General features: G+C 44.9%; 1 protein-coding gene across 6 annotated transcripts; it reads left to right on the forward strand.

Annotated features, from left to right (window-relative positions):
* Positions 1–20,561: 20,561 nt before the first annotated feature.
* plekhb2 (pleckstrin homology domain containing B2) lies at positions 20,562–58,640 on the forward strand. Of its 6 annotated transcripts, none has more exons than XM_085990644.1 (8): positions 20,562–20,668; positions 26,437–26,494; positions 27,386–27,538; positions 28,236–28,338; positions 29,364–29,403; positions 35,334–35,423; positions 46,779–46,899; positions 53,567–58,640. In XM_085990644.1, exons 2-8 carry the CDS (start codon positions 26,458–26,460, stop codon positions 53,695–53,697), a joined length of 675 nt encoding a protein of 224 aa, XP_085846770.1. In that variant the 5' UTR covers positions 20,562–20,668; positions 26,437–26,457; the 3' UTR covers positions 53,698–58,640. The 6 variants fall into 6 exon arrangements, with proteins under 6 accessions (XP_085846770.1, XP_085846773.1, XP_085846771.1 ...); XM_085990647.1 differs by lacking the exon at positions 20,562–20,668 and adding an exon at positions 20,678–20,700; XM_085990645.1 differs by lacking the exon at positions 20,562–20,668 and adding an exon at positions 21,741–21,953.
* The last annotated feature ends 13,449 nt before the right edge of the window (positions 58,641–72,089 follow it).

Raw genomic sequence — 72,089 nt, forward strand, 5'->3', positions numbered from 1 at the left:
AAGTGACAGTCAAAGACAAAGTGCATGATCTCATGTTTTCTGTTGTGGCTGAAGGACTTGATTCACTATTAGGTGACAAAACTTGTGAGGACTTAGAGCTGGTCAAGAGAGTCTACCATATAAACTGTGCCATAAGCAGACCAGATGACTCGGTGGATTCTGTAGTGAGTAATTTCCAGGATGTGTTCAAAGGATTTGGAGTTCTACCATTCACTTACAAGATCCAGCTAAAGGAGGATGCTCAGCCAGTGGTACATGCTCCACAGAGAGTTCCAGCAGCCCTGCGTGACCGGCTCAAGAAGGAACTGGACAGAATGACCACACTAGGAGTCATCAGGAAAGTTGAAGAGCCAACAGACTGGGTTAACTCCATGGTATGTGTAAAGAAAAAGAACAATGATCTAAGAGTATGCATGGATCCAAAGGACTTAAATGCAAACATAAAACGTGAACACTACCAGATTCCCAATCGATAAGAAATCACCAGTGAAACGTCAGGTGCCAGATACTTCACAAAGCTCGATGCCTCACAAGGATTTTGGCAACAAAAACTGGATGAAGAAAGCACCAAATACAGTACCTTCAACACACCATTTGGCAGGTATTGTTTCCTCAGAATGCCTTTCGGGATAATATCTGCATCTGAAATCTTTCATAGAGCGATGGAAAACATAATTGAAGGTCTGGAAGGAGTTCGGGTCTATGTTGATGACATCATCATCTGGGGCTCCACACTGAAAGAACACAATTGACTAAAGTGCTACAGAGCATACGCCAGAATGGACTGAAGCTCAACAAAGCCAAGTGTCAGTTTGGCGTCCAGGAAGTCACTTTCCTAGGAGATAATCTACCTGGTAAGGGAATAGAGCCAGATATGGAAAAAGTAAATGCCATACTCAAAATGCCCAGACCCACTGACAAAAAAGGAGTGCTACGCATCATGGGGATGATAAACTTCATTGGAAAGTTCATTCCTAACTTGTCAGCCAAGACAGCCTGTCTGCGAGACCTGCTACATAAAACAAATGAGTTCACATGGACCGAAAGACATGAACAAGAGTGGATGAACCTCAAAGCAGTGCTGCCAACCACACCTGTACTCACCTTCTTTGACCCAACAAAGAGAATCAAAGTGTCAACGGATGCATCAAAAGATGGCCTAGGCGCGGTCTTGCTACAAGCAGAGGGTGAAGATTGGAAGCCTGTTGCCTATGCCTCCAGGTCTATGACTGATTCTGAGTGTCGATACGCCCAGATTGAAAAGGAATGTCTAGGCTTGGTAGTTGGACTAGAAAAGTTCCATGGCTACATATATGGACTTCCCACCTTCACAGTTGAGACAGACCACTGCCCACTGGTTGCCATCATTAAAAAAAACCTGAATGAGATGTCTCCAAGGATTCAATGATTCATGATGAAGCTGCAAAGATATGACTTTGAACTGATCTGCACACCAGGCAAACACATAGTGTTAGCAGATGCAATATCCCGAGCACCCACAATGAGTCATGTGAGCTCTACTGAGGAAGACGTGGATGTTCATGTGAGTATGGTCACTGCTGCGCTGCCCGTGTCAGACATAAAAACAAAGCAAATAGCAGAAGAAACAGTAAAAGATACAGTGTTACAAACAGTAATAGAGAACATTCATCATGGTTGGCCAAAAGGTTCCTGTCCAAAGTACTATCACATCAGGTCAGAGTTAAGTGTCACAAGTGGACTATTACTAAAACAGAACAGAATAGTCATTCCACAGGCTCTACGTCAAGACATGCACAAAAGGATTCATGAGGGACACCTTGGAATTGAAAAATGCAAAAGGAGCGCAAGAGACACTGTTTCTTGGCCTGGCATAAATAAGGACATTGAGAACATGATAGGCACATGTGAGACATGTCAGAAACACCAAAACAAACAAGCAAAGGAACCAATGATAGTAGCTGACTTACCAACAGCACCATGGCAAAAGGTTGGTATGGACCTCTTTCATTTGAATGGTAAAGACTATCTAATAGTGATTGACTACTATTCTAACTATCCTGAGATGGCGCTGCTCTCAAGCACATCAGCAAGCAGTGCCATAATGCATGTTAAATCCATCTTCACCAGACATGGACTTCCCAGGATTGGCGTTAGCAACAATGGTCCGTGCTTCAACTGTAAGGAGTGGCAACAGTTTGCAGCACATTATGACTTTCAACACATCACATCCAGTCCTCTGTATGCTTAGTTGAATGGTAAGGCAGAGAAAGGTGTTCAAGTTCTCAAACAACTACTGAGGAAAGCAACAGAAAGCAAGTCTGATCCTTATCTCGCCCTGCTGAGCTACCGAGCCTCCCCTTTAGACTGTGGTTCTTCACCTGCTGAACTCCTAATGGGTCGCAAGTTGTGCACCATGCTACCCTGCTGTGCAAAAGAAAAGCAGAGTAAGGAACTAAGACAGAGACTTCAACTGTTAAAGCTGAAACAGAAATCACACTATGACAAGTCATCCAAAACTCTGAAACCATTGACAAGGGATGATGTTGTCAGGATTGAGGATCCAAATGCATGGAACAGGAAAGCTACAGTTCTTGAGGAAGTAGGACCAAGGTCATACACTGTTAGAACTGAGGAAGGACAGATTCTCAGGAGGAACACAAGAAACTATCCAAGAGCAAATCGATGACAATGCCGCAACTGAATCTTGTCACTCACCACCAGAACAATCTAACACAAACACACATACAGGCTCTCATGAAAACACATCAGACTTACCTGCGCTGAGAAGATCCACACATGAAGTAAGAAAGCCTGATCGACTTAATCTTTGAGCAGAAAGAAAACTATAATAAAAGAATGAAAAGCTTAGAGTTCACAAAGTAAAGCTTTGAAAATGTGTTGACTGTTGTGAAGATGTTTATGTCGTTATGATTGATTGATATTGATTTTGTTTAACCTCTAAGGAAGGGGGATGTAATGATCAGTAACATGTCATTCTAGAATGGTACACTAGGTGGAGCTGTATGTTTAGTAGTGGGCTACCTGTACACTAGTCCACATGGCTGAATAAATGACTAGCTCAAGCTAGCTGTTCATAATGAAAACGTCTATTTATTTATGAACATAACAGACAGTAGGATCCCGAGGTATGGTGCTTTGTGCATTGAGTGCTGCTGGAGTTTTGGTAAGTGGGAGAAAAATCATTTAAGTGTATTTTGTGAATTTTAGTGTGTTAAAAAGTCAATTATTTGAAGTAAGTTTAATTTTTTAAGGGTATATTAAACTATTGGGCAGTTTAAACCAGAAGTAGAATCCGGGTATAAAAGGGGCGGGGCTAGTGCTGTGCACAGAGGGCTTTGTGCATTGAGTGCTGCTGGAGTTTTGGTAAGTGGGAGAGTTCGGGCAAGTGGGAGGTGAGGGTATGTTTTTTGCTCTGCTTTTTCCCCCACTCCCAGGCTTAGACAGCACTGCGGAAGCGGAGCAGCGAGAGGAGTCAACAAACAGGCCCCACAGACAGTATTCAAGGAGGAGGTTGGTGATCAGCTGGTTGGTTGGTTTTCTTCCTTCTCTTCTCTTTTATACCTTTAAGTTGGTAAGCCCTATTGAATAGTGGTGTGATATTATCATCTATCTCCGGGCAGGGTCTTCATAACTAATAATAAGAAATTTAATTCATTATTTAGAATGGAGCAGGTGATGTGTTACTGTTGCGAGATGTGGGAGCCGGTGGACCCCATTGAGGCTCACAGTGATTACATCTGCGACAAGTGTTTGCTGCTAGAGGAACTCAAGTTCCATGTTATGGAGCTTGAGACTGAGCTTCAGACACTGCGACACATCAGGGAGGGGGAGAAGTTCCTGGACTCTATGTATCAGGAGGTGGTCACACCTATGAAATTAATTAATGCAGATGTAATCTGTGGTCAGGGACAGGACGGTGTGACTATGAGTGAGGAAGGTACAGGGATCCAGGATGTAGTGTTGAAGGAGCCGCAGCCCTTGCTCTTGTCAAGCAGGATCGAGGTTCTTACTCCCTGTGAGGGCAGGAACGGGGACTGCAGGGAGAATGAGCAACCTGGCCACAGCACCGTGGTACAGGGGGCCATTCAAGTGGAGGGAGTAAAAAGAAATGTTGTAGTGGTAGGGGATAGTATCATTAGGGGGATAGATAGGGTTCTCTGCAGTCAAGAGCGGGAGTCCCGAAGGCTGTGTTGCCTGCCTGGTGCCAGGGTTAAGGACATCTCTTCTGGGCTGGAAAGAAACTTGGAGTGGGAGGGGGAGGATCCAGTTGTCGTGGTCCATGTTGGTACAAATGACGTAGATAGGACAAGGAAGACGGTTCTGTTAAAGGAGTATGAGCAGCTAGGAGTCAAATTAAAAAACAGAACCTCAAGGGTAATAATCTCTGGGTTATTACCTGAGCCATGAGCGAATTTGGCTAGGATAAATAAAATTAAAGAGTTAAATGCGTGGCTCAAAGACTGGTGTGGGAGAAATGGGTTTTGCTTCTTGGAACATTGGCACCAGTACTGGGACAGGAGGGAGCTGTTCCGTTGGGACGGACTCCACTTGGCCAGTGCTGGGACTAGAGTCCTGGCGAATCATATAACTAGGGCTGTAGAGAGGGCTTTAAACTAATTAGTGGGGGGGAGGTTTCTAGAGAGCAAATAATAGAAATGACAACGGAGAAGGTCATAGACTTAGGTAGCAGTGGGGGAATTAAAAAACGGAACGTGTCAGGAAGGGACAGAAGGTATGTAGTAAAAGGTAAAGTACTAAAAGGGGAAGAAACAGGAACTAAGTGTCACAAAACATATTTGAAAGTTCTTTATCTGAATGCACGTAGCATTCGTAACAAAATGAATGAGTTAACGGCACAAATAACTACATATGGGTATGATCTTGTGGCCATTACAGAAACATGGTTGCAGGGTGACTGGGAATTAAACATACCAGGTTATTTAACAATCAGGAAGGACAGGCAGGAAGGGAGAGCAGGTGGGGTGGCTATGTTAATAAAGGAAGGAATCACTATAATACAGAGAAATTATATTGGGTCAAAGGAGCAGGATAGTGAAACAGTTTGGGTGGAGATAAGGAATAATAAGGGGAAAAAAACACTAGTGGGCGTAGTCTATAGGCCTCCGAACAGTTGCAACTCAGTTGGACGGAGTATTAATCAGGAAATAGTTGAGGCTTGTAATAAGGGAACAGCTATAATTATGGGGGATTTTAATTATCATATTAACTGGATAAATCAAATTGGGCAGAGCAGCCTTGAGGATGAGTTCATTGAGTGTATTAGGGATGGGTTTCTTGAGCAGTATGTAAATGAACCGACCAGGGGGCAAGCAACTTTAGATTTGGTCCTGTGTAATGAGACAGGATTAATTAAAAATGTCCTAGTAAAGGATCCCCTTGGAATGAGTGACCATAACATGGTTGAATTCCATATTCAATTAGAGGGGGAGAAGGTTGGATCTCAAACAAGCGTGCTGAGCTTGAATAAAGGCGACTATGAAGGTATGAGAGCGGAATTGATTAGAGTGGACTGGGAAAATAGATTAAAGGGTAAGACGGTACATGATCAGTGGTGTACATTTAAGGAGTTATTTTACAACTTCCAAAAAAAATATATTCCACTGAGGAAAAAAGGGTGTAAAAGAAAAGATAGCCATCCGTGGCTAAGTAAAGTAATTAAGGAAAGTATCTGACTAAAAACAAGAGCATATAAGGTAGCCAAATCTAGTGGGAGGATAGAAGACTGGGAAGTCTTTAAAGGACAGCAAAAAATAACTAAAAGATTGATTACGAAAGGGAAGATAGATTATGAAAGTAAATTAGCAAAAAATATAAAAACAGATAGCAAAAGTTTCTATAGTTATATAAAAGAAAAAGGGGGGCTAAAGTAAATGTTGGGCCCTTAGAGGATGAGACCAGAAAATTGATGGTGGGAAACATGGAGATGGCAAAAACCCTGAGCAAATATTTTGTATCTGTCTTTACGGTAGAGGACACTAAGAATATCCCAACACTGGACAAACAGGGGGCTCTAGGGGGAGAGGAGCTAAATACGATTAAAATCACTAAGGAAGTGGTACTCGGTAAAATAATGGGACTCAAGGTGGATAAATCCCCTGGACCTGATGGCTTACATCCTAGGGTCTTGAGGGAAGTGGCGTTAGGGATTGTGGATGCATTGGTAATAATTTTCCAAAACTCCCTGGACTCAGCAAAGGTCCCGGCAGATTGGAAAACTGCTAATGTAACACCCTTATTTAAAAAGGGTAGTAGGCAGAAGGCTGGAAACTATAGACCTGTTAGCCTAACATCTGTGGTTGGTAAAATGTTAGAGTCCATTATTAAGGAGACAGTAACGGGACATTTGGATAAACATAATTTAATTGGACAAACTCAGCATGGTTTCATGAAGGGGAAGTCCTGTTTGACAAATTTGCTTGAGTTCTTTGAGGAAGTAACATACAGGGTGGACAAAGGGGATCCAGTGGACGTCGTGTATTTAGACTTCCAAAAGGCATTTGACAAGGTGCCACACAAAAGATTATTACTCAAGATAAAAAGTCACGGGATTGGGGGTAATATTCTGGCGTGGGTGGAGGATTGGCTCTCTAACAGAAAGCAGAGAGTTGGGATAAATGGTTCGTTCTCAGACTGGCAATCAGTAACTAGTGGTGTTCCGCAGGGGTCAGTGCTGGGTCCCCAACTCTTTACAATCTATATTAACGATTTGGAGGAGGGGACCGAGTGTAACATATCAAAGTTTGCAGATAATACAAAGATGGGATGGAAAGTAGTGAGTGAGGAGGACATAAAAAACCTGCAAAGGGACATAGACAGGCTAAGTAAGTGGGCAGAGATTTGGCAGATGGAATACAATACTGGAAAGTGTGAGGTTATGTACTTTGGCAGGAAAAATCATAGAGCAAGTTATTATCTTAATGGCAAGAAACTGGAAAGTACTGTAGTACAAAGGGATCTGGGGGTCCTGGTGCACGAAACTCAAAAAGTTAGTATGCAGGTGCAGCAAGTGATCAAGAAGGCCAATGGAATGTTGGCTTTTATTGCTAGGGGGATAGAATATAAAAACAGGGAGGTATTGCTGCAGTTGTACAAGGTATTGGTGAGACCGCACCTGGAATACTGCGTACAGTTTTGGTGTCCATACTTAAGAAAAGACATACTTGCTCTCAAGTCAGTACAAAGAAGGTTCACTCGGTTAATCCCGGGGATGAGGGGGTGGTCATATGAGGAGAGGTTGAGTAGATTGGGACTCTACTCATTGGAGTTCAGAAGAATGAGAGGCGATCTTATTGAAACATATAAGATTGTGAAGGGGCTTGATCGGGTGGATGCGGTGAGGATGTTCCCAATGATGGGTGAAACTAGAACTAGGGGGCATAATCTTAGAATAAGGGGCTGCTCTTTCAAAACTGAGATGAGGAGAAACTTCTTCACTCAGAGGGTGGTAGGTTTGTGGAATTTGCTGCCCCAGAAAGCTGTGGAAGCTACATCATTGAATAAATTTAAAACAGAAATAGATAGTTTCTTAGAAGTAAAGGGAATTAAGGGTTACGGGGAGCAGGCAGGAAATTGGACATGAGTCTAGGCTCGGAATGGTCATGGCCCTGTGGGTAGTGGAGTGGGCCCAGGGGCCGTGTAGCCTGGTTCTGCTCCTACTTCTTGTGTTCTAATTCTGTGTTAGATTTCAGGAGATGGTTTTATTCCTGTTCCTGGCTGGGTGGAGATTGCCTTTACAGAAGGTAAGTACTGTAGAAAATATAGGGACAGAGTGATCTCCTGGACGAGTTTCGATCGCCTAGATTGGTCGGAGAGGAATTTCCCAGATTTTTCCTCCCAAATTGGCCATTGGGTTTTTTATCTAGTTTTTCGCCTCTCCCGGGAGATCACATGGGTTCAGGTGGATGGAGAGGGGTAGAAGATTTGAGGTTAGGATCAGATCAGCCATGATCTTATTGAATGGTGGAGCAGGCTCGAGGGGCCGATTGGCCTACTCCTGCTCCTATTTCTTATGTTCTTATGTTCTTATGAAAGTGGTCCACGTTGTCCAAGGCCTTGTCGTGGATTTTGATAATTGGGGAGGGGGGGCAGTACTGTGTGGCGGGGGCAGGTTGGTAGAGGACCTTTGTCTTACAGGAGGAGCTTAGAGGTGCTGATCCTCCTTGGCGACTTTAACGCCAGAGTTGGAAAGGACACAGATCTCTGGGGAGGTGTGATCGGCAGAGAGCGGGTAGGGAAAGCCAACTCCAACAGTACCCTCCGCCTGATGAAATGCTTAGAACATGGCCTTGTCATAACCAACACCATGGGCCAGAAATTCGTGAACGGGGCTTGCCGCGCGTGCAAGCCCCGTATATGCACTTACCCTGCGCTCCTGCCGATCAGCTCCAGGGACGCCTGGAATTGGTGTTTCAAACAGAAGAATCCCGGGCAGCGTATGACGTCACGCCACCCAGGAGTGCAGCCAGCGCGAAGCCTGGAGCGTGCAGTGCAAGTGAGACACACCCCTTAAGGTCTCATTGTAGCAGGACACGCCCCCATTCTCTCCAAGCAGCTGCAGAGGACTTTGTAGTTACACAGCTGCAGGGAGAGTAAGTTATCTGCTATTTTATGAATGTTTTGTGAACTTTTATAAAATTTTAAAAACGTTTACATTATTTTGAAGAATCTGAAGTAGTTTTAAACAGATTAAAGCAATTTAAAGACTTTTAAAAGCCCTAAAAGAATTTTTTTAATTCCATTTATTTATTTAGCAATGTCGTCGTCATACGTGTCTTCACACTGTTCCCTTTGGGGAACTGTATGAAGTGGTGGAAGGATTTATGGCCATGATTAACGCTCATTCCGTGACCGTAACCATCTTTGAACCAGCCATTAGGGCGGTTAGTCCTATGGCGGGAGGGTTTTACGGGCTCCCACAAGCTATACAAGGAGGGGGGGCCACCCACACCCACGGACGCAAATATCCCACTGGATGTCAACCCAGAATTTAGAGCCCGAGCTCCGACTCCACTTGCCGGGACTGTCTGGAGCGGGGTTCGAAACCCTACCCTGATCTGGCCCAGCGGCGGGGATCCTACCGCTATGCCAAAGGCCCAATCCGATTAGCAACGTGAAATGGCTGGAATGAGCACACTTCACGGCATTAAAAGAACTCACAATTGAACTGATGATGACCTCAGCAATCTCCTCAAGGAGGTGGAGGCGCAGCGCCTGCTCATCATTGGTAATGAGAAGTCAAAGGCGCTGCAAAAAGGGCAGATGATAGCTTGGTCTTTCAAGTGGCAGCATAGGGCTCCAGTCACGGGGAGGGAAAAGGTGCAGGAAACGTATGGGTGTCACCTTTTGTGCGGAGTGGGCCTTTTGCGTAGCAGTAAGCATCCCCGCCGCTGGGCCAGAAGGAGTAGGGTTTCGAACCCCACTCCAGACAGTCCCGGCAAGTGGAGTCGGAGCTCCAACTATAAATTCTGGGTGGACATCCAGCGGGATACTTGCGTCCGTGGGTGTGGGTGGCCCCCCCCCCCCGTCAGATGGGTTGTGGGAGCCCGTAAAACCCTCACGCCATAGGACTAACCACCCTAATGGCTGATTCAAAGATGGTTACGGTCACGGAATGAGCGTTAATCACGGCCATAAATCCTTCCACCACTTCATACAGTTCCCGAAAGGGAACAGTGTGAGGATACGTACGACGATGACCTCTTGCGCAATGCACCTCCTTGGACCCTCAGTCGCAGATGCGAGGGGGCAAATCGTGCAATTGTTAAATTTTTCATTTTATTGACATGTGAAATGTTGGACCAGTAATTCCCTTCCAAATGCGCGAGTACGGTCGGGGTACTTACGCGTCTGGCCGGAGGAAATGCCGGTTTTCAGCATGCACAGTGCATGTGGGGAAAACCGGCATTTCCTGTCCTCTGAACGAAGGGGTTCAGAGGCAGAACGCGTGCAACTGCACAGGCAGCGCGTGCGCAGTAAAATTCGCCGCTTTCATTCATGCTTTCAGTGAGGTCAAGTCATTACAACTTACACATGAAAAAAGCATGGGTACAGTTGCTCCAGAGGCTGCGGAGGAAGATATTTTTTATCGTGGAGCTTCTGAAAGTATGTATGCCTGTATATATTCCTTTCCGTGTTATGTATATATTCCTTTACTTATGTGTATGAATGTATTATTTAATTATGACTTTCAGAGAAAGTAACTTATTGGAAAATCATAATTAAAAATATACATTCATACACATTAGTAAAGGAATATAAAACATACATACATATACGTAAAGGAATATATGTGGACATACATACATAACTCATTCTCACATTCCATTCACACAGCCACAATTGCTCCTTCTACCTACCGTTCTGAAAACCCGTTTAAAAAAAAAAATTTAAACTTTAAAACGTACTTAAAATTTCTTAAAATAACTTCCCTCCCTTTCCCAAACAAAAATATTGCATTTCAGAAGCTCCACGATAAAATATATCTTCCTCCGCAGCCTTGGAACAACTTTACACCTGCTTTTTTCAAGTGTAACTTGTAAGGACTTACCCTCACTGAATCCATGAATGAAATCTACAAAGTTCACTGCGCAAGCGCTGCCTGTGCAGTCGCACGCGCTGTGCCTAGACCTCGGGTCTGGAAATGCCGGCGTTCCCCGCATGCGCTGTGCATGCTGAACGCCGGCATTTCCAACGGCCAGATGCGTGAGTACCCCGACCGTACTCACGCCTTTGGCCACGAATTTCTGGCCCCATGTTCCGTCAGAGAGACAAGTACAGGGCTTCATGGCAACACCCTTGCTCCAAGCACTGGCATCTGCTGGACTGTGTCATCATCCGAGCGAGGGACCGCAAGGACGTCTGCATCACCCGTGCCATGACAGGAGCTGACAACTGCTGGTCAGACCACCGCCTAATCCGCTCTGTCATCTCCATCAATGTTGGCAGATTACTGCCAACGTGAATTGCGGGAATTTTTTCGCATCACTGCTATTTGTGTGGATAATTTATACAGATGAAGACCCCATTTAAACAGGGCAGAGGAGTATTGCCAGGAGATAATGCTTCACAGAAAATGAGGTGGAGTTGTTTGTGCAAAAGGTCCTAATGTGGTTTAAAAAATCATGCCACCAGAAACATAGACTGACAAAGGGGATTGATAGCTTTCACCAACAAATGACAGTGTCCAGAGTAATTACTGTGGAATGGAGGCACGAGATCCATCAAAAACTGAAGGGCACTAGAGTAACATTCTCTCCCTCCCAAACTATGCAGAAGCTGCACTTACATTCAGCCTGAGACTGGGCTCCGTTCCCAGCTATTAAATTTTAACTGTTTGGAGAATGCAGAAAGGGACAACTGTGCTTTAAAAACACTGAAACAACTTTTTAAACCTGCTTTCAATCTCCACAGTGGAGTAATAAACGACTCCGGAATTATACTGTCAGTTTTGTATGGTGCAATGCAAAAGTTACACTATAATTGCAACCAGCCTACTAAAGAGCTTTGCACTTTTATGTCTCCAAATGTGATGGAAGGGCTAAGTTTAGCCTGACACTAAGTACAAAAGCAGCGTGCCGCAAATGAATAATCACATAGCCCTCTATACGCAGATACCGAGACTTCCACAGCAGAAAGAAAATGTGTACAAGTTAGGCAGGAGAAGGAAACAGCAAAATTGTGTCAGATTCAAAATGTCCCAATTTTGTTGTTTCTGTACTTATTTTTATTTGTTTCTATAAGGAAACAGTACAATAATCAAGAACTTGCATGAGTGGCACAAGAAAAGCTATGCAGAATACAGGAAAAAATGTGTTCATGATCTCAGAGTATTATACACGATTAACAGGACACATGACTGCTCATGAAAGACCTTTATTCTTTAACTATCTTTTTCATTAGGCATAACATTGTCTTCATGCCAACCATTGCTGTTTTAAGCTGACAGTCAGCGTTTCAACCCCAGTGGGCATTTGTCAACATTTCACAAAAACAATCAACTTTTTTCACTAGGATTGAAGGTGGCCTAAAGAGATTATTTGGATGGCAAAACTGGAGGCTATTAGAACCAATTAGTTTAATCTGAGAAAGAAAGTAGAACGACAGACTTGCATTTGTATAGTGCCTTCCGCTACACCAGGATGTCCTTTACAGCCAATGAAGTACTTTTCAAGTGTAGTCACTGTTGTAATATAGGAACCCGAGGACAATGGATAAGGCGTTCCTTTCTCCCACTGTTGGTTGTGGACTAACTTCAGGCAGGAAAGTTTAAGGCGATCTGACATTTTCAAAGAGTCACAGTTGCAGGTGTGCTTACATAATGGGCTAGAATTTACTGTTGCCGGCGAATGAACGGGTGCCGCCGTTCATTAGACTTGCCCTTGCCCGTTTAATTTCCACGAGACTTTGCACTGCAAGTTGCTGTAAGTGGGAAATTGAAACAGCATGATACCCTCTACAGGGCATATGGGACCTGTATGAACAGGACAAGCAACTCTGTAGCTCCTTAACCAATCAGAGTGAAGGATTGAGGATTGCCCAGCGCAGACTCTGAACCAGGAAGTGTGAGTTAGAATAGTGAATTCCATGTCAAATCAGGTACAGAAAGTGAAATAAAGAGAGGGAAAGAAAGAAATAACAACAGAAAATGCTGGAAAAACTCAGCAAGTCAGGCAACATCCATGGAGAGAAATTTGAGTTGACGTTTCGGGTTTGACCCTTCTTCAAAACTGGAGAGAAAAGGAACTAGATCGAAGGCAGGGCTGCGATCGGACAAAAGAATAAAAGAACCAAAAGAAGTAAAAGAGATTAGAAGCTAGACGAGATGGTAATAGGCTGTGATTAGGTGTAAAGTGTACTGGCAGGGCAAAAGATAGCTGCCAGGTGTGAGAGAGAAACAAAAGGAAAGGGGGGGGGGGAAAGGAAAGGAGTGGAAAAATATAAGTGAAAATGAAATAGGGGCCGAGGTTATGATCTGAAATTGTTGAACTCGATATTGAGACCGGAAGGCTGCAGACTGCCTAATCGGAAGATGAGGTGCTGTTCCTCGAGTTTACGTTGAGCTTCCGTGGAACAGTACAAGAGGCCAAGGACGGTGAGGTCCGAGTGGGAATGGAGCGGTGAATTGAAATGACAGGCGACCGGAAGCTCGGGGTCACCCTTACGGACTGAACGGAGGTGTTCCGCAAAGCGGTCACCCAATCTGCGTTTGGTCTCCCCAATGTAGAGGAGACCGCATCGTGAGCAGCGAATACAGTATACTAGATTGCGAGAAGTACAAGTAAATCGCTGTTTCACCTGGAAGGGGTGTTTGGGGCCCTGGACAGTGGGGAGGGGGGAGGTATAGGGGCAGGTGTTACATCTCCTCCGCTTGCACGGGAAGGTGCCAGGCGAAGGGGAAGGGCTGTTTGGGGTGATAGAGGAGTGGACTAGGGTGTCTCGGAGAGAGCGGTCCCTGCGGAATGCTGAAAGGGGAGGGGAGGGGAAGATACGTTTGGTGGTGGGATCACTTTGGAGGTAGCGGAAATGCCGGAGGATGATCCGTTGAATGTGGAGGCTGGTGAGGTGAAAGGTGAGGACAAGGGGAACCCTATCGTGGTTCCGGGAGGGAGGGGCAGGGGTGAGGGCAGAGGTGCGGGAGATAGAACTGACACGGTCGAGGGCAGTGTCAACCACGGTAGAGGGGAATCCTCGGTTGCGGAAAAAGGAAGACATGTCTGAAGCACTGGTGTGGAAGGTGGCATCGTCGGAGCAGATACGGCGGAGGCGGAGAAACTGGGAGAATGGAATAGAGTCCTTACAGGAAGCGGGGTGGGAGGAAGTGTCGTCCAGGTAGCTGTGGGAGTCAGTGGGCTTGTAGTAAATATTGGTCGATAACCTATCCCCAGAGATGGAGACGGAGAAGTCGAGGAAGGGAAGGGAAGAGTCAGAGATGGACCATGTGAAGGTGAGGGAAGGGTGGAAATTGGAGGCAAAGTGAATGAAATTGTCAAGTTCGGGGCGAGAGCAGGAAACGGCACCGATACAGTCATCAATGTATCGGAAAAAGAGGTGAGGGAGGGGACCCGAGTAGGACTGGAACAAAGATTGTTCCACATAGCCCACGAAAAGGCAGGCATAGCTAGGACCCATGCGGGTACCCATGGCAACACCTTTGATTTGGAGGAAATGAGTGGAGTTAAAGGAGAAGTTGTTCAATGTGAGAACAAGTTTAGCCAGGCGGATGAGGCTCGTGGTGGATGGGGACTGGTCGGGCCTCTGTTCGAGGAAGAAGCGGAGTGCCCTCAGGCCATCCGGGTGGGGGATGGAGGTGTAGAGGGATTGTACGTCCATGGTGAAAAGGAAGCGGTTGGGGCCAGGAAACTGGAAACTGTTAAAGTGGCGGAGGGCGTCCGAAGAGTCGCGGATGTAGGTGGGAAGAGACTGGACAAGGGGAGAAAAGATAGAGTCAAGATAGGAAGAGATAAGTTCCATAGGGCAAGAAAGATTGGATTAAGAGAGAGAAAAGAGACAGAAAAAGAAAAAACATGATTTTGTCTTAAATCTCCAATGACAATTAAAAGCTGAAGGAATGAGACTCCCCACTTGTAATAGTTAATTTTCAGTGCCAGAGAGTTTGGCAGTAATTAAGGCTAATCACACATTTAAAAAGGGTAGTTAGACTGAAATGGACAAACCCTAACTTTCTGTGGTGAGTTTAGTTCCTATCTACCATGCAAGTACAGGAACTTCACGCCGTTCAATGCATTTTAATGGTGAGATGCCATTTTCGGGAAGCTAACGATGGAGCGGCACATCTCGGACATCAACTTCCGGATTTTCGTGTTTAATTGCGCATCTGCCCGTGTCTGAAGTTGCTATGTGATTTGCGCATAAGTAACGGTGAGTGCTGTTAGCCTCACTGCTTTTTTGACAGTTAAGTCTGGCCCCTCTAAAGAAGTTACATGTAAAAATAAGCAGTTAAAATGCAGCATTTGAAAACTTATTTTCCTCTAAGTAACTTTTTCCAGCACACCTGGCTGTTGCCTAAGGTGAGGATTTTTGCCAGTGTTTATTTTCTTTTATTTTGAGATAGGGAGGATGTGAATGCATTAACTGGCTTTATTTGAATGTTCCTGTCACTGTGCTTGTAGAATTGTCGAGGTTTGGAAACAAAATATTGGGGTTGGGATTGAGATGGTTTTTCTTAATTTGAAAATGATGCTGCGATTCTCATATTTAGTATTTTGCCACATTGTCTGATCGTGATGTGCGAAACAAACAGTTGGCCTGTAAGTGGGTGAGTTGTGGAGCCCAATCCTGTTCTGTCACGTTGAAACTGTTTTCAGTTTGCTTGTGCAGTCGTAGTGGGGATCAGTTTGTTACCATGCAGTATCCAGGGGACAGCCTGCACTGTTAATAAGCACGGACAGGATCCACGAGGAAATCTGAGGAGTAACATTAATAATCAGTAAGAGTATGACAGATTGCAAACTCATACTAAAGGCTGCCAGCTAAATCTACCCGAGAGCCCAACATTCATGATTGTTGCTGCAAACTGTATTTTCAGACACTTTTGATTTTTCTTTTAATGATTACAATCTGCAATGGATTTTATTTCTGGCACAAGAAAATAATCTTTTTCACAGGATCAGGGAGTTAGGCATTACTGTTGGTGATATCAGCAGATGAATGCTTAACACATTTGTATGAGATTTGTCTGTCTGTGCTATCCTGTTTCTTTTAAATGGATTAATGTATGTTAGAATAGCAGATGGAGGAACGTCATACCAAGCCGTTAATCACATACCTGCTATTCTCGCCAACAGTAATTTCTAGTTTCATCTGTTTTAAAGTTTTAAAAACAGAAAGTATTTTAAATGCATCGCAGATTGATCAGCGGAAGAGACAGGTTAATGTTTGGGTGTGAACCTTCATCAGAACTCGATTCTAGGGCTTTACTCAATTATACTGACTCATACTTGTCCCTCCAGAAAAGACTTAAATTGTTGTTTATCTAAGTAGAGTTAAATCAGGATATGCTCAATCCCACTAATCCCCCTCTTGCCTCTGAGCTGCTAAGGGGTCCAGGACAGGGACAATGACTTCATGATCCAGTATTGCTTTATTAATGTAGATGTATGCTGCTTGGGACATATTGCATATTATAAAAGGTTTAAGTTCACCAGTGAATGTGATGGGGCTGAGTTTCCTCCTCCTCCCCACTCCCTCCCTGTATTTCCAGGTTCAGGTCATTTAAATAGGCCAGATGTTCCCCTGGTGCATGGCCCCATGCCTGGAAGTGGGGAGGAATGTTGGATTCTGCTGCAGGTTTGCATACATACATATATTATGTAGAATGAGCACATAGAGAGAGAGGTTCATAATACTTAAAGCGCAACCGTGGCTGTCATTAGGAATAAGTAAGCCTTAAGCGTTCTGACACATTCTGCTTGGAAGATGCAGAGCAGTTTATAAAATGCACTCTCTCTACAATTGGACATGGTGTCCAAATCCCATGAATTTCTTTTTTGTCCAAAAAAAGGTCTATCAGGACACATTGCACTTCTGGTGGCAGATGGGACTGACTATGGACCATCCTCGAGACTTTTGAAAACTGGTCAATAGTGTGGGTGTTATAAAGAAATGAGTCCCAGTGTGCTGTGTTGTGGTTATTGCCCAGAGGACAGTTACATTCTTCTCTCCTGTTCCCGCCTCTGTAATATGGACCACAGGTGCAATTGGATAAACTTTCCACCCATTGACGTTGTTGTTTGAGATTCCCTTTTGCTGGAACTGCGCCTAAGCAAAAATTGGAATCAAGATTATGCACTAAGTACAAAAGCAAAATACTGCGGATGCTGGAAATCTGAAATAAAAACAGAAAATGCTGGAAATATTCAGCAGGTCAGGCAGCACCTGTGGAGAGAGAAACAAGAGTTAACGTTTCAGGTCGATGACCCTTTGTCAGAACTTCATCAGAAGTCATCGGCCTGAAACATTAACTCTGTTTCTAGGCTGACTCTACAGTGCAGTACTGAGGGAGTGCTGCACTGTTGAAGGTGCTGTCTTTTGGATGAGATGTTAAACCGAGGCACTGTCTACCCTCTCAGGTGGACATAAAAGATCCCGTGGCACTATTCAAAGAAGAGCAACTGAGTTCTCCCTGGTGTCCTGGCCAATATTTATCCCTCGACCAGCATTACTAAAACAGATTATCTGATCATTGCAGTTTGTGGGAGCTTGCTGTGTGCAAATTGGCTGCCGCGTTTCCTACATTACAAGTGACTACACTTTAAAAGTACGTCATTGGCTGTAAATCATTTTGGGATGCAGTGAAAGGTGCTGCAAGTCTTTCTTTCTCGATAGATATATGGTCTGATAAAATAGACCTGTGCGATGCTGGCATACATATTAGCTGTGATGCTCTCATTCTGCTGTGTAGTAACAGTTTATACCGATAGTCTAATTCCTTGTTGCACCAGCAGGTGACTCTACTAGGTTGTGAAACATTTCTCGCACTTGGGAAGTTATAAAGCCTGAAGTTGCAACCTTGCTTTTTGTCCAGAACTAAGAGAAATATAAGAAATTGTTTCTGAGGTAAAGCTGCTATAAATCAGGCTCACTGTTAGTACACAGGGATAATACCAGTGGATAGATCCAGTTAAATTTTCTTATGTAGATAAGAGCAGACCAAAAGCAACTTCCCTGCAGAAGACAGCACAGATTCATTGGGATGCTGCTTGGCAGGAGCAAATACAAATACGAAGAAAGACTTGAAAAATTGCGACTGCTTTTATTAAAGCAGAGCAAATTATGGGGTGATTTGATAGAAGCATTTAAAATTATAAAGGACTGGGACAAAGTGGATAGAAAATGACTGTTTCCAATTGTTGAAGGGTCTAAAATGAGGGGACACAGATATAAGGTTAAATGTAACAGACTTGTCCATTAGTGGAATCATAACCAAGCCTGATCTGTCCTTTCCTGGTGTCCACGCACCCACACTTCCAGCAGGGGTCACTAAACCGTGATCAGGCACAGGAATCCGAACGACTTTCTCTTCCATGGAGCTGAAGCCATTGCCGTCTCCCCAACCCCCAGATGAGATGATCAGCTAACTCAGCTCAGATCAAGGATCTTGTTCTTTATGGCTCCGCTTACAAACTATGATGGGATGGGACAGAGTTGACAGAAACATAGGAGGGATTTGGGAGCAAATGATAAAATGGTTTCATGGACAATGGAAAAGGATGCAGAGGTAAAGCTGTATGACGTTTCCCTATACCAAGCAGATGAGCAAGGTATGCATGCCCCAAAGTGTTTCCTCTCAATCTGTTACGCATTGACTTTTGGCCTATGTAAAGCACTTCGACAGTTCTGTGATTGCTTACTGTGCATGGCCATACTGCAGCAGGGTGCACATTGCAGCTGCAACTTACAACACAAACTCCTGTCACAATGACATCTTAAGAAGACTCCAAATAAAATCTTACTTCCAGCAGAATGATGGCTTTCTTTTTACTGATACATGTACACACATGCACGTGCAGTATGGGCACTTGGGTATCATTATATGTACACTTCAAACTCCTAACATCTCAACATTACTTCTATGCTTGCAGGGCAAGGTGGCTCACAACTGAAGGGAGTAAATCTTCATGAGAGGAAGCCCCAGAAAGTTCAGGCTACAGATTCCATTTGAGGAGGCCAAGCTGTGAATCTTAAGAATGAAGAGCAGGAGAGTGGAGCAGAGTGAAGAATGTGTGGCCCCAGGTTGAAGTGTGTTCTTCAGATGAAGGAAGGAGATGAGAGAGAAAAGGATGGTAAGAAGAAAGACTGAAAAAGGAAATCAGTCTAACGAAAAAGAATAAGGATAAAATAGCAACAAGAAAGAAAACAGAAACAAAAAGTGAATAAAACAAGAACAAAATTAAGTATACAGTAAGAACAATAAGGTAATGAATGGTAGAATAAAAGAAAGCCCCTCACCGCACATGGCACCATTCACGCTCTCTCCCGAACAAGCACCAGCCCAGAGACATCCAGCTGGGGTTAAGTGGCTAGTGGGCTTGAGGGGAGTGCACAGGATGACAGGCCATAGGTGGCCCAAAGCTGCTGGGGTTGAAGGTGACGAGGCACCCATTTTTGACTGGAGGGTCAGGCAACATCTGCCTTCAGCTGAGAAGCCCTGGGACGCAGATTTCAGGGGTCCTACAATTAAAAAAAAAGATGCTTGCAGAGCATGAAACATACGTACAGGCACTGGGGATGATGTCCCAGAATGTCTGCAGATGGTGACTTAGTGCAAAGAATCCACTAACTGCATCTCCAGCAGCATGATGGGTGGGTTCAGCACTGCAGTCAAACCTGGAGGATGTGGTAACTCCAGAATGATCTGCAGCACAAGACCCCCAACAGAGGACCCAATGACAGTGACACCATCTGGCACGGAATAAATGCTGGCCTTGTCAGCGACCCTCACATCCCAGTAACAAATAAAAAAAAGTGGAATTACTCCAGGTCCAGATACAGAATTTGCCCCCAATATGGTGGAATCTGCTTATGATGTCCAAAAGCCATGGTTTGAGGGGCTGGTAAGGCATTTTCAGTATTGCATTTGAGTATTACTTTTGCTTTGTCTGTTCACATCTTTTGATTGGGATATAAAGTTCTGAAGGCAGCACTAGATGAGCAGGTTCCAGTAAAGTGGTTACATGTCAAGTGTCCACAGTGGAGCTTTGCTGGCCGACCTCAGACCTAGGCTCTGTCAAGCCAATTGTCCAAGTCCTGATATACATATCGATCCTGCATGTACTACAGCTACTTTTGTGAAAGCCTAAAGTATTGGGGACCAGGCAAGGGGGATACTTTGTACTGATATTCTTGCCCCTTCATAATTAACCTTAAAAACTTTGCAATTTTGCAAATTTGAAGTATACATCCTATAGCTCTAAGCCATTTCCTGGGCACAATGCATGGATAATCCGAATAAGTGTTTTCCGATTTTCTCCTGCTTTAGAAATTGGATTAGGATCTTGAATTCCATTAGAGGCAGAATCCCTCAGTGTTTTGGGAGAACTATAAAATACTTGGGAGTGGTAGGATTTTCTCTCCTGATTGAAGAAACCCCTGACTCTGATGCGAGTAGTTTATCTCAACTGATAACCATCATAGGATCCTGCAGGTGGTTTTGTTTTAGCATCCCATGGAATTATGGAGGGGTGCTTGTGAAATGGCCAGGGGACTGAATCTGGTCCTATGGAGATCCCTCTGTATCCATGGTGATGCTTTCCATTGTGACCACAGACACCTGTAGACAATCCTTTATCCAGCTTCCAAGTGGGAAGGGCTAAACCGAGCTAATCCTTGATGGAGGCCTCAGAAAGGCTCCCCGGTGCAAACCTTTGGAAGAAATATCGCCGGTGGAGTCAGGGAGACCTGTTCTGGGCCACAAACATCCCCGCCCAGCACGGAAGGAGGCCGCGCGGTGCATGCTGGGAGTTGTAGTCCCGCTACCGCGGACAGCAAGCGCGGAGCCGGCGGAGCAAACTACAGCTCCCAGAAGGGACAGCGAATCGCGGCTCCGGGCGGAGCGGTGACGTGACCTGTCACAAGTCAAACGTCGAGTGTCGTGGCTGGTTTTGGCCGTGAGAGCGGGGAGCCCAGGGTGAGTGAGGGGCAGAGGCCCTAGTGCCTGGGGTGAGTGAGGGGCGGAGGCCCGGGCCCGAGTACCCGGAGTGAGTGAGGGCCGGAGGCCCGGGCCCCCAGTGCCCGGGGTGAGTGAGGGTGGGAGGTCCTAGTACCCGGAGTGAGTGAGGGGCAGGGGCGGCAGTGCCCGGGGTGAGTGAGGGGCGGCAGTGCCCGGGGTGAGTGAGGGGGCGGAGGCCCCAGTGCCCGGGGTGAGTGAGGGGGCGGAGGCCCCAGTGCCCGGGGTGAGTGAGGGGGCGGAGGCCCCAGTGCCCGGGGTGAGTGAGGAGGCGGAGGCCCCAGTGCCCGGGGTGAGTGAGGGGGCGGAGGCCCCAGTGCCCGGGGTGAGTGAGGGGGCGGAGGCCCCAGTGCCCGGGGTGAGTGAGGGGGCGGAGGCCCCAGTGCCCGGGGTGAGTGAGGGGGCGGAGGCCCCAGTGCCCGGGGTGAGTGAGGGGGCGGAGGCCCCAGTGCCCGGGGTGAGTGAGGGGGCGGAGGCCCCAGTGCCCGGGGTGAGTGAGGGGGCGGAGGCCCCAGTGCCCGGGGTGAGTGAGGGGGCGGAGGCCCCAGTGCCCGGGGTGAGTGAGGGGGCGGAGGCCCCAGTGCCCGGGGTGAGTGAGGGGGCGGAGGCCCCAGTGCCCGGGGTGAGTGAGGGGGCGGAGGCCCCAGTGCCCGGGGTGAGTGAGGGGGCGGAGGCCCCAGTGCCCGGGGTGAGTGAGGGGGCGGAGGCCCCAGTGCCCGGGGTGAGTGAGGGGGCGGAGGCCCCAGTGCCCGGGGTGAGTGAGGGGGCGGAGGCCCCAGTGCCCGGGGTGAGTGAGGGGGCGGAGGCCCCAGTGCCCGGGGTGAGTGAGGGGGCGGAGGCCCCAGTGCCCGGGGTGAGTGAGGGGGCGGAGGCCCCAGTGCCCGGGGTGAGCGAGGGGCCCCAGTGCCCGGGGTGAGCGAGGGGGCGGAGGCCCCAGTGCCCGGGGTGAGCGAGGGGCAGGGGCCCCAGTGCCAGGGGTGAGCGAGGGGCAGGGGCCCCAGTGCCAGGGTGAGTTGAGTGAGGGGTTGGGGGGCCAGGCCTGCGGGTGATTGAATCTTTCAGCCCAGGTCAATCTCGCCACCTGGAACTGGGTTTCGCAGCTTTGGCACAAGGGCTCCAGGCTTGCCAGAGGGTGGGATCAGGGTTTGAGTTTTTTTTGTTGAGAATTTCTAGTTGCTGATGTTTCCAATATTTTTTCCCATCGGTACTAGAAAGAGGAGTTGGAGCAGGATTTGTGTATTTTGCTGTATGTATCTGTGCAGACAACCAACTGAAAAAAAACAGGCGGACTGGTTTCACTTCTTACACCTGCTAACTGATCCTTTTTTGAATTTACATTTTCTGTGTTTGTTTAAAAACATGGCTGTCTGGTGCTCGAAAAAGCTCCAGGGGCTGAATGGCTATGTTCCTAAAAATACTGGCACAGACTTGATGGGCCTTTATTATGATGCAAGGAGGAGGAAGGAGGCGTTTATCTATTAGTGTGTGGCAGTCATTATCTGTGACAATGACATGTGACGATTGGGCTTATACTCACTGGAGTTTAGAAGATTGAGAGGGGATCTCATCGAAACCTATAAAATTCTATCAGGCCTGGACAGACTAAATGCTGGAAGGATGTTCCCGATGGCTGGGGAGTCCAGAACCAGGGGTCATAGTCTAAGGATAAGGGGTAGGACATTAGGACAGAGATGAGGAGGAATTTCTTCACCCAGAGAGTGGTGAACCTGTGGAATTCTCTGCCACAGAGGGCATTATTCTATTGCTGTTTGTGGGAGCGTGCTGTGCGCAAATTGGCTGCCGCATTTCCTACATTACAACAGTGACTACTTCATTGGCTGTAAAGTGCTTAGGAAGTCCTGAGATCTTGAAAGGTTGCTATATAAAGGCAAGTCTTTCACTTTTTAGCAAAGATGTTATGTTAAATTTGTAAAAGGACACAGTTAATCCACAGTTAGTGCAGTGTGTGCAATTTTGGGATCCACATTCACCAGGGTTGAGAAACTACAGTTATGAGAAGAGACTTCAGATACTTTGGCTCTTTCCACTGGAACAGAAACGGCGAAGAGGAAGTTTAATCGAGTTTTTTTTAAATTTATGATGTGTTTGATAGGGTGAATAGGGAAAGACTAGTTCTTGTTGAATATAAAGAATCTGCAAAGGGATATAGATAGGTTAAGTGAGTGGTCAAGAATTTGGCTAATTGAGTATAATGTGGGAAAATGTGAAGTTATCCACTTTGGTAGAAAGAATAGAAAATAAATATTTAAGTGGAAAAAGACTACAGAATGCGGCAGTACAGAGGGATTTGGGGGTCCTACATGAAACACAAAAAGTTAGCATGCCGGTACAGCAAGTAATTAGGAAGGCAAATGAATGTTGGCCTTTATTTCAAGGGGGATAGAGTATAAAAGTAGGGGAAGTTTTGCTACAACTGTACAGGGCGTTGTTGAGACCACACCTGGAGTACTGTGTACAGTTTTGGTCCCCTTATTTAAGGAGGGATATACTTGCATTGGAGGCAGTTCAGAGAAGGTTCATTAGGTTGATTCCTGGGATGGAAGGGTTGTCTTATGAGGAAAGGTTGAGCAGGCTGAGCCTATACTCATTTGAGTTTAGAAGAATGAGAGGTGATCTTATTGTAACATATAAGATTCTGAGGGGGTTGGACAGGGTAGATGCTGAGAGGATGTTTCCTAGTGGGGGAATCTAGAATGAGGGGACATAGTCTCAGAATAAGGGGTCACCCATTTAAGATGGAGATGAGGAGGAACTTCTTCTGAGAGTTGTGAATCTTTGGAATCCTTTACCCCAGAGCGCTGTGGAAGCGGAATCAGTGAATATACTCAAGGCAGAGAGAGACAGATTTTTGAGCTACAGGAGAGTCGAGGGTTATGGGGAGCGGGCAGGAAAGTGGAGTTGAGGCCAAAATCCGATCAGCCATGATCTTATTGAATGGCGGAGCAGGCTCGAGGGGCCGAATGGCCTGCTCCTGCTCCTATTTCTTATGTTCTGATGAGGAACAAGTGAGAAAGGGTCATCAAATTAAAATTGCTGCTGAGACTGAAGAGAGAAGTTGGGGAAATGTATGCTGAGGTTGTTGGAATAAGTAATGCTTTGCCACGGAGAATGTTTCGAGGCATCTTTTATTGGAAAAGTGGATAAATATTTGAACTAGCTGATGATTCAGGACTCTGGAGAGAAAGCAAGGGCAGTGGAAATAGTTTAGAATTGTGTTGACAAATAGTCTTAGACATAGGGCTCGAATTTCCAAGCCCCGTGGAGGCGGGAGTGGTGGGAAAATTGCAGAATCGGGGGGGCACGAACCCTTCCCGTCCCCAACCCGCCTCCGTGCCAATGACCAGGAGGCGGGGAGCCGCCTCCCCGAGGCGGGAAGGGGATTAGTGTCAATTAACTGCCTGTTAACAGGCAGTTTTTTCCCTAAGCCCAATTTTTAGCCCTGAAGTGTGGGCTTCCCGACGGCTCTGAACCACGCCAAGTTAGCGAGGCGGACCGTTGGTCTGAAGGGGTTGGAGGGGTCGAGATGTCCGTTGTGCAGGTGAGTGATGGGTGCATGTGTGTGAGGTAAGTGTAAAGTGTTTTAATAAGTTTTACTTACCTTTACTTTCTCCTGCAGGCTTCCTCCCTTCAGTTCTCGGGAGTCCCTCAGCTCACCGGCACAGAAAGCAGAATGGCCGCTGAACTGTCAAAAGCTGCAGCCTCTGCTTTCTGGTATGGAGAGCTCTCTAACTGAGTCTGAGTAGAAGGACTCAAGTTAGAAGACAGATTGTCAGTGTTTGACAGCTTCACAGAGCTGTCAAACGCTGATTTTTCAACTGTCAAAAGCTCTTGACAGATGAAATGTCAATCACTGACGTCACCAGTACCAGGTGTCCCTTAATTGGCCTGCTGAGCCCGCTGGGCGGGCTTAACAAGGTCAATCAAGGGAAAATAGTGTGGGTTGGCCACAAGTCGATGGAGGCGGGACTACAACCCAAAAAGTGGGAGTCCCGCCTCCATCGCGTCCCCATTGACAAAATCCAGCTCATAATCTTTCTGAGCAGTAAAGCTCTGTGGTTCTAACTTGCTTGTTATTTAGTTGCAGGCACTTGTTGATTAAATGCGCTTATTATTGGATAACTTCTGTCTTTTAAATTAGATTTTTCACTATTTTTGTTAATAGATGAATGCTTCGCCAAAGCAACTGTTTTCATCTGTCTCCACCTCGGCTGGAGTGACTGACGTAATATTGGTCCAGATTGCAAGTGTTGGTTGTTGTCTAACGCTAGTGTTCTAATTACAATTCGAAGCCCGCTAAGTTGTACTGCTGCTTTCAGTTTTATAAATAGAGAGGGGAATCCCACATTCATCACTCTGATGTACATTTTGCTTAAAAAGGATAATGCTGAACTTGGAAAATAGTTGTGAACTAATTGTGGACAATTCTGGAAAAGTCCAACTAAATGGCAAACTTTGTTCAACAGGGTCCTTGATGTGTGTGACTGCTGTTTTCACCTGATCAGAATGATAGGGCAGCAGTGTGTTTAGAGGCTTGTAGTTCAGGCTTGTGACAGATACTAAATCTGTTTGTTACATTCAGTAACTGTCTCCAGTTACATTCAATTGTTGATCCCTAAGAGAATGGAGTTAGTAACTGAGGCCCAGACTTGAATCTGGGCCGTCCAGAAGAGGAACCGTGGATGTGTTAATATGCAAATTCATGGAAACAAATGTAAAACTTTAACCTTTTGTGACTTAATGTGCAATAGAAACAGCTTTTTTTTTATTTGTAAGTGCATCTTCTGGCTACATTGGCTTCTCATATAATCGGATCATTTTTCAGCACAGGCAGAGGCCATTCAAGCCCATTGTGCTGAAAGAGTGGGCACAATAGTGTGATTATGGCACTGGACCTGTACCCTAGCTGTTAGGAGTTCAAGTCCCATTGTTGCAAGTTGTGCAATTGAATTTAGTAAAATCTGTTTATTTGTGTGTTGGCAGCAGACAAAAATGACCATGAGCGCTCCCAATTGCTTCTTCACTAATGTCCATCCATCAGGGAAGGCAACCTGCCGTTCCTACCTGGTCTGGCCTACATGTAACTCTAGCCCCACGCTGCATGATCGACTCTTCATGCCTTCTGTCATGACCTGTCAAGCCACACAGTTGCAAAAATAATTGCTACAGAAGATGACTAAGGAATAAATGCAGCCTTGCCTGCGTTGCCCGAATCCCAACTAAAGGTCCCCTTCCCCTGCCAACAAACAATTTTTGATTAAATTGGTTTCTTAATTAAAGGCTTTGAAACAAAAGAAAATCCATTTGCTTCATTGAATACACTTCAGGGTCTAATTATGCAATCAGTATGTGTGTGTTGGTCACCATTGTCATAAGGGATCCAATACAATGCTGCCAATCTTTTTTTGTTTAAGTATATTTGCCCGAAGTAGGTGATGTCACATAAAATAAGACACACCTCTCTATTTTGTCGTGCTCTGTTTCTTTGTACTGTGCACGTCCAGCATCTTCTGGTTTGTTCTGACTGCCAGTATTTGCAACTTTTCAGCTCCCCAATTGATTGACGAGATGAACCTACAAGTTGTTGGTTGTAAGAATGCATGCTTCTCCCTGCTATATATTTTCACGTGCCTATTAAACATAGTTATATAACAATGTGGGGCTTTGTTTTTTTCCCCCTCATTTTAAAACTTTTCTCTTTCCTTCCGCAGATCCTTTTTGTTGTTGCAGACATGGCCTATGTTAAGAGTGGATGGCTGCTTCGGCAGAGTGAGTTACACTTTCTGACCTGTATGATGTAAGGTGATGGTGATGTTTAACTGAAGAGCGTGACCTGTGGTAGGAGTGATTGGAAAGAGAAAATGTGGGTGGGTCCTTGGTGGAGAGTGAAGTGGAGAGAAATTTAAACTAGATTTGACTGGTACCAACCATTCTAAACCAATAAATCGAAAATTGGAGGTTTTAAAGTTTAAATTTGTTGATTTGACACTATTCAATACCTAATAATTTCTACGGGAAATCTTTCTTTCTCTTCCCCCAACATTAGACACTTCTACACTTGCGCTGGCACTGGGAGGCAGCACTAATTAGAAACCTATGATAACCGAATGCTGCTGCCTCCTTTCTACTGGCGTGCCAACCTTTCCTATTAGATTAGTTGGAGGGCCATTAGAAAACAATCTTGCTTTTTGCAATTGCCTCTCTTGGAACCTATGGAAAGATATCATTGGATGTGGAATATTATAGTTTGCCAGTGGCAGCTGTGTGATGTATCTGACGCTGGGGCCCACTTCTTCTTATTCTACACCAAGTAACTACGTATGTCCCTTCATGCAAACTTTTTCTAATGATCCAACAGGCTACTTGTATTTAGTGACAGTGTCTTTTTTATATTTTGCACTTGGTTTGCTCATTCTTTGCAAGAGTGTTGGAATAGGTGTATCTATTATATTAGTACTGCGGTCTTAAGAAGGAATGTTCAGGAGCTATCCTATCTTGTCTTTGGTAAGTTGATTTGGACCATTATTCTTGTGCCTAGGGTGGGGCCATCATTTGTAATGCTCGTTAGGTTTGTTCATAACCTGTTTCAGGGAGTAATCAGCTATGGATCTTGCTGATAAAAGCTTCAACTTTTGTGTTTTCTGTTTTGAATTGTTTCAGGTACTATTTTAAAGCGATGGAAGAACAACTGGTTTGACCTGTGGTCCAGCGGTCAGCTCTTGTACTATGATGATCAGTTGCGGGAAGACATGGAAGATAAAATCCATATAAAAGTGGATTGTGTTAACATCCGATCTGGATATGAGTGCAGAGGTACTGTGCCTGATTCTTTCTACTTCAATGTGCCAGAGGTATTTAGTCAGACCTATAACAAAGCTGCATTTGCCATTAAATTCCCACTTTTACATATAAAAAAATACATCTCCTTAAGAGATAGGTTTATTAGATACCGGCCCACCTGTAGCTGTTTATACCATGCACCTTTTCATATAGCTCTGTATCTCCTTTGGCTAACTCTTTGATTTGGTTATCAGCTGTGCACAACTGCAAGTCAAGATGTCACACATTGTAACAGCCTGTACAATGGGTTTAGCATATTTGCCACATGGTCCAACAGGAGTTTAGCTGCTGTGAAATTTAAGTTGGTAATCTCATAAAGCCTACCTTCTGAGGTTGGATCACTTTGGGTCCAGTTAGGCACTTGGAAGGATGTTTCACATTAAGAGCTTGGGTTTTGGCTGATTTCAGGTCTAGCCTGAAAAGCAGAATAAATAATGTCACCGATGAAAGTCGATTGGAACTGTATATCCCTAGAGTTTTTGTCGTGCATTTTCTACAGATTTGCAATGAAAACAGACTTCCAGCTGTAGTATAAACAGTTAAAGATGAACCGATACCAGGCAAGAAGAGCCTTGAGCTGCCCCCTGTAGCTTTAAGTGAAGCAGTTCAATTCCATTTACTTTTGTTCTGATTGTATGTTGGTTTCAGCTGTTATTTTTTCACAAATTAGATTTCCAGCCTCCAGAAGGAAAACCTAGAGATTGTTTACTCCAGATTATGTGCAGGGATGGAAGAACGATCAATCTCTGTGCTGAAAGTGCTGACGACTGCTTGTAAGTTTCTTTCTACAGTTCCCTCTATTCTCAACATCTTTATGAAAAGCTTTATTTGATCCTGGTATTGGAATCTCAAAAGCAACATCTATTTTTATCTGTCCCACGTTCACTGTCTCTCTCTTTCCCTTTCTCTGTCTCTTGTAGCACTCTCGACTCTGAGTCAGAAGGTTGTGGGTTCAAGACTCACTTCAGAGACTTAAGCACGAAATTCTAGGCTGACACTCCAGTGCAGCACTGAGGGAGTGCTGCACTGTTGGAGGTGCTGTCTTTCAGATGAGACATTTAACCGAGGCCCCATCTGCTCTCTCGGGTGGACATAAAGATCCTATGACGCTATTTGAAAGAGGAGCAGAGGAGTTATCCCCAGTGTCCTGGCTGATATTTATCCCTCAATCAACATCACTAAAACAGATTATCTGGTCATTATCACATTGCTGTTTGTGGGAGCTTGCTGTGTGCAAATTGGCTGCCGCGTTTCCTACATTACAACAATGACTACACTTCAAGAAGTGTTTGTGATGTCTGGTGGTTGTGAAAGGCGCAATATAAATGCAAATCTTTCCTTTTCCTTTTTTCTTCTCTCTCTCTCACTGATCTCCCTCCCTCCCTCCCTCCCTCCCTCCCTGAAGAGGGATATTGGAAATTGTAGGTGGCTGACTATTTTGTGACCAGGATTTCGATGGACTTCAACTTGAGCTCGTCTCCAGAGACTTTGCTTATTTGACTTTGTGGCTTTCAACGGAGACAACTGAGTAGCAGAAGAATACATTGCATTGAATGGCGTAACATTCCCATCCTGTTATTAAACAGCACACTTTCTGGCTAAATTTGAGCAACACCGCGGGAGATAAGCGAGTTAGCTTGTAATTTAAAAAAATTCTGAGTATTGCACTAATTAATCAGGGATTTATTCAATCATCAGTTACTTGAATTTTAGTTGTGCAGGTGGGATAGAAGCTGAAAGATTGGGTTCTGACTGTTCCTGAATACTGTGTTCATGCCTGTGTTCCCTGTTTATGCAGGGCCTGGAAACTTGCTCTTCAAGACGCACAGACAAACTCAGTAAGTAGAAAATCATTCGGACTTGCGAAAATCTGTTGCCTATTTTGCTTTAGGTGATGAAAACCTTTTGAGTAATAGGAGTATATGGAAAGCAACAAAGATTTTACCTGTTAAACAAAAATACTCCTTAAACCCCTCTTTTCAAAGAATTTAATAGGGCAGCATTGCTTGTGTTGCACATAGGATTGTCGAAGAGAAGAGAAATACTTTTTTCGGTGAATTTTCACCCCTTTGTTTTCCTCTTCTCCCTCCCACATCACTGCTGCGATATGGCTCCATCAGCAATAACCCCCCCCCCCTCTCCCCACTACCTTGGCCAAGTGCCCACAATTCATGGGTGAGGCTAGATGGTGAGTGTCAGCCAGTTATTTCACCATGACAGCTGAACATGAGGCTGTCCTTTCCCAACATCCACACGTAAGTCGGAACCCTTGGCTCTTTCCCCTCCCAAGCACCGGGACTGAAGTCAGTCATAGCCTCGGATGAGATAAAACAAAATTGTTGTGTATGTACCTTTAAGGGAATAACTGGTCTTAGACTGCAGTACCGGCAGTGACCACCCCTGTATAAAAGGCCCTAGCAGGCTTCTGTATTTCAGTCTGACGTTGCCTCCTGTTCAGTAAAGTACCTGTTAAACTGTTCTCCCGAAGTCCGTGTATTATTGAGGCGCGGACTTTACAGTGGCGACGAGTAAGTTCGAACTCACCTGCAGTGTGGCATCATCTCACAGGGATCTCGCCCTGAGAGGAGGGTTCTGGAAGGTCGTAGTCTGAGCAACGGGCGTCGACCGAGGGCAACCGTCCAAAGAATTCATAGGTGTTCGGAGAATTGCGGGAGAGACTGTGGAGAGCTGTGCTTGGCTCCCCAGTTAAGGTGTTCCAGCAAATCGTGCTGGTAGCAGGTAGCGCACTGACCCTTCTGGACTGCGGCGGGCTCAAGCTCGATCGAGCGGCTCTACAAAACAGGCCGCGCAGCGTCGCCGGGAAAAGAAAACGAGAGAGAGAGGGTGGAGCGCACAGGACGCGGTCGGTGCTCAAGAAAAGGGCAGCAGAGAGAAACTAAACGGGGGGAAGGAAAGCGAGACGCGCCAAAGCTGCGGGTCGCCGCCATTACCCCGTAGAACGCCAGGAGCAGCGTGGCAGCAAGGGGAAGAAGCAAAAGCGCGGGAGGCGCCATTTTATCCCGTTGGGGAAGAAGCAAAAGCGCGGGAGGCGCCATTTTATTCCATTGGGGGAGAAGAAAAAGCGCGGGAGGCGCCATTTTAAATCACCCAAGATGCCGAAAAGTGGCAGTATCACTGCTTTCGGCAACGAGGTAGAAGACTGGACCACGTATGTGGAAAGAATTGAAGTGTACTGCAAGGCAAATGAGGTGGCCGATGGAAGGAGGGCGTCTGTATTATTAAATCTGATGGGTGCGAGTACGTACGGCCTATTGCGGAATTTAATTACCCCAGCTAAACCAATGGAGAAAAGTTTTGAGGAGATTGTTCATATCTTACAGGAACACCTAAGCCCTACACCACTGCTGATAGCAGAAAGATTCAAGTTCCATAAAAGAAACCAGCACAAAGATGAGAGCAATGCTGGCTATCTGACGGAACTACGCAAGTTATCAAAGCACTGCCAGTTCGGAGCAGGACTGGGAGACACCTTACGGGATAAGTTTCTCTGCGGGCTCCAGAGTGAAGGAACCCAGAAACGACTACTTTCAAAAAAGGACCTGACGCTAGAACAGGCTTTCAGCGTGGCAGTATCCTACGAAGCAGCAGCATGGGGAGCTGCGGAAATACAACAGAAACCACAAGAATACAGCGCTAACGAAATGGCGTATGGAGCAGAAAAGTGCTATCGCTGCGGCAGAACAACCCATGAGCAGAAGGACTGCTGGTTTAAAGACAAAATATGCAGGCAATGCGGAAAAATGGGACATATAGCAAGAGTCTGAAGGTCGGGAAAGAAAACCAACATGACAAGAACTACTAAGGAACAGTACAGGAAAGTAAAGAAACTGACTGACAGTAGTTCAGAAGATCAGGAGAGTGATAAGGACTCCGGGAGCAGGAGACTAAGTTGTTTAAAGTTACACAACGTGATCGCAAAGGAAGATCACCGAACCATTTGGGTCACCCTCATGATAGCAGGGTCCCCAGTAAAGATGGAATTGGACACAGGATCAGCCCTAACTGTCATGAATGGACGAGACTATGAGCGGCTATTCTCACACATACCCTTAAAGGACACGTCCATTATATTGAAGACATACACGGGGCAAAAGGTCTACCCCAGAGGAAAAATAAGGGTGCCAGTTGAATATAACGGAAAGGAAACACAGAAACTATACATGTATATACTACGAGATGGAGGACCACCATTATTGGGACGTGAATGGATCCGAAAAATACAATTGGATTGGCATTCCATTCTGGCACTAATGGTGACTGACAAAAAGGATGATGACGTCGCACCTGGACGTCTGTCACAAATTCTATCTGACGCGGAAGAGGTGTTCCAACAAGGACTTGGGACTCTAAAAGGAGTAAAGGCAACCATAAAGATTGAGGATAACGCAACCCCAAAATTTTTCAAGGCCAGACCGGTGCCATACGCAATCCGCCCAGCCATTGAAGCTGAACTGGAGAGTCTGGAGCGTTCGGGGGTGCTGTCTAAGGTGGACTGGAGCGAGTGGGCCACACCCATCGTTCCTGTAATGAAGAGAGCATTGAGCAGCACGCCTGGGGAGCCAAGGAAGGTTCGCATCTGTGGGGACTTCAAGGTGACTGTGAACCCAGTCCTGCACACAGTACAGTATCCACTTCCGCGGATAGAAGATATTTTCGCCTCACTTTCTGGAGGGAAACGTTTTACAAAGATTGATCTGGCTCAAGCGTATCTACAAATGGAGGTGGAAGAAGCATCTAGGAAATACCTCACGATAAACACTCACAAAGGCCTTTACCAGTACAATCGACTGGTATTCGGGGTAGCATCGGCCCCGGCTATTTGGCAGAGGGCAATGGAACAAGTCCTGCAAGGGATCCCGGGGACCCAGTGTTATTTGGAGGACATCCTGGTTACGGGTGAAAATGACAATGAACACCTTGCCAACCTGGAACAGGTGCTCATGAGATTGCAGGAATATGGGCTATGAGCCAACCGCCCCAAATGCGAGTTCTTCAGGAGACAAATCTCGTATTGTGGCCACATGATTGATGAAGGGTTGCATAAGTCGCCGGACAAGATTGAGGCTGTAGTCAAGGCTCCAGCACCGGAAAATGTGTCGCAATTGAGGTCGTTCCTCGGGTTGGTGAACTACTACCATAAGTTCTTGCCGAACTTATCTACAATTCTGCACCCACTGAACGCCCTGCTTCAAACTGGGGTAACATGGAAATGGAGTGATGAGTGTAAGCGTGCCTTTCAGGAATGTAAATGCCTAATCACTTCAAAAGAAGTATTGGCCCACTACAACCCAACACTACCGATTCGGTTGGCATGTGATGCGTCACCTTACGGCATTGGAGCGGTGCTGTCACACAAATTCCGTGACGGTTCAGAGAGGCCAATAGCCTTTGCATCGCGCTCGCTAACCTCAGCCGAGCATAACTGCGCCCAGATTGACAGGGAGGCCCTCAGCCTGGTGTGGGGGGTGAAGAAGTTCAATCACTATCTGCACGGGCAGAAATTCACCCTACTGACTGATCATCAACCCCTGGTCTCAATTTTTAACCCAAAGAAGGGCGTTCCGGTGATGACGGCGCAACGGCTGCAAAGATGGTCACTTTTTCTAGGGGCACATCAGTACGACATAGAGTACAAAGGTACGAAACAGCATGGAAACGCTGATGGGCTGTCGTGCCTACCGTTGCCTACGGCGGAAGAAGCACCTGCAGTGGACCCTGTGGAGATATTCCATGCGACCATAGTCGAATGTTTGCCTGTTACAAACGCAAGTATAGAGAAGGAAACCCGAAATGACCCGACACACTCTCGGGTCTATGATTTGACGGTGAAGGGATGGCCACCATATGGCGACTCACTGTTGCCAGCATTCTCGCCAAGGAGAGAACAGCTGTCAGTGTGCCAGGGAACCTTGATGTGTGGATCCCGAGTGGTAATTCCACCCAAGTTGAGAGATAGAGTGCTCAATGAGCTTCACGAGGGTCAGCTGGGAGGGGTAAAAATGAAGAGCCTAGCCAGGGCGTTTGTGTGGTGGCCGGTAAGAAATCGAGGATATGACCAAGAGATGCACAGGATGCCAGAAGGTCCAAAACGCTCCACCACAGGCCCCGCTACATCCATGGGAGTGGCCCTCATCTCCATGACAACGGGTACACATTGATTTTGCTGGTCCATTTATGGACTCAATGTTTCTAATCGCTGTGGACGCCCATTCGAAATGGCCAGAGGTCATTAAAATGTCCACCACCACCACGGAGAAAACTATTGCAGTCCTAAGGACCATCTTCGCCAGGAATGGGTTGCCAGAACAGATTTGCTCCGACAATGGCCACAGTTTGTGTCTGAGGATTTCCGGAGGTTCCTGAAGAATAATGGGGTGAAACATTACACATCTGCCCCATATCATCCAGCCACAAATGGATTGGCTGAGAGGTTTGTTCAGACTTTTAAAAAGGCCATAAAGGCAATGTATAATGACGACATACCACTACAACACAAGGTGGATAATTTCTTGTTACACATGCAGTAACCAACCAAACTCCAGCCGTACTGTTTTTCAACCGGAGACTAAGATGTCGCTTGGATTTGCTCAAACCAAACATAAGATGAGATGTTGAGGATAAGCAGTTCCAGCACATCAATGAGAAGCCAACCAGGAGCTTCAAGATAGGGCAACCAGTCTTGGCCCGCGACTACCGAACAGAAAAATGGCAGCCTGAAACGATATGCACACAGCAGGGACCACTAATGTACACAGTGGACATTGGAGAGAGCATCGTGAGACGCCATGCTGACCAGATTCTAGAGTCACAGGAACAAGCCAAACCTATACCACAAGCAGGTGCACCTGGTAATGAGCCCGAAGTACAGATTGCGTCTACCTCAGAAGCAGGGGTATTGGAAGCTGACGAACCAACCAATGACAATGAGCCAGAATTGACTCCACCGCAAGAACAGGATACTCGAGAAAGACGCTATCCAGTCAGGATAAGGAAGCCTCCTCAAAGACTGAACTTATAAATGACTATTTCAGTTGATGTATATAGTACTGAGAAAATTGTAATTGTAATTAGTTATTATTTAGTTGTTAAATGAATGTTATGTACTATTTATCTAAAAGGGGAGGAATTGTTGTGTATGTACCTTTAAGGGAATAACTGGTCTTAGACTGCAGTACCGGCAGTGACCACCCCTGTATAAAAGGCCCTAGCAGTCTTCTGTATTTCAGTGACGTTGCCTCCTGTTCAGTAAAGTACCTGTTAAACTGTTCTCCCGAAGTCTGTGTATTATTGAGGCGCGGACTTTACAAAAATGACATGAAAATTAAAACGAGAAAAGCCTAGGCTCCAAAAGGGAGGTGCGAACACTGGTGTGTGCACATGGGACCTGCTGGTTATTGAAGGTGTGAGTAATTTTATATGGTAGCTCCGATATCTAATATAGCAGCGCCTTCATTGCATCGTGCTCTTCAGAAGATTTGATTCTCCACTATTTGTGTACAATACATCTGTATGGGCTTCATGCATGCAACATACAGTACCCGATGAGTGAATTGTCAGTGTCTCAGTGCATACTGTAGCAGCTGGGGGTTGTGTTTTTAAGGGGATCCTACAGAAGGTTATACATATCATCAGGCTATAGTTTTTTTCATATGCATCTTTTTTAGTATAATTTTTTGCCTTAACAATTTTAGACTCTTAGAGGATTTTTAGGAATAAGCCTTGTTTTAATATATGTGACTCATTACAGAACTCTGATGTTCCTGAAATTCTCTTGGATGATGCTGTTTATGGCTCTGCTCCCCCACCCTACACTGCTTATCCCACAGCGCCACCACAGGTAAATACAGCCACTACACAAACTGATACTGCCCTTTGAATTGGATGCTAGTCTCTCTTTCGCGCACATGATTTTGCTCAGCCCAGTTCTTATCTGTTTGCTCAAGTATATGCAGATGGGGCATTGCAGATGAGTCGAGACCGAGTGCATTATTCAGGTCAAGCAGGGTTACAGGGCTGGGGGGGGGATAATTGCATCTAGGCAGGAAGCGGGAGGGAACAGGAAAGGGGGCGGAAGGAGAGAGGACAATTTGAGGGGTAGACATGGGGGAAAGTGAACTAGAGAGGTGAGCTATGGGGGGTAAATAGGAGGATGGGAAAGGGAGACGGGGGGGTTGTGTAACGGGGAGGGGACGAGGATCGAGGAGGTGGGGGGGTGGCGGTGGAAGGGAAGGGAGAAAAGGCAGGGAGTCTACCTCAGTAGAGACGGAGATCTGCAGTTTCATCTATGCGTGGGTAAGATGGTCAGTTCTATACACTATCCCAACCCTGAATTGCTTCATTGGGTGGGGAGAGGGTATTGGTGAGCCATCCCCCTCCCCAGGGTAAGACTTTCCTTCCACCGGGACCTTGATTTTGTTCGCAGTGGGTGGGGGCTTGTGCTTTGCCATCCTTTCCTCACCAACCTACCTTTTGTTCTTGTTTGGGAGGAGGAAGGGGAGATCACCATGCTTTGCTGGCCAGCACCAGGTTTGATCTATGGGTTGGGCCGGGGAGGAAGGGGGATGCTACCTTTCCCTCTCCCCAGGCATCAACTGGCCTCGCAGTAGGGGAAGAAATCAGCTTACTTTCTTCCTCTTAGCCAACTTAGGTTTTGTTTTTGGGGAGCGGGCAATTCGGTCCATTCAACATGCTTTCCTCTCCAGTCCCAATTTTGCCCACCCCAGGGTGAGACTTTTCTTCCATCCAGGGCCCATTACATGCTGCCTGTGGAGGGAGGGGGGCGGAAGGGTTCCTTACTCAGCCTCTCTATTCCACGCTGCCAAACTGGTCTCAGTAGGCTGGAATGTGCATTCGTCATCCTTTCCTCACCAGACCAAATTTTCCTTGTTGAAAATCATGGCAGGGAGAGAGGGATTGTGCAGCCACTGACGCTGGGTGGGGACATTCCACTGGGGTGAGGAACTTACCACTTCATTGTGAGGATTGGCACCGACTCCTGGGTGGGGGAGGGGTGCATAGGGGATTTTTGGTTTGGGTCCGATCAAGCAGCCCAGGGATGGATTCCCAGACCACCGCTTGAGTTTCGCCTCTGCTTCAGTTTGCTGGCAGTTTCCCGAGGCTTCATTCTGTGTGCCTGCTCGCTATAAAGCTTTATTCTGCACTGTCACCCAGTGGGTTGCTCGTGGACCTGCATGCCTAGACACCATGCTGACTTTAAGGGCAAAAATGCAGTTCCATTGCAGGGTTAGGAGCTAATGTTACTCGACAGGTCTTTCAACATTGCACATGCTTGTTACGGCGTTATTCTAGGTGTAACAGGTGAACGTTGACACTTAAAATGGTTTTTCCTATTGGCAAATGGTGCCATTTGTCAATAGGAAAAACTATTTTCGAAGTGTCAACGTTCACCTATTAGACCTATGGTAGCGCCGTAACAAGCATTTGTAATGTTGAAAGACCTGTCAAGTAACATTAGCTCCTAACTCTACAATGGAACTATTTTGAGATGGAATGTTGTGACTCAGTCAGCATTTTTAATATGTAATGGAGGGATGAATACCTTAAAGCAAGTTCTTCTAACCTGAGTTGGGATCTGTTTTAGATACATGGGCCTGGAATTTGCGGTCAGCGGTGAAGCGAAGGCATTCGCCGCTGGCCCTGAAGTGCGCTTCACACATAGATCGCGTGATCTCTTGTGTGGAGAAGCTCAGATTTTCCGACATGTAATTCAAATCAACGGAGTACAGTGGGAATCCCCTAGTGCGAGCTGCTGTGACGTCCACAAGCTACCTAAGCAGCCAATCAAAACGCAGATTTCTCACAGACAACGAACAAGGAAGTGGGTAAGCTTTTAAAACTCTAACTTTTTAAAACTGTTTGCGAGTGCAAAACAAAGATTGGGGAAAAGGAAAACCTGAAATAAAGATGAACAAACTTTTACAAAAAATAATTTAATTTTTTTTTAAAGTTTCTTAATTGTATTTTTTATTAAAATGGATAAATTTGACACTGCACAAAATTAAAATTAGTTTTTCAGGACCATAAACTTTGTTTAGCAGTCAATACGCTGTTAAAACCCCAGCTGCACCTAATCCCTTTGGGTCTAAATTTAACAACGTAATTACTAGGGAAGAGCAGAAGTTTTCGTTAGTTTCCCTGATTTGAGAGATTACACTGATTGCCAGCTCTGTGTTGGGGGCAGGGTTGGGGGGTGGTGGTGAGCGAGGGAGTGGGAGCACAGCACAGCCTGTGGAGGAGCAGTGAATGACAGACCACAACTTCAGGATTTCCGCATTAGGCTGCGCGTGCACTAAATCCCGAATTGCGGTCAGTTTCAAAGACGAAATGATGGTGAACGCTGCCAGTTCGCCGTCATCGGGACTGCAAATCCTGGGTATAATGTCCTAAGACACACTTGTCCATCTATTCTTTGCGTTTTTCACTTTTGAATCATAGAATAGAATCATAGAAACTTACAGCACAGGAGGAGGCCATTCGGCCTGTCGTGCCTGTGCTGGCTCTTTGAAAGAGCAGTCGTGCTCGGTCCCACATCCCCGCTTTTTGTCCGTAACCCTGTAAGTTCCTCATCCTCGAGTACCTGTCCAACTCCCTTTAAAATGATTTATGGAATCAGCTTCCACCACCTTTTTCAGGTCGAGCGTTCCAGTTCCCGACAACTCTCGGGAAGCTGATTCCATAAACAACCATCCCGACAACTCTGAGGGAAGAGTATATTTAGTGCCTATACCTGGCAATTTCAAATCCTGGAAATCAGATTATTGCCTTTGTGCATCTGGTATTAATGTACAATAAAATTAACTTAACCAGAAGACTATCTTGTTAAAAGACAAAATTATCTAATATCTGATGAGTTAAGTGATTGCACATGTTTTTGAGTACAGTATTGAATGGGCATCAAAATTGAAACTGTCCAGTTGAACAGATCTGAAGTTAAGGCTTTGGCTCAAATTGATCTGACAGAGGTTGTGATTCTTTCTCCTTAATGCTCAACAATTTCTGCAGAACATTCTACTTCTCGCCATTAGATGGCACCCATCAGCTGCGAGATAGGCATCCGAGCAGCGTAGGAGGGCAACACAGCTGTTTGTCTGAAGGGAGGAGCAAATGGATTGAACGTTCCTCACCTTGTTTTAAAGAGGAACTCTCTTGATGTTTCTTTTTCTCTGTTTCTAAATATTACGTTTTTTTAATGGTAGTCATTGAATTGGGGTTCATTTTAATGGTGTGACGGAATAATTTGTTTCAGTTTTATTTCTCCTCTCAATGGTTTGATTTCCGACTTGACGACAGTTCTGCAGGCACTAGGTTGCACTCAACAACATGGCATCCTGTGAGCCAAGGCGGTGAATGTTAACAAGATATTCTACCATGGGGAGCATCACAGCTGAGATTACAGGGCTACGGTAGCATAGTGGGTTATGTTTCTGCACTAGTAATCCAGAGGCCTGGACTAATAATCTGGAGACGTGAGTTCCAATCCATCATGGTAGTTTGTGAATTTGAATTCAGTTAATTAAATAAATCTGGAATAAAAAGCTAGTATCAGTACTGGTGACCATGAAGCTATTGGAGTGTCGTAAAAACCCAATTGGTTCACTGATGTCCTTTTAGGAAAGGAAACCTGCCGTCCTTGCCCAGTCTCTGGTCTATATGTGACTCCAGACCCACAGCAATTGTAGACTCCTTCACTGCCCTCAGAAATGGCCAAGCAAGCCACTCAGTTGTATCAAACTGTTACAAAAAAAATTACAAGAAGAATAAAACCAGACGGACCACCTGGTATCAACCCAGGCATCAGATTCGGACATGCCAAAGGAACACCCAGCCCAGTTGAGCCTGCAAAGTCCTCCTCACTAGCATCTGGGGACTTGTGCCAAAGTTGGGAGAGCTGTTCCACAGACTAGTCAAGCAACAGTCTGACATAGTCATACTCACAGAATCATACCTATCAACCAACGTCCCAGACTTGGGCATACCATGTCCCATCGACAGGACAGACCCACTAGAGGTGGCAGCACAGTGGTATACTGTTGGGAAGGAGTGGCCCTGGGTGTCCTCAACATTGATTCCAGACCCCATGAAGTCTCGTGGCAGCATGGGTAAGGAAACCTGATGAGTACTTTCCCTCAGCTGATGAATCAGTACTCCTCCATGTTGAACACGATCTGGAAGAAGCACTGAGGGTAGCAAGGACACAAAATGTACTCTGGGTGGGGAGTAAATGTCCCAAGAGTGTTGCAGCACCACTACTGACTGAGCTGGCGAAGTCCTGCAGCACATAGCTACCAGACTGGGCTTGCGGCAGGTGGTGAGAGAACCAACCCGAGGGAAAAACCTACTTGACCTCGTTCTCGCCAATCTACCTGTTGCAGATGCATCTGTCCATGACAGTGTTGGCAGGAGTGACCACCGCACAGTCTTTGTGGAGACAAAGTCCTGACTTCACACTGAGGACACCCTCCATTGTGTTGTGTGGCACTATCACTGTGCTAAATGGGATAGATTCAGAACAGATGTAGCAGCTCAAAACTGGGCATCCATGAGGTGCTGTGGGCCATCAGCAGCAGAATTGTATTCCACCACAATCTGTTACCTCATGGCCCAGCATATCCTATCACAGATGCCAGTCTTCAGCCAATTTGATTAATTCCACGTGATATCCAGAAACGGCTGAGCGCACTTGGTACAGCAAAGGCTATGGGCCCCGACAACATCATGTCTGTAGTGCTGAAGACATGCGCTCCAGAACTAGCCATGCCTCTAGCCAAGCTGTTCCAGTATAGCTACAACAGTGGCATCTACCTGACAAAGTGGAAAATTGCCCAGGTATGTCCTCTCCACAAAAAGCAGGATAAATCCAATCCAGCCAATTACCAGCCCCGCCGGCCTACTCTCAATAATCAGCAAAGTGATGGAAGCACGTCGACAGTGCTGTCAGGCAGCACTTACTCACCAATAATCTGCTCACCGATGTTCAGTTTGGGTTCTGCCAGGACTACTTGGCTCCAGACCTCATTACAATCTTGGTCCAAACATGGACAAAAGAGCTGTGTTCCAGAGGTAAGGCGAGAGTGCCTGCCATTGACATCAAGGCAGCATTTGACTGAGTGTGGCATCAAGGAGCCCTAATAAAACTGAAGTCAATGGGGATCAGGGGGAGAGTTCACCACTGGCTGGAGTCATATCTTGCACAATGGAAGGTGGTTGTTGGAGGCCAATCATCTCAGCCCCAGGACATCGTTGCAGCAGTTCCTCAGGGCAGTGTCCTTGGCGGAACCATCTTCAGCTGCTTCATCGATGACCTTCCCTCCATGATAAGGTCAGAAGTGGGGATGTTCGCTGATGATTGCAGAGTGTTCAGTTCCATTCGCAACTCCTCAGATAATGCAGCAAGACCTTGACGATGTTCAGGCTTGGGCTGATAAGTGGCAAGTAATATTCGCGCCACACAAGTGCCAGGCAATGACATCTCCAACAAGAGAGAGTCTAACCATCTCCCCTTGACATTCAATGGCATTACTATTGTCAAATCCCTCACCATCAACATCTTTGGGTTCACCATTGACCAGAAACTTAACTGGACCAGTCACATAAATCATCATCTTCTTCTTAGGCAGTCCCTCAGAACCGAGGATGACTTGCTTCCACATTAAAAATGAGTTCGCAGGTGGCTGATGAGTCCAATGCGGGACCTACAGTCTCTGTCACAGGTGGGGCAGACGGTGGTTGAAGGGGCGGGTGGGTGGGGTGCTTGGGTTGACTTGGGCTGCCTGCGCTTGGCTTGCACTTGCTCCCGGCGAAGAGACTCGAGGTGTTCGGCGCCTTCCCAGATGCTTCTCCACTTTGTGCGGTCTTGGGCCAGGGATTCCCAGGTGTCGGTGGGGATGTTACACTTTTTCAAGGAGGCTTTGAGGGTGTCCTTGAAGCGTTTCCTCTGCCCACCTGGGGCTCTCTTGACATGCCGGAGCTCCGAATAGAGCGCTTGTTTTGGGAGTCTCGTATCGGGCATGCGGACGATGTGACCCGTCCATCGGAGCTGATTGAGCGTGGTCAGAGCTTCGATGCTGGGGATGTTGGCCTGAGCAAGAACACTGACGTTGGTGCGCCTATCCTGCTAATGGATTTGCAGGATCTTGCGGAGGCAGCGTTGGTGGTACCTCTCCAGTGCTTTTGAGGTGCCTGCTGTCCATGGTCCATGTCTCTGAGGCATACAGCAGGGCAGGTATCACTGCTGCCCTGTAGACCATGAGCTTAGTGCCGGGTTTGAGGTCCTGGTCTTCAAACACTCTCTTCTTCAGGCGACCGAAGGCTGCACTGGCACACTGGAGGCGGTGTTGGACTTCGTCGTTGACAGTAAGCTCCCGAGGTATGGAAAGTGGTCCACGTTTTCCAAGGCCTTGTCACGGATTTTGATAATCGGGGGGCAGCACTGTGGCGGGGGCAGGTTGGTAGAGGACCTTTGTCTTACGGATGTTTAGTGTAAGGCCCATGCTCTCGTATGCTTCGGTGAAGGTGTTTACGATGGTTTGAAGTTCGACCTCCGAGTGAGCGCAGACGCAAGCATCGTCTGCATACTGTAATTCGATGACAGAGGATGGGACGACCTTGGATCTGGACTGGAGGCGACGGAGGTTGAACAGTTTCCCGTTTGTTCTGTAAATTAGCTCCACTCCAGTGGGGAGCTTACTGAGGGTGAGGGTAAATACTGTGGCTACAAGAGCAGTGAGTAACTCACCTCCTGACTCCCCAAAGCCTTTCCACCACCCACAAGTCAGGAATATGATGGAATACGCTCCACTTGCCTGGATGAGTGTAGCTTCAACGACACTCAAGAAGCTTGACACCATCCAGGACAAAGCAGCCCACTTTATTGGCATCCTATCGACCATGGCTGCAGTGTGTACCATCTACAAGATGCAGTGCAGCAGCTCACCAAGGCTTCTTCGGCAGCACCTCCCAAACATCAAAGAACTCAATCAGATTAGTCGGACACGATTTGCCTTTAACAAATCCATGCTGGCTGTCCCTTATTAACCCATGCTTCTCCAAATGAGAATTAATTGTGTGCTTGACAATGGTCTCTAGTAATTTTCGCATCATTGACGTTAGACTGATTGGCCTGTTGTTACCAGGGTCAATTTGAAAATTTCAAGACCGAGATCAATAGCTTTTTGTTATATAACGTCATCAAGGGATATGGAACAAAGGCGGGTAAATAGAGTTGAGGTACAGATCAGCATTGATTTTAATTGAATGGCGAAATAGGCTCAAGGTCCTGAATGGCCTGTTCCTTTGTTCCAAAAGGCTTTGTTTAAGGTTTGTAAATATCTTCAAGAAAGTGAATAGGCTTATTTACATCCCCATGTATTCAACTGATAAAAGTAATTATTAGAATTACTGGCCTGTTGAGACCGAGCCAGAGGTGGCTTCAAAGGATTGGCCAAGTGTGAAAAATCTCCCTTAATCCTGCTTGATTGACAGCTCTGAGCTCTCTGGTCCCTCGGGCTTAAGTGCATTCCACAGGTTGTTGGGTAGTTTCAGTTCTGTTGAAGACTACCCTTGATTCCAAGGGAAAGGCAGGACTGCTACGCACGTGTACAAACACCACATCAGAAAGTATTGGCAGTTTGCTGGACTGAAAGAAATGTGCTCTGGAGTAGACCATTTTAAATTCTTGTGGACTCAGACATTTTTGTTTTTATACGTATTAGTACTGCTAATTTCTGACACTTTCCTTTTCACATGATAATTATACATGAAGAATGCAATCCATCCCATCTTAGCTCATATATCCAGAGAGATTCTAACCTCTCCCCCCTTATTGCACATATTGATCACATTGTGTGAAGAAGAATTTCTTGACCTCAGCCCTAAAATTACCTTTAACTAGTTTGAGGTCATGTCTCTTAGTTCTATCTCTGCAGTTTAATTAAAGTAATAATCTGTGTTAACATTATCTCAATAAGAGCACCTTTCAGATGCTTGTGTTCTAGGCTGAAAACCCCAAGTTTCCCAGTCTCTCTCAATTCATTCTCGGGATGCAGTCGTCACTAGCAAGGCCGGCATTTATTGCCCATCCCTAGTTGCCCTTGTCCTTCTCGGTAGTCGCGGGTTTGGGAGGCGCTGTCAAAGAAGCCTCATAACTTATCCTACTAAAACTTTTTTTTAAATTAGTTTTATGGGATGTGGGCGTCACTGGCAATTGCCCTTGAGAAGATGGTGGTGAGCCGCCACCTTGAACCGCTGCTGTCCGTGTGGTGAATGTACTCCCACAGTGCTGTTAGGAAGGGAGTTCCAGGATTTTGACCCAGTGACGATGAAGGATCGGCGATATACTAAGTCAGGATGGTGTGTGACTTGGAGGAGAACTTTGAGGTGGTGGTGTTCTCATGCGCCTGCTGCCCTTGTCCTTCTAGGTGGAAGAGGTCGCGGGTTTGGGAGGTGCTGCCGAAGAAGCCTTGGCGAGTTGCTGCAATGCATCTTGTAGATGGTACACACTGCAGTCACGGTACGCCGGTGATGGAGGGAGTGAATGTTTATGGTGGTTGATGGGTTGCCAATCAAGCGGGCTGCTTTGTCCTTGATGGTGGGGATCAGCCTAGGAGCTCCTCTACACTGCCTGCAGTGCTTGAGTGTCTCTTATGTCTTAGTGACCAGAACTGGACACTGTGTTCAAGGTGTTGTCTGACCAGAGAACTATGAAGTTTGATGGTTACCTCCTTTGACTTGTATTTTCACAGCATAGTTCAATATCCTGTTGGCTTTGTTGATTGCTGCTCTGCGTTGTTTGGACATGTTTAGTGTTGAATCTACTGAGACACCTCAGTCTCGTTCAGCTTTATCCTCTGTGATTTCAACACCATTCATGGGATATGCATGTCATCTATTTTTGTTTAAGTGTAGCACTTTACACTTTTCTGCATTAAATTTCATTTGCTATTGCTCTGCCCACATAGATATTTTGTAACTTCTGAACTGCCTCCTTGGGTTTGATTGCTCCTCCTAGTTTGGTATCATCTGCAAATTTGACCACTTGGTTATAATGAAGCAATTGATTTTACTTGTCTGGAAAGGACATGTTGCTCATGACTTCCCTGGTGAATACTTGGAGGAAATATTCATTCAGAATATTTACTATTTTATGGTCATCCTCAGTTTTGAGTTCATTTGTGTCTTTTGCTGCTGTATAACCTTAAATCATGTAAATAAATTGGACTTAACTAGGTTAATACATTCTGACTGTGCTATTTTTCCACTCTTTGGAATGGGCAGGAGTGTGTGTTTGCCTATGGATGTTACCTTCTGCGGTGAGTATGGATAAAGTACGCTGGGAAAGAGCTTGAATTGTCACAAGCACCGTCCATCCCATCACTTGCACTGAGATCAGCTAACCCGCTGGAAACTAAACCTGGGATATTTCTAGTCTGTGGGGTTCAGTTGCACATTGTCTTTACCAATCCAAGTCATGAGAGCGAAATAGCAATTATGTAACCAGGTAGTTTCCTATCGTCTCGCTGAGTAGAGCAACCGAAATATAAAGTGCTATTTTTGCAAACCAGACCTCTAACAGTTCACTTGGGTGCCACCTTCCACAGTATAATTTATTCTTCTCTATACTCTTCAAATGTTATGGGAAAAGAAAATTCACTCTCCACTCAGTGCCTCATTTGAATGCAGGGGGGGGGATAACTGGCTGAGAAACAAATATAGTTGTTAGTCCATGACTTCCTCCCTCATCACCACTCCCTCCTCCGAGTACCTAATGGCTTTGCAATGATTTATTGGGTCCAAACCTTGCTTGGAGGGTGGGGATTGAATGAGAAGAGAGAGTTGTGCAAATGGCACTGTACAGGAAACTTTGGTTTATCCGGAGGTTGTATGTCCGGAAACCTCGATCTAACGGCAGAAATCAGCAGCCGTTTTGGTTAGGTTTTTTTTCTTCTAGTATTTTTTTTTTTTTTTTTTTTTAACAGTCAGGCTCTGGAAAGCGTCTCTGTAGCTTAGCAACAGCTTCAGAGACGCTTCCAAGGTACTGGCCGAGTGTTTACAAGCTGTTGCTAAGCAACAGTGTTTGTTGTCAGATACGGAGATGAAAACCTCCGTATCCTTCAACATTAGCGCTGGTCTATCCGGAAGTTTTGATAGATCGGCAGCAGCTCGGTCCCATCGGTGCCGGATATCGCGAAGTTTCCTGTATTTGGTAAAGATGCTAACATTTGTCTTCTAGTTGGGATGTAAGTGCGCTGAGTGTGATCATCTTGAATTTAAGTGGTGCACTAAGATAGAATCATAGAATGGTAACGGCATGGAAGAAGGCCATTCGGCCCGTTGAGCCCGTGCCAGCTCTCTGCAACAGCACTTCAGCTAGTCCCGCTCCCCCGCCCTTTCCCTGTAGCCCTGCAAATGTTTTTCTTTCTGGTACTTATCCAACTCCCTTTTGAAAGCCGTGATTGAGTCTGCCTCCACCACCCTTTCAGGCAGTGCATTCCAGATCCTAACCACTCGCTGAATAAAAAAGTTTTTCCTTATGTCGCCTTTGGTTCTTTTGCCAATCACCTTAAATCTGTGTCCTCTGGTTCACGACCCCTCTGCCAATGGGAACAGTTTCTCTCTACCTACTCTGTCCAGACCCCTCATGATTTTGAACACCTCTATCACATCTCCTCACAATCTTCTCTGCTCTAAGGAGAACAACCCCAGCTTCTCCAGTCTATCCACGTAACTGAAGTCCCTCATCCCTGGAACCATTCTTGTAAATCTTTCCTGCACCCTCTCTAAGGCCTTCACATCTGTCCTAAAGTGCGGTGCCCAGAATTGGACACAATACTCCAATTGAGGCCGAACCAGTGTTTTATACAGGTTCATCATTTCCACACTTTTGTACTCTATACCTCTATTCATGAAGCCTATACCTCTATTCATGAAGCCCAGGATCCCGTAAGCTTTTTTAACTGCTTTCTCAACCTGCCCTGCCACCTTCAACGATTTGTGCACATATACCCCTAAGTCTCTCTGTTCATGCACCCCCTTTAGGATTGTACCCTTTAGTTTATATTTCCTCTCCTCATTCTTTCTACCAAAATGTATCACTTCACACTTTTCTGTGTTAAATTTCATCTGCCATGTATGTCAACTATTGGATGTGCTAAACAATTGACGTGGAATTTTTCAGGTTTACAGTTACGATTCGTATGGTGGTGCTTACACTGCACAGCCTCCTTCTGCTTCGCAGCAAGTAATCTACACATCTAATGGGCAACCTTATGCTGTGGCCTATCAGTATCCCTACCAAGGTGAGTCTATATTTGTACCAGCGTTTTTTTTTAATCCGTGTTTTGTTTGCAGAAGTCGAGACCCAACACTGCCTGAAAGATGATCCTGGGGAGAAAGAAAGCTGTTTGATTTGAGAACAAAAATCACAGGCTAAAAGCGTAGCTTCCTATTTCTACAATATAGTCCTTGTTCAATATAACATTTTGTGACTTTTCATATTTCAAAAGAAAGCTTTGTCAGGCAGTCTGTGACACAGAGCTGAAATGTGCTGCAACAGTGTGGAAGCTGGTGAATTTCTCCCTGCAATTTCCCCAATTTCAGGAGCTCAGCCAGGTCATGTGGTGAGACAAGAAGCAGCTACAAGTTGCTTTTTCTAGCCAGATGGCAGAAACTGAGGGCAAGTCAGCTCAACCATCTTCCTATAGCTGAGTAGATTTTCTGCCCATCCTCTTGATCATGGAATCCTGCATTGCCCCAAAAGAGGGCAGATTGTCACATGGCGAGGAACAGAGCCCCTACAGATGAGTGAAGATTTAGATGGGAGATATGCATCAGTTACATTTCCTTAGGCTTTTTATGTACAGAAAGATGTGCAAGGGTGGAGGACAAAAATGGACATCTAGCAACAATTGAAAAAGGATTTCTCCAAGGTTTTGAAAGCGGGGATGGAGGTGGCAAAGTGGAGGGAGTTCCAGAACGCTGAGACATAGTGACTGAAAGAGTAGCCACCAGTGGTGGAGTAGGGGGTGAGGGATAAGCCAGTGTCGGAGGAACAGAGGCTGCACACAGACACATATATCGATCACAGGAGGAAATCATTGAGGTAGGTGAGAGTGAAGCCATGGAGAGATTTGAAGGTGAGGAGGAGGATCTTGAAGTCAGTTTCTGGGGCAGAGGGAGATAGTAGACCATGGGACTGTGTGTGGGTGAGAGTGCATGCCACAGCTTTCTGACTGAGTTGTAGTTTGTGGATGCCGGCAAGGAGAGCATTGGAGAAGTTGAGGCGATGACGTGATGCATTAGGGGTTTGGCAGCAGGGTGTGACAAGTCGAGGCTGAGTTGTGCAGTGTTTTAGAGGTGGAAGAAAGCAGTCGGTGAAAGATTGGATGTGGAGAGGGAATCTGAGCTTGGGGTTGAACTATACGCTAAGGTTCCACACATCTGAACTTCGCCTGAAGTATCAGCCAGGGAGGTTGATGGGTTTAAGCACAGAGGTACATGTGTGCAGGTGGGACCCAGACAGCTTGGCTTCAGTTTTTCTGATAATTAATTAGAGGGAAAACTTCATAACCAGTTCTTTATGCTGGAGAGTGCAGCAGTGGAATGGGCAGAGCATGCTACATTAAACACTGAACTGCATTAACAAAGCATTTTATCATTAGACATCTAACATTTGCAGTCATTACATTATTGTAGATGGCAGAGTAGCATATTTTGATTTAATGGGACTGATGGACGTTGCGCTATTACACTGAGTAGAGCTCTGATCTTTTTCAAATGGAGTGAAATTTCAAGCAGAATGAAATGATCCCTCTAACTTCCCAGGCCTCAAATGACAGATTCCCACAGTGTAACTGTCCTAATTTAAGTGAAGGAATGAGCTATGGGTGCAGATTAGGTTTGATTGCAATCAGTGAGTATCCCAGCAAAAGTCGACACAGAAGAGAAAGAAATTAAAACGGTAAAAAACTTAAGGGCAGTTCAGTGCAAATAATATCTAATTTCTTTATATAGCACAATAGAATGGTTAATGCCGTTCAGTATTCTGTTTAAACCTGTGTTTAGAATATATATATATATATCTTTATATATATTTAAATTATTAAAAACCATTGAATGCACACTTTGGGTCCACAAACCATGCTTACTGTTGTCACAATTTCCAGTGGCACTTTTCTGTCAACCTTTTATAATTGTAAATTGCTATGTTGACATTTCCAGTTCAGTCTCTGTCAACTGTTATGTAGTTGGAGGCTCTGGCCACGTCGTGGCGCCATTGAGCAAATTTCTGAAGTCCCTTTCCAAATCCATCTTGTAAAAAGAAAGACTTGCATTTATATAGCGCCTTTCACGACCACCGGACGTCCCAAAGTGCTTCACAGCCAATGAAGTACTTTTTTGTACATAAACTTGCATTCGTCAGCAGACCCTTGGAAACACGACGGGCAGTTCACTATTTTACAAAAATTTCTTAAGTCACTACCAAATATGTTTAATCGATGAACGTTCAGCAGTTATCAAAGTGCAAATAAAATTGAGTACTCCCTGTTTATATTTGTGCCTGCAGTTGTGTGGAACTAACCAATTCACTTTAAGGACTTTATTTTAAGGAGTTAAACAAATGTCAAAAACCATGCATCTTTCCCCTTGATATTGATTTTCATCTGTACTACATTGGCAAACTTGTGCATAATACAGAAATACCATATTGATGTGCATATCGGCCATCCTGAATATAGGCCACACCCAGCATGAGCTTTCTTTTCAATCTCTCGTTCCTTCACCCCTTCCCTGCTCAGGAAGAAGAACAAGCTGTTAAAAAAAAAAAAAAACACAAATGTACAGTTTCAAAGATAACTTTAATTGAAATTTTGTAATGGCAACCAGACAATTCACAACATGCTCCCTGATAGCTGCTAAAAAAAAATCGAATTTCCCTACTCCAAACTTTTATATATAAAAACCCCTACATCTATGGATTTTAGGGTCACTCCTTACCAGAAAACAAGCAAACTGGAGTATGGGCTAATTCCTTGTCCAGGTTTGATAATTAGGTTATTTCTGATGGGCAATCCTCACTGGAGGATTTGAGACCATCCAGCCTTTTGTAAATGGTATTAGTTTATCATTTCCCAAGTAAATCCATGTTGTGGTATGACTTTCCAAAGCACCCTTGATTTGTTTGCATTCACAGGCAGGACTTGCACTTGGCTGGGTCCTTCCCTCCTGGGCTGAATCAGTTTTGGATTGACAAATGAGCCGTGTAACTGCCAATATGAAATTACCATGGAGCGCATCCATCATTGGAGAAATGCTTGTGTGGCGTGGCATCTGGCCGTTGATATTGCACAGCTCCAATCCATTCCTGCATTAACCTCCCATGCATCTTTCTCATCTATTTCTCTTCTTGGGACTACCTGTGTTTGCCAATGTCTTTTGTTTCAATCAGTGTAGCTATCTGCCATGACTGCCAGTATTACTGTAAAATGCTGGTTTTCATTGCCTGTTAGAATCATAGAATCTTAGACAGAAGGAGACCATTCGGCTCTCTGTGCCCGTGCCAGCTCTTTGAAAGAGCCGTCCAATTAGTCCCACTCCTCGCTCTTTTCCCATAGCCCTGCAAATTGTTCCTTTTCAAGTAAACATCCAATTCCCTTTTGAAAGTTACTATTGAATCTTGTTCCACCACCCTTTCAGGCAGTGCATTTCAGACCATAACAGATTGCTGCGTTAAAAAAAAAAAAAAAAAAAAAAAATTCTTCTCACCTCCCCTCTGGTTCTTTCCTCTGGTTACCGACCCTCCTGCCAGTAGAAACCGTTTCTCCTCATTTACTCTATCAAAACCTCTCATCATTTTGAACACCTCTATTAAATCTCCCCTTAACCATCTCTGCTCTATGGAGAACAGTCCCACCTACTTACACCCATCCTCTGCTCGCCTTGACCTCATTATCAAGGAGGACCGCCATGCGGCACCATTCTTCCATGTTCCTTCTACAAATGCTTCAGCTCGTGCTCCGTTCCCAGATGGAGCCCGCTCGTGTGCGCTCGCAACGCTCTCTGTCACGGAGGTGCCAGCTAGCTGGTCGGTGTCTGCTAGCGATGCACCATTTTCTCGCGCATGTTTGCGGACAGCAGCCTGTCTGCGTCAACCGGAACTTGCAACGTTGTGTTGCTGTCACTTCTTCCCAACCATCCCTTCTTTATCAGCGCCGACGCCTTAAGACAGCTATTGGTACTTGAATTAATGTTTTAACTTTTTACTGCCAAAACTTCCAATCACACCCATCACATCGGCGTTGCTACAGAGGTGTTCCAGTATGCGAAATCAGAGGGTCCGGGGAAGTTGAGTCGCCATTTATAGGCTGCACCCACAACTCCAACCTTTTTCTTTTCCCCTTCCAAAATAGTGCGGCCTATGTGCACGTTGATACGGTATCTAAATAAGATAACAGAGGTGATGACCTAGGCTCCTGATGTGAAACCACATTTAAACAAATTGTGAATCTGATAACTTTTGCGCCATTGGGTCCATGACTTTACGTTCATCACACTGTTTCTATAATATTAGTTGATAAAACACCGTTAGTCAAAACATATTGTGGACCTACCTTAGATATATAGATGAATATTTTAGCTATAGCAGCAGGAGGTGAGTGGAAATCTTTAAAGGCAAACCTTTTAAGGGCGTCAGCTATTTTTTGTATATTGGGTATGTCTAAGTGGGATGGTCATTTTTGCTTTATTCTTTTCATCGAACCTTAAAACTCCTAACAAACAATTGCAGCAGTATTAAACCTGGTAACAAGCATGCTACCACATCACTGCAGACATTACATGGGGACATGCTGCAGGAAGTGGTCAGCTTCATTTCCCTCTGCATTTTTGTCTGGAGTGTCTATTGACACCACTGTCAGCCAATGAGTTGGAGGTGGGTGGGACTTGGGCAGGACTTGCAGCAAACGGTGTATTTTACAGCAAAGTTTATTTACAGAGTCTATTTAAAAAAGTCTCTATGAACTGCAGCAAACAGAACTCGTGCATGACCTAAAGTGCAGCAACTTCTCTCAATTAAAAGCACCGTGATTTCTCCAGAAAAATGCAGTGAGTGGAGGATAGTTACATACAAATTGTGTGTGTAAAATCAAGCCCAGCCACTTACAGGGGTATCTCTAGCCGTGACTGATGGGCACATTACCCAATCGTCTCCATTCTGGCCAGGAATAGTGGTGTCACCATATTTGTCTGCCAATTTGCAAAGCCAAAACCACTTTGCATTGTTACAAAATGTGCAGTGTAAATCAGGTGTGAAGTAGACAATTGATGGTACTTTGCATTTTAGCAAGTGGTGTGAGGAGTAGTCTCTCACGGCTGAAAATAGATTTCATGCAAAGTCAAATTTGAAACGGTCCCAAGCTATTCAAATTTTCCACTTGTATTTGGCCTTCTTAATGTTAGCTTAGTAGCACAGGATTGTGTTTCTCTCTTTCTCTCTCCCATATTCTTTATCGTATTCCCTCTGTCTCTCTCTCTCAAACATCAGCATTGAACTGCTAGTTGAATTTTCATGAGTGGAGTGCAATATTCCTGTTAAGCTGCGCAGTAGTCTGAGGTCCCACGCAGGTCACTCGCCGGTTTTTTACTGGAAAAAACCGCGCATGCACAATAATTTAAATGGGCCGCGCAGCCCGTTAAAGGGGCCACGCACCCAAAAAAAATTAGTGGGAAATTTAGTGGCGTGTAACTTGGGTATGTCCACTCTCAGTCTAAGTAGGTACTAGACTAAACTGCACCTTTTTTATATAGCACTTTTCATAATCTCAGGAGGTTCAGAAGCACTTCATAGCCAATGAAGTACTTTTGAAGTGTAAGCACTGTTGTAATCTAGGAGCAGTTGCCAATCTGTGGACAGCAAGGTCCCACAATGATCAGATTTTTTTTTCTGGTGTTGGTTAAGGGCGAAATGTTGGCCAGGACACCAGGGGAAACTCACCTGCTCTTCTTTGAATGGGATCTTTTACATACGCCTGAGAGGGAGGACGGAGCCTCAATTTAACATCTCATCCAATAGCCGGCACTTCCACCAGTGCAGCACTCCTTCAGTACTGCACTGAAGCACCAGCCTGGATTATGTGCTAAAGTATCTGGAGTTGGGCTTGACCCCACGACCCTCTGACTCTGAGGCACAAGTGCGACCACTAAAATATAAATTTGAACAGCTGTCAAAATGATCATATCCTTGCTATTAATGAGATCACATTAGTACTATAAACCCTCCATCATCATGTTTAGCTGTTCATGTTTCCTCCTAGTTAAAGCAGCTTACATCTGGTTACAAATTACACACGTGTAGTGTGGGCAATTGGGGTCCATTGAGTTGATGTGGAAGTACCCTTGGGTGCAAATTACTGCAAACTGCTATGTGCTTCTAGGGAGGTCAGACTGTAGTAACATGTCAAGACCATTTTCCAATAGGTGAAAACTGCAAATCATAAAAGGCGGCTAATTTCAATGGTTTTATTTTTTCCCAAAGAGAATTTTTTCAGAAATTGAAGGGCGAGCTGGTAAAGAGTCTCCGATTAATGTTAAGTTAACAGTTATGGCAATCGGTAAGCATATTTGCCAGCTTCAAGCATTGTATTCCACCTGGAATTCCCTCCCTAACCCTCTCCGCCTCTCTACTGCTCTTTGCTCCTTTAAGACGCTCTGTAAAACCTACCTCTTTGACCAAGTCACCTGTCCTAATATCTCCTGAAATAAAAGCAGAAAATCCTGGAAATACTCAGCAGGTCAGGCAGCATCTGAAGAGAGAAAAGCAAAGTTAACGTTTCAGGTTGATGACCTTTTGTCAGAATATCTCCTCCTGTGCCGCGGTGGCAAATGTTGTCTGATTACGCACCTGTGACGCGCCCTGGGGATGTTTTGCTACGTTGTTGATTCAGCTTGTCTTGTGTTCCTCCCCCGCAGGTCCTTACCCACCAGCGACCAATCATGTGATTGTTCAAGACCGGCGACGTGACGATGGAGACCTTGCTCTGGGCATGATGGCAGGGGCTGCCACTGGCATGGCACTGGGGTCACTGTTCTGGGCCTTCTAGAACTCCTGAACAGCTGAGTTGATCTGTTTATATAGCCTTCACTTTCCCAGTAGAATCACTCCTTGCAGTTTGCACCCTACCTATAATTACCTAACACATACTGCACTCGAACACTTGCTGAGTCACTACATTGCACCTTAGTCTTATTAAAGCAAATCTTGAGATCTGCAGTGACGTTTCTGTAGCAAAATTAAATAGTGTGTGTGTGTGTATATATATATTGCAAGATTATAATTAACTTATTTCAAGAATGACATGAATAAAGGTATCATGCGTTTCTCTAATTCTAATTTTATAACTTCCAAAATTATTGTTGAAGATGTGATTGTACGATGAGAAAGACTCAAGTATTGGTGTTGATGTGAGGTAGTGGGTTGCAACTCCCTCGGAGCTCTGATTTTGAATTCAGCCCACGATATTGGGATGAAAGCTCTTGCACATCCTCTCTGGTGTGCTCTTTGGATGTGCAGAAAAAACATTGGATTATTGTGACAATTTCGTCTGAATTTAATCTGTTGCGTAAAAGCGAAAGATGCAAATTGGCTGGGCACATCTCAGCTCCAGGTGTGACGTGAAAATTGATGCTTTGGAGGAAAATGCAATTTCAAGCTACATTACCAGTCTGTTTAGTAGCTAGTTAACAAGGAAGCTCTGTCTTGTACTCCAGGGTATTGAAAAGTTACCGCCACAGTTGCAAAATGGATTTTCAAGAGTCGTCAGACTTTTGCCCCTGAAAATCTTTGCATTTAAAGTTGACTTTTATATTTGCAAAATCGCACCGGTACCAATTTAGATGTTCTGCATTAGTTACTAACCAAGAAACCAAATCCCAACAAATCGCAGTCCAACTGTAGGCTGCATCACCAGGCCAAAACACAAGGGATGCAAAATTTAAAAAAAATGCACATTTTCCATACTTGATCTTAATGCCTGTTTCTGTGCCAAAGTAACAGTGTAGATCATAAGTAAAGCCAAGGATGAGAAAAGGCTGATGACCTGTCTGAAGAAGGTCATCTCTCCAGTACCCAACACTTTCACCTTCGCACCAAATTGAATGTTCCTAAACGTGTGTGCCTCCACCACCTAGGCCCAGCATTTATCACTGAGTAAAGAAGTTCTCATCTGTTTGACATTTTCTTTTCACTAATACAGATCTATGGTCTGACTCAACCAAAACAGAAAATGCTGAAAAAGCACAGCAGGCCCAACAGCATAAAGGGCCCCACACCCTCTTGACCTGTTTCTTCTGTTCACAAACGCTGTGTATTTCCAGCATTTTCAGTCTTATACTTTCTAGTTCTACTTCCCTGACTTGCTTAGAATTAATCTTCCTAACCTGTACCTTTAATATTTTATAAGAGTTGAGATCTCCCCTTTAACCACCACCTTGCAGAGTGTGGAGCTTGTATTTCTCTAATCCTTCCTCCTAGTTTTGTACTTGGGATCAATTTTACTGATTTTCTTAATACCCCTTTCCAATGCATGCAGGTTTCTCTGTGTCATTGTCACCAGACCTGAAGACCGTACTCTGCATGGGTTCCGACTAGAGTATTGTAACGGCTCCACATCATTTGTATCCGACTGTTCACGCTCTACATACCAGTGTCAGGTTACTTTTTAGTTACCTCACAACATTGCCTCGACATGGAAAGTGAATTACAAAGATCTGTTTCCAAGTCTCCCAGTGCTATTTCAGTTTGGTTTGCTGTCCACTTAAGATGCACAATTTTTAATCTGTATAATTTACATTTATCAGTGTTACATTTCAGTTAACATTTGCCAGTTCAAGTGCATTACTTTTCACTTATTTTTCACGAGCCATTGGGTAACTGAGGTCCATGGGCAATCTCGTTCCTTGCTTCCCCTTATTCTTTCTGCGGCTTCCACTCTTGACATCTCTATGACTGACTGAAGCTTTAAAGCTTTCCGATGCCTATAGCTTTAAATGTTTGGGACTACAGAAGTGGCGCAATCTTTTGGGGTCTGAAGTTATGATTTATTTTTCAGTAAATCCCATTGTGCTTCCTATATTTAATTTGTTGCTGTGCGTATAGATTCTCGATAAATATTCTGACTGTCTTTATCTCTCAAGTCACCTGGGACCAACTTCTGGCTCCTTTTTCCACAATGCTGTCTACACCACTGTCATCAAATATACATACCTTTGTCTGAGACTTGAACCTGACAGTGTGATTTGCGCTTAACTTATCCTTGAAGGTATAGATGCAGTAAATTTAGAAGTGAACTTAGTGGGAATCAATAAGGTTGACATTGGAATTGAAAGATTAGTGTGGTCCAGCCAGAGCTAACCTGTGAATACTTAATCTGTGTGGGGAGGCATTTATTTCATAGCTGTGGTTGGGTTTGAGGTTTAAAAAATTATTCTGGAATAAAGGAACTGTTGAGTTGTTTCACTGGTGTGAGCTGTCTCATCCATTGGTTATGGAAATACCAATCAATTGCCGATAGAATAACTCATGTTTCTTTTCTTTAGTACGTAATTGTTGTTGAACCTTGAATTTTCAATTTCCATTTGAAGTATTAAACTTCAACCCCATGCTGTTTACATGCAGTTCTAATTCACCTCTGGAGGCTAGGGCGACATTACAGATTCATGCCTGGTATTCTCAACATGAGCTGTGAAATGCTATTCTCTACCATCTCTCCCCCCCCCCCCCCCCCCCCCCAAGAAGAAATTAATAGCCAATATCCCAGGGCGCACTTCTAGGGTGTCGTTACATGAAGCAACACACCAGAAAGACGCTGGCAGTGGGAAAAAAACTTCAATAAAAGACGAGAGAAAGAAATGCTTTCAATTCATCTTGCATTTGCTTGTATTCACTGAACTTTTAAACTGCTTCTGGGTAATTCTGTGTGCCTTTGGTTTTAAACTGTTTGTGAAAATCAAAGTTTTGTGTGAAATGTTACAGTAGAGCGTTGTTCATCCAAAGTAACCTGGAAATTTCAGCTAACTGAAGAACCAGTAGAAAATACAGCAGCGGTATGAACTTCATCACAAGTTGTTACTGAGCATTATCCCTTTTCAAGCACACTGGTTTAACAGTTCACTTGCAGATGAGACAGCACGTTAGAGACAGCACGTTGGAGCTCCACACTGGGCCATATTGATGCACAGAGGCCTTATGCTTGCAACTCGCCTCACAGGATGAGTTAATTTTTGTTATAGGAAGCAGTGGAGTGAAAGCTGCACTGTATTGATCCAACCCACCCTCTCTGCACACACGAAGGAAGGAAAAATAGGTGGGGGGGTGTCTTTAATCCTTGGGCATTCTGATGTGTTCTGTGTTAGGCTGCCCATAGTTTTTGTTGAACTGTACGAACAGGTCTTGAGCAAGTCTAGTTGGCCGGTGTAATCGGGGAAGACATGGGGAGAGGTTATCTGGTGGTCTGAATCAACTGAGAATTTGGCAATTTTTCCCTCAGCACTGTGGAAAGGTGTTGAATGGATCCCACCCATTTTTTTTCTCAACATTGTATGTCTGTTTTCTGGTGTCAAAACCAACACTGGCCTGTCAGCTTATCCCAGAGGGAATCCAATATGAACTCAATTTTGGGGCAAATTTGTTCCCCTCCAAGCATCTATCCCCATTTTAGGACATAGAGTGGTGGGGAAACCCATATTGGGGTGATCCTGTTCTAGCACTGAAGGGAGCCTTTGATGTTGCACTCTTCAGCCTGATTAATGCTGAGAACCAGGTCTCTGCCTCCCAAGTTACCACCTACTGGGTCTCGAGCTTATCTTGTCTTATGCCATGCGATGGCTTTATCTATGAGGGAGGGACCAAGAGAATGTCCATACTCTTGACTGCTGCTATCCACTCACATCCTGCGCAGCATTCTTCCCTTGTCCCCATCCTTTTCTTCTAAGTATAAGGGGGGTGGGTGATGGTGGTGCATTGCCCACAGGAAGAACGCAGTCCAATAGAAGCAGCCAGTTGGGTGCGGTGGGCCAAGAGGAGCAATTTCACACTGCAGTCGGCTTGCCTGTATTCAAGTCAGAGTCCACATGTTGCTGAATTGCTCCGGGTCTGACATTCCTCTTCTAGTCAGTTTTATTAACTGAGAGAGGCCGATTAGGGCTGTTTTTAATAAGGAATCTCTGTGATTTCCCTGAGTGAGTTTAAAATACAGGTGAAAATGTGACCCAAGTCTTAACCATTATAATCATTTCTCTTTTGTTGTAGTCCTCCTGTGTGTTCTGTCTTATTCAGCAGGTTAATAGCATTGTCCAGTCATAGCAGCTTTTTACCCATTTAAAAAAAAAATTCTTCATAGCCTTTGAAGGATCAGCTAATAACCACCTTTGGGGTGCAGGAAGAAAATACCTAATCATGTGGGGAGCAGTGAGTCGTGAGCATTAAACTGTTGAAGAGATGAAGGAATAGATTGGACACGAGAATGTAAGCACAGGAGAAAGAGAGCAGTGGGAGAATGAGGAGAGCGCTGGGAGTCGAAGTGGATTTTGGTTTTGAATGTGGACGTGATCGAGTTAGGTGATGCAGTGAAGTGAACAATTCAATGGGGAAAATGAATCGTGAGTGGGTTTTGAAAATGATTTTGCTTGGTTGCCACTGGCTGTGACAACTATTTTCTCCCTTGAATGCGCACTGGCGCAGTCTCTCTTCATAAATTAACATTATGACGCTGGTTTATTTGTTTTGCTCATATTTTGCTGTACTGCTATTTGGATAAACACCCTCTGCTGTAAAATTACAGTGTCTGTGTGCAGATGTTAATGTTTTTAATACTTTTAAACGATATGATTGATGATCAGCTGCTAAAAATGCTTTTCAAAAGCGTTTAATCGATAGCAATAGGGTAAATTGTAAGTTTTGTTGTTCAATATTGCTGATCGTACCATAAAATGTTGTTTCTGTGGAATGTGATGTATATTTAAATAAACTGATTTAATTACTGTACAACTGTCCTGTATCAGTTTTTCAAGACTAGAAATACAGTTTTAGCAATTTGTGGTGTGAGTTTAACATTGTGATAATTCCAGTGGCGAAACATAGAAGATAGGAGCAGGAGTAGGCCATTCGGCCCCTCGAGCCTGCTCCGCTATTTAATGAGATCATGGCTGATCATCCAAACTCAGTACCCTATCCCTACCTTCTCCCCATATCCCTTGATCCCTTTAGCCTTAAGAAATATATCTAATTCCTTCTTGAATATATTTAATGAATTGGCCTCAACTGCCTTCTGTGGTAGAGAATTCCACAGGTTCACCACTCTCTGGGTGAAGAAATTCCTCCTCATCTCAGTCCTAAATGGCTTACCCCTTATCTTCAGACTGTGGCCCCTGGTTCTGGACTCCCCCGCCATCAGGAACATCCTGCATCTAGTCTGTCTAGATCTGTTAGAATTTTATAAGTTTCAATGAGATCCCCCCTCATTCTTCTAAACTCCAGCGAGTATAAGCCCAATCGACCCAATCTCTCCTTATTCGTCATTCCTGCCATCCCAGGTATCAGTCTGGTGAATCTTCGCTGCACTCCCTCCATGGCAAGAACATCCTTCCTCAGATATTTTGACCAAAACTGCACACAATACTCAAGGTGTGGTCTCACCAAGGCCCTGTACAACTGCAGCAAGACATCCTTGCTCCTGTACTCGAATCCTCTTGCTATGAAGGCCAACATACCATTTGCCATCTTAACCGCCTGCTGCACCTGCATGAAGTGTTAGATTCTCATCTGCAGAATGTGGGCACAATAACTTTTTCTCCCCCTTTCCCTCTCCCCTTCTGAAAGGATTGGCTTGTTGCTGGAGCGCAGTGCAGTGGGTACTGATGGACCTCAGCACCTTGTTCAAAAGGTCATTTTTCACCTGTGAACTTTCCTGACGAATGTTGGCAGGCTTCAACTATGGGGGGAGGCTATCGATGGGCATTGCTCTATATGTTCCACTTGGGTTCTACATCACTGGCTACCCCCATAAGCGACCCCTGTGATCCAGAATGTGTCTTCACATGTCCAATATCTAGGTAAATGATAACCAGACCCAGGGATGGAGTAGAGAACCCTTGTCCTTGGTAAGTGGATTGAAGATCCACCTTCAGACCAAATTTTAGGCTGTAAACCAAGACTATTAAACACAGAACATAAGTGAAAAGTACTCAAGTGAAAAGCAGTAATTTACACATTTGGTAATTTTTCACAGTCTATCTAAACAGCAAAGATGCTTTCCCTGAGCTATCTTTCAACATAACTGATATGCTGATAGGGTTAGATGAAGTAGGTTGAAAGGAGGCTAGTGTGGTGCATAAATACTGACATAGATCAGTTAGGCCGAATGGCCTGTTTCTGTGCTGTAAATTCAATGTACCTAACTAGGTCTGTGAAGATGGTTGCTCACTTGCTACGCAGCAATATGTTCTCAGGGAGCCAAGCTGGTCCGGACCCTTTACCAGCGGTAGATTGATTAGCTTGGATCAGGCAACTACAGATAAACCCATTAACCGGAGACTTCAGGCCACAGAGCCGCCACTCGAAGCTGTCAATCGAAGGACTGCAGCCAAAAGTTGGCCCTACCTCTTCACAGACCTTTTTTTTTTAAAGAAAAATCATTTCGTCCCTTCTAAGGAAGGGGCACTGAAGCTCCCTGTAGCTTCCCCCTCCCCATGGCTGAGCACAAATTTGGAACTGAAACAAGAATTTCATAGCCTGCATTGCACCTACTCTCTTCTCTAGCTGAGCCATCAAAGACGTCTTGCCCAATTTCAAGAGGATAGCTAAAAAGTAACCATACCCAGAAGTTCAATGCTTATTCTCGGGGAAGGGAGAAGGTTTCTGAAAGCATCTGTATAATAGTCTCCTGATCGAATTATTTATTGCTTCCTCTATTATCCAATTATAGTTTCAGATCTTTCATTACTCTGGGTTGGAGACACATTCTGTTGGTGTTTATTAACCTTTTTGCTATTACATTGAATTTCAATACTAATACCAGACTCGGCCTAATGAAGGAACAGAAGTTGGGTCGCAAAATATTTCTCCTTGGTGTGCTTCTATTAAAAGAGCTATGCAGAGAAAGGGAGAGATTACCTGTACGAGGTGCAGCACTGATCCCCATTTCTATTGCCGATCACACAGGCGATACTGTAGTTGTGTGGCATGCACTGACTGCAGTTGGCTGTTTTCTCTCAACATCCCAAGACCTTGCATTCATTTAATTCCCCTCACAAGGATGGAAGTCTGAGTAAACCATGCCTGCATTCAAACCAAATACTTCTTGTCCCAAAGAGGGCAACTGAGCTACCCAACCAGTGCTGCTTCCTTCTGTGCTAACACTACAGTCTTAACCTTGCTGCCAATTCAGTCAATGAAGCTGTATTGCAATGTATGAACCTCCTCTCCAGAACAGCCTGGTGGCATGAAGCTCCAACAGGGTGTCCTTTTGGTTATGTAATCTGATGGATTTTAAAGTCCAGACATGTTTTGGGGGGAATATTTTGCTAAATAGACAATGCAGATATACTTTCAACAGCACGTGTCCCCTCCTTAAACTTTACTTCCACTTGAATTTAACTCCAGCAATAAACTTTTGAGGACACCAGTTGTCTTTCTATAACAGAATGAGTATTCCAAGATTACAATGTTTCATCTTATTTGGACAACGCTATGAAGTTAGAAATGATTGATCGGTCCTTGTATTCATTTAACGCTTTACGTTCAAATCTAACTGTCAGTAAGCATTGCTTTTATCAGCTGGCTACTAGCCTTCCTAATTTGATTGAAGATACACTTAGGGACCAGGTTGTGCCTCACTGCACTATCCTGGTCTAAACTGACAATAGTGTAATCCTCTTAACAAAATGGCAGTGTTTTTTTTCATTTTTCTTCATGTTCTGATGCAGTTGTCAAAATGTTGTTAAACGTGTACAAGAAGTGTGATTGAGTGGCAATAGTACAGTTAAACTGAAGCAGGCAATTGAGGACCAGCGGCTGGCATGAAGTACCAGCCCTGGTGATACTGTCAATTAACCTATGTGTCTAACTTACATATTCTGGGGGAGTACATTTCTACATAAATTAATTATATGTCTAGCATTGCACATGTACAGAAAATAATTCTGGATGCAGTTAGTTGTTAAGAGCCCCCATCTTTAAAAGTTTTCTCTGTGTCTCCAATCCTCTGTGTTTCCATGTGATGTGCGTACCCATTTGAAATAGTGCACAGTTCTGGTCGGCGCACTTCAAAAGGGACATACATGTATTGGGAAGTGTGCAGCGAAGAGCAACAAGAGCATTCCCATGTATAAATGGGATGTACTATGAGGAAAGCTTAAAGAAGATTAAAAATAACAACAGAAAACGCTGGAAAAACTCAGCAGGCCAGGCAACATCCGTGCAGAGAGAAATAGAGTTAATGTTTCGGGTCGAAACCCTTCTTCAGAACTGAGAAAAAAAAGGCAGGAAATGAAACAGATTAAAAGGCCAGTTTGTGGCTGGGAAATGGGGGAGGGGATGAAAGAACAAAAGGGTAGGTCTGAGAGGTGAAGAGACATTAAGAGGTATTCAAGACAAGAGGAGATGGTAATAGGACAGGTAAAGAGACAAAAGATAGGTAAAGAGACAAAAGATGGCTCTAGATGAAGTGTGAAATGCACTGGCAGAATGAAAGACAGCTGCCATGTGGGAGAAAAAAAAAGGAAAAGGCACAAACCAAAGGTGTGGATAAAAAATATATAAAAATATAATAGGGGCCGAGGTTATGATCTGAAATTGTTGAACACGATATTGAGTCCAGAAGGCTGTAAAGTGCCTAATCGAAAGATGAGGTGCTGTTCTTCGAGCTTACGCTGAGCTTCCGTGGAACAATGCAAGAGGCCGCGGACGGTGAGGTCTGAGTGGGAATGGAGCGGTGAATTGAAATGACAGGCGACCAGAAGCTCGGGGTCACCCTTACGGACTGAACGGAGGTGTTCCGCAAAGTGGTCACTCAATCTGCGTTTGGTCTCCCCAATGTAGAGGAGACCACATCGTGAGCAATGAATACAGTATACTAGATTGCAAGAAGTACAAGTAAATCACTGTTTCACCTGGAAGGGGTGTTTGGGGCTCTGGACAGTGGGAAGGGGGGAGGTATAAGAGCAGGTGTTGCATCTCCTGCGCTTGCACGGGAAGGTGCCGGGCGAAGGGGAAGGGGTGCTGGGGGTGATAGAGGAGTGGACTAGGGTGTCTTGGAGGGAGCGGTCCCTACGGAATGCTAAAAGGGGAGTGGAGGGGAAGATGCGTTTGGTGGTGGGATCACGTTGGAGGTGGCAGAAATGGCGGAGGATGATCCGTTGAATGTGGAGGCTGGTGGGGTGAAAGGTGAGGACAAGTTGTCTCTCATTCTGCCAGCGCATTTCACTCTTCATCTAGAGCCATATTTTGTCTCTTTACCTGTTCTATTACCATCTTGTCTCGTCTTGAATACCTCTTAATGTCTCTTCACCTCTCAGACCTACCCTTTTGTTCTTTCATCCCCTCCCCCATTTCCCAGCCCCCAAACTGGCCTTTTAATCTGTTTCATTTCCTGCCTTTTTTTTTCTCAGTTCTGAAGAAAGGTTTCGACCTGAAACATTGACTTTATTTCTCTCTCCATGGATGTTGCCTGGCCTGCTGAGTTTTTTCAGCGTTTTCTGTTGTTATTTCGGATTTCCAGCATCCGCAGTATTTTGCTATCGTATTAAAGAAGATTAAGCTTGACAGTCTAGAGAGAAGGTAGTTAAGGTGCAATGTTACTGAGTTGCGTAAAGCAATAAATGGCATGGATAAGGTGGACCTAGAATATTGGTGTCTGACCAGCAGGGCAAGAAGACACAAATTTGAATTCGTGAAAAGTAAATTTGAAACTGATCTTGATAAGTTCTTCACTCAAAAGGTGATAAATGTTTGAAATTAGAGATGTAAGGGGAGTTTGAGATGCAGTTGGACTTTATGACGGTTGAGTTGCAATGCCGGAACATAGGAAGAGGAGTAGGTCATTCAGCCCCTCAAGTCTGTTCCACGATTCAATTAGATATTGACTGATCTGTATCATAACTCCCTTTATCCGCTGTAGGGAGTTTTGGCATGTGCCCAGTCAGCTCTGCCCCTGACTGTCTCTGAGCGGTTCAAATCGCTCCCACACCCCCTGGGTTCTAGACACCAGACTTAGGTACAGGCGGCGATACAGAAAAACAAGTAGACAAGTGGTTTGGTGCAAGAAAACCGTAATTTTTATTAAAGGCAAAACAAGATCACAATACTGAGAATTACTAAGATAATTACAGGCATATAAAATTAATACACTTATTTGGGAATGGGGAACACACGGCACATCGAGGGAACAAACACATTAAAATCCCCTTTTCCTTATCCCACCCCCTATACCTAACTAGATTAAGCTATGAGGGGCCAGGGACTTATGCTCACCAATTGGAAACCTGTTGACTTTAACGGTTGTGAGTTTGGGGTCCACTCTTGCTGTCCTTTGGGGTACTTCGTCGCCACGTGGTCACAGGGCGCGGCGATGGAGTTGTTTATGCGAATCACCCTCCTTTTCCTTAGTTAACGTCTTCGTCGAGTCGTGATGGGTCTTCTTCCTCGGGCGGTTTAGTCGCTGACGGGTTTTATAACGGTTGGGGCTCGGTTGGCGGTTTATACTGTCAAACTGATTTTTCTACCCATGCTTCGAACGCCAGTTTATTCAACAAACGCCGGCTTATAACTAGGCCGTTTGTCTTGATTTCACTGTCCATGCATCAAACGCCAGCTTATAACTAGGCCGTTTGTCCCCCCCAACGCGTCTTTCTGCTGCCCTTCTCTGCCTTTACCGGTTTACCGTTTTCTTCGTCTCGTCTCGTCTCGTCTGTTCATGGCCCCGTGTGTCCTGTGTGTTTATGATTCGGGTCTCGTTCTCCTCCCACGTTTGGCCCTTGGTGTAGTAATGGGCGTCCTTGATGTTGAGCGGCACGGGGAGCGAGAAGAGAGCCCGCCACGAGGCATGAAGCGAGAACGAGAGGCAGGAGGCAAGGGCCAAGAGATAAGAGAGCGATCACTACTGATGGGCCTACAATTATACCCGGTTTTTCATCCCTTATCTGCGCGCCAAATCAGGTCAGTCCTTTGTCTAACTTTTGGCGGGCTCGTCCAAAATGATTACAGCCATTTACTTTAACGGCTTTTGGGTGGTTGTCTCCTGGTTTAATGGCTCCGATATCCTGGCTGTTTGTTATTTATGAAATTTAATTGTCCTCATCCTGGCTTGATGGCTACTGTGAGCTGTTACCGATTATGTATGCAGAAACTTAATGGCCTCGATTAGGCCCATTCTGACTTGATCTGTTCCAAGGTGAATGAATGCATATTCTGTGTTTACCTAGCTGTCTGGCTTCACAAAGTCTTTCACAGATTCATGCATTTTAGGTTTCGTTTCAGGTTTTGAAAAGTGCCTGCCTTTTTGCAGGGCCTTGCTTTTAAAATCCTGTACTTTTGGTCACGAGGTTGCAGAAGCCATTTTGGGTACCCTTTTTAACAACTTGTCCATACAGGGTCCCTTTATCCATAACTTTTGGGGAATGTGGGAATTTTGAGAACCCTACACCGCCTTGGCTCCATATCCCTTAATATACTTACCTAACAAAAATCTATCAATCCCAGTTTTGAAATTTTCAATTGACCTAGCTGCATCAGCTTTTTGTGCTGGTGATTTCCAGATTTCCACTGCCCTTTGTGTGAAGAAGTTCTTCCTGACATCACCCCTGAACTACAAAAAGGCGCAATATAAATGCAATTTGTTGTTGACCAAATATTTATGAATACCTATGTTTCACAGAGATGAGGTCACAAGACTTGGGCAAGCTCAAAGGTTATTCAGTTTTTTGGGGGGGGGGTCACTTTAACCATTACCAATGCGTCAGATCCTTGTCAAAAGCAGGAATGTTGATAAGTCTTATTCCAAGTACTGTCAGACTTCAGCACTTTTCAAGCAGAAAGAACTCGTATTTACATATCGTCTTTCTCAACCTCAAGCATTCCCAAATGCTTCACACCAGTAGATTTTTGTTTTGAAGTGATGTAATGCAGGCAAATGCTGCAGCCAATATGCTCACATCAAGGTCTTACAAACAACTGAGATAAAGGATCGATTAATCTGTTTTTGGTGGTGTTTGTTGAGGGATAAAAGTTAGCCAGGGCACTGGGAGAATCCCCAGGTCCTCTTCGAGTGCTGTGGGATATTTTCTGTCCACCTGAACAGGAAGATAGGACTCAATTTAAAGTCTCATCTGGAAATAATGGGCAGGATTTTCATTGGGCTGTGGAGGTGGGATTGGAGGCATGTGGGGGGTTAAAATCCCAAAATCAGGGGGGCACGAACCCTTCCCACCCCCAACCCGCCTCCATGCCAGTTTCAAAGGAGACGGGTACCCGACCCACACTGGGACCCACCTCCCCGAGGCGGGAAGGGGATTAGTGCCAATTAACTGCCTGTTAACAGGTAGTTAACAGGCAGTTTTTAGCCTAATCCCTATTTTCATTGTTGAAATGTGGGATTCCCGACAGCTCCAAACCACGCCAAGTTAGCGAGGTGGGCTGTCGGGATGAAGGGCTTGGAGGGGTTGAGATGTCCAGTGTTCAGGTGAGTGATGGGTGCATGAGTACAGAGGTAAGTGTGTTTGGTGTGTTTAAAGTGTTTAAATAAGTGTTACTTACATTTACATACCTTTGCAGCCTTCCTCCCCTCAGGTCTCGGGAGTCCCTCATCTCACCGGCACAGAAAGCAGAATGGCCGCGATCTGTCAAAAGTTCCAGCATTCAGCTTTCTGTTCCAGGGAGATCTCTAAATCATCCTGAGAGGAAGAAATTAACTTGGAGTACAGATTGTCAGTGTTTGACAGCTTCAAACAGCTGTGAAACGCTGATATTTCATCTGTCAAAAGGTCTTGACAGATGAAATATCAATCTGTGACATCACCTGTTGCCGGGTGGCCCTTAATTGGCCTGCTGAGCCCGCTGGGCGGGCTCAACAAGGTCAATCAAGTCAAAATCGCATGGGTTGGCTCGAACTCGATGGAGGCGGGACTACAACCCTGAAAGTTGTAGTCCCTCTTCCTACCTGACTCCTGAATGAAAATCCAGCCCAATGCCTCTGTCAGTGCAGCACTCCCTTAATATTGTACTGAAGTGTCAGCCTTGATTATAAAGCCACACCCTAGAGTGAGGCGTCAACTCACAACCTTCCGAGGCTGGAGTGCTATCCCATTTTGAGACACAGTTGTAAAACTACATGCATTAATTATATTTATGTTTTGGATGCTTCCTTGATGAATTCCCCTTGCAATAAAGAATTGGGAGTAGGGTAGTGAACCGCCACCCTGGCATTTATAGAAGTGACTGCGTTTTATGAAGTAATGCATAAAACTAGAGGCTTGAGGACATTAGTGCGTACTTGAGTTCATGCCTATAAGCTGAGAGGCCATCATTTGCTAATTGCAATCGGAAAACCTGCAGTCCATACATACATTATACAGCTGACCTAAATTAAGTAACATTGAGGGAAGCTTTTATCCCTTTTGTTAAGTGCTGAATTGCAATATTGCCTCTGCTTTGAGATATCAAAATGCTTCAGTCTATGCTGTGGAAAAGCTATGCCTTTTGTTCTGGTCTCCAGTGATATCAATCACTAAAAATTAGTACTCGCTCAAGTCAATTAGCAGACAAAATGAAATGATTTTTGTTTTGTCTAATTCTGGCTGTTCAAATTCAGGGCCTTTAAATGCATTCTGGCTGGTTAGGTTATCTCACTTTCCCTCCGAAGCAACATTCAAGCTGAACAATTTTGTATTAAAATTGATGCGACAAGTCAGCCAGTCTTTTCAGACTGATACCGCAGAGCCGTGGTGTTTCTGATGACACCAGGCCGTTCAGCAATTGCAGCACCACTTGCATCTGAAAGCTGTGACAAAATGATGGAGTGCACTCGTGCCTGAATGTTTTATTTAAAAAGCATTCTGTGCAAGAGTTGACAATTTTTTTTAAAATGGAAAAGAATTGTTACTTTAGAAAAATAAGTAATAATAAATAGCAAATGATAGCAATAAAGAGCAGGCTGTATAATAAAATCTATCGATGCGCAGAAGACGAACAGCAGCAAGCTAGTCTGCTCATACATCACTGTTGTCAAGTCTGATTTATAATCAGTTACTCCCAATGCTGGGAAATATGCAAGTCAGTTTTTTTGCACACAAATAGCTTTTTATGTAAATGACCTTGGACACCAAACCTCGTTTATAGTACAGCACCATGTGCACTTCCCATTGAAAACAGTTGGACCCGAGCTGAAAAGTTCACATTACTGCGCTTGCAACTGTGTTAAAGATCTCGGCGGTTATCGGTGACATTCTGGATTCAAAAACGTTTATGTTCCCTTAAATATCATCGACCGCTAGAGCCATTAATAGGGAACCTCAAAACCGACAAACAAATGATCAGAATGAAATCGTCTGGAGGTTGAAAATACATCCATGTGTTTTCCTTGTTTCATCCGTCTTTCAGATGTGACGTTAAACCGAGGCCCCGTCTGCCCTCTCAGGTGAACGTAAAAGTTCCCACAGCACTATTCGAAGAAGAGCAGGGGAGTTCTCCTGGTGTCCTGGGCAATATTTATCCCTCAATCAACATCACTAAAACAGGTGATCTGGTCATTTATTTCATCGATGTTTGTGGGAGCTTGCTGTGTGCAAATTGGCCGCCGCGTTTCCTGCATTGTAACACTGACTGCACTTCAAAAGTACTTTACTGGCTGTGGAGTGCTTTGGGACGTCCTGAGGTTGTGAAATTATGACAAAATAATGATCTTCAGTAAATCAGCAGAAAGAAAGGATGGAGAAAAAACCCAAATTGATTATAAATTAGACGCCAAAATAGGCATTGATCACCTTGTAACATTCCAAAATTGAAAATGTATCAGATAAAATCTGTAACCTCTGAATGTGACCAAATCAAAGCTTTCTAGAAAATATGTTGGAATTGGTTAAAATTTGCAATTGAGAAACAGAAAGATAGACTCGGAAAATCTCAAACTAATTATGGTCTCTCAGTGAATCGTGGTAAGTTTGAAATGAAACAGAAATGGGAGGTTTTCTGTCGAGTATGCTTCACATATTACAGCAGTGTTGCCCCGACAGGTTATATCAATTCATTGATCCTGCATAAATTGCTGGAGTTTTAGATCTGCAAATATATTATTTGGAGGACCCGCAGCCACTTGCATTTTATTATTTGTTTAGTTACTCCTTTTGTATTAAATACTGAGGCAAAACTTATTAACACGATCTGGTGATTCAGGTGCTTTTCATGACATGAAATCTAACCGCTTGCATAATACATTACTGTAGAATGAATAGTCAGAGCCGAAGACAGGATTGTAGATAAGGCCTCAATTGAAAGCTTCCATTTGTCCTCACTCTACAGGCTGCTATGGGCTTTGTTCAGAAATAACACTTGGTAGGCCGTTGTGGAAATCTTACCATTACTGAGCCAAATGAAGGACTTGAATGTGCTGTGAAAACACAGCAAGGTGCAAAGAAATATTCTCCCCACCGCCAGCCAGTCCCGGCAACAGTGAAGTGATACTTCCTTTGTGCATTGTTGTGAAGCGTGATTACAACATTCTGAGCAGGTGTAAGCCTGTTCTTTGAATCTCAGTGACCCTGCACCCAGTTTGGCCACTCGTTCCTGTATTGCGTATATTTCTGGAACATGTTTCACAGTATATTCCATGCATGTGTTGCTGTGTGTGATAAATACTATGCAGCGTGTTTGAGGAATTCCCCCTACAGACACACGCTGTTATGACAGTTCCTTTGGAGAAATCATCTTTACGTGAGTTGGGGCTCCACACCTGTCTCAGTTATTTCTGGATGATTTTTCTCTCGGAAAGCGTAGACTTTGAGGAAATTTGGTTGAGGTCTTTAAACGATTAGATTAAGTCCATTTGAGTTGCATAGGCCAGGGAGGACCAGGGGACATTTATATAAGCGTAGACTAGGTTAGATGCCAGAAGGCTTTTCTTTTCACAGAGAGTTGTTGACCTTTGGAACAAGTTGTCAGCTTGTGTAAATTTGCTGTAAACATTGAAAGGGATGCTGGGCAGTGGCTGACATCACAGTGCATAAAAGGCAACTTTGGTATTGGGGAATTTATCTCCCAGTCACTGTGGTTTCCTGACACTTGTTTAATCACCTTGGGGGGTGGAGGTGGGTGGTGGTCAGAGAGGAATTTTACAGACATTCTTTCCCCCTAAGTTGGGCTGGAGTTTTATCCTCTCTTTATTTTGCCTCTTCTAGGCGATGGCTGGCTGCGGAGGGCGGATGGGGATCATGTGTGTGTAAGTTGCACCATGACGGTATGCGTCTTTCCTTGTCTGACGTTTTGATATGTTCATCAGCATTGGGGTCTGGGTATCAATATTGGTATAACTTTGTATCTATAGCTAAGAATATGAAGTTTCCTGGCTTTTTTTCTCTGACCTGGAAATAACTTGTATGATTGACGGCTGCAGAGAATTTACTAAAAAGGCTGATGAGTACAAAAGCACAAATTGTGACGCTCTGCAATCTTTTCTCTTCTGTTACTAACTGAACTTAATAAGAAACACCATAGTCTACAAGGATAGCGCCAGGTATCAGTATATGCTACCTGTCTGCTTCAATGACATCTTGAACACGGAAAAGCCCTTTAAAAAACGGAGTGGCCACACAATGACTTCCTGATCTTGACTGTCCTATCATGAAGAGCTGCTGATTAAAGGCCAGGTGCTTCCCCACAGGGAAGGACAGTCAGGTGACCTTTTAGCAGGCAGCCAGCTTCACAGCAGCATTGGAAAAATTGCTTGCCCTTCTCAAACAGGGAATGAGTGATGTGTGTCTAAGGGAATAAAAATAACACACAACACAGGAGAAAAAACAGCATAATAAAGGAAACTATTCCTGGTAGGTAGAAATATTTTAAACACTGATTGTTCAGCCAATAGAGTGATTAATTTGTATTTGAACTGCTTCCCTGCAGCTATCTTTTCCTTTAACAGTATACAGCAAAAATTCACATTTCTATGTGCTTATAATGTAGGAAAATACCCCAAGGCACATTAATTCAATGTCAAACCTGAGCAGGAGGAGGAGGGGGGATATGAGCAGAGGCAGCTAGGTAGTAGGCCAGATCACCATCAACGATGAGTCAGCCTACGGGGAGGAGGTCCAGCATCTCGTGAAGTGGTGCGCCGATAACAACCTGGCCCTTAACATCAAGAAAACCAAAGAAATCATTGTGGACTTCAGGAAGTCTAAAGGCGGAAGTCACACCCCCATCCACATCAATGGGGCTCTGGTGGAAAGGGTGGACAGCTTTAAGTTCCTCAGAGTCCACATCACGGAAGACCTCTCCTGGTCCCTCAATACCTCCTCTCTGGTGAAGAAGGCCCAGCAGCGCCTATATTTCCTAAGGAGGCTGAAGGGATGTAACCTGTCACCCCTGATCCTCTCTAACTTTTACCGCTGCACAATAGAGAGCATCCTGACAAACTGTATCACAGTATGGTATGGCAGCTGTAGCTACTATGACCGGAAAGCCCTGCAGCGGGTAGTCAAAACTGCCCAACGCATTACCGGCACCCGGCTACCGACCATAGAGCACATATACCAGAAACGCTGTTTATGGAGGTCACGGTCCATCATCAAAGACCCTACCCACCCCAACCACAGCCTGTTCACCCTCCTGCCATCTGGGAGATGCTACAGATGCATTCGCACCCGTACGACCAGATTTAGGAACAGCTTCTTTCCCAGGGCTGTCATCCTACTGAACTCCACAAATAAACTCTAAAGCCTGCACATCTGCCAATGCACTTTATTATGGTTATGTTTATGTTAATGTATTACAAGCCAAATGTATGTTGAATGTTTAAATGTCTTAATCTTAATGTACACTCTCGGGAGCCGCAAGCCTACATTTCGTTGTACTGCACTTGTGCACTAACAATGACAATAAAAGTTGATTTGATTTGATTTTTAAGGAGGCTTTTGAAGAGGGATGAAACAAAGTGGAAGAATGGGGTTAAGGGAAACAATTCCAGAGAGTAGGGCACAATAATAGAGAAGATGATGAAACGAAAAAAGAGGGTGTATGATGAATGTCAGGTGAATTCTTCAAGGGAGAACCAGACCAAATACAATAAATTGAGAGGGGATGTGAAGATGAAAATAAGATTGACAAAGAGAGAATATGAGAGTAGAATGGCGGTTAACATAAAAGGGAACCCAAAAATCTTCTGTCGGCATGTAAACAGTAAGCGGGTAGTAAGAGGCAGGGTGGGGCCTATTAGGGACAAAGAAGGTGATATAT

This window comes from Somniosus microcephalus, chromosome 6 (assembly GCF_052327205.1).
Source record: "Somniosus microcephalus isolate GS21.2 chromosome 6, FLI_Smic_1.0, whole genome shotgun sequence".
Lineage (NCBI taxonomy): Eukaryota > Metazoa > Chordata > Chondrichthyes > Squaliformes > Somniosidae > Somniosus > Somniosus microcephalus.

What these genes read in the sequence shown, in the direction of transcription:
- plekhb2 (XM_085990642.1), top strand. An exon ending in GAAAGTGCTGACGACTGCTT is followed by an intron (nt 28,339 to 29,363) that starts GTAAGTTTCTTT and finishes CTGTTTATGCAG; the next exon opens with GGCCTGGAAACTTGCTCTTC. An exon ending in CTATCAGTATCCCTACCAAG is followed by an intron (nt 46,900 to 53,566) that starts GTGAGTCTATAT and finishes CCTCCCCCGCAG; the next exon opens with GTCCTTACCCACCAGCGACC.